At 32.4% G+C, this 72,089-nt stretch overlaps 1 protein-coding gene across 1 annotated transcript; it reads right to left on the reverse strand.

The window, feature by feature from the left end:
• Positions 1–11,429: 11,429 nt before the first annotated feature.
• ninaD (neither inactivation nor afterpotential D) lies at positions 11,430–42,219 on the reverse strand. The gene is made up of 6 exons (XM_075297347.1): positions 42,076–42,219; positions 33,045–33,173; positions 32,677–32,979; positions 12,079–12,887; positions 11,920–12,010; positions 11,430–11,848 (listed from the first exon to the last, which is right to left on the reverse strand). Exons 1-6 carry the CDS (start codon positions 42,109–42,111, stop codon positions 11,693–11,695), a joined length of 1,524 nt encoding a protein of 507 aa, XP_075153462.1. The 5' UTR covers positions 42,112–42,219; the 3' UTR covers positions 11,430–11,692.
• Positions 42,220–72,089: the final 29,870 nt, after the last annotated feature.

Genomic DNA, 72,089 nt, shown 5'->3' on the forward strand with positions numbered 1-72,089 from the left:
GGGCCTTCTAGTTTCCTCTGTTCAAAAGTATTTCTGGTGGAGTCGACACCATTTTGCTCGACATGAGAGTCTAGATCTATATAAACAATTTTTATGTCTGGAATCTGTATATTTCTTACCTAAGCCTCTCACCTAAGCCTCACCAAGGCCTTGGGGTATATGGATGCTATTAAACCAGTTGCTCTTCTAGTTAGTTTTCATTTTTCACAATTTGTACAAAACTAATTTTCTATAGAAATAAAATTTTTACAATTTTTTTTATAGAAATAAAATTTTAACAAAATTTTCTACAGAAATAATATTTTGACAACATTTTCTATTAAAATGAAATTTTGACAAAATTTTCTATAAAAATAAAATTTTTAAAAATTTTCTGTAGAAATCAAAATGTTACAAACTTATCTATAGAAATAAAATTTTGACAAAAATTTTCTATAGAAATAAAATGTTGACAATAATTTTCTATAGGAATAAAATTTTGACAAATTTTTCTATAGAAATAAAATTTTGAAAGAAATTTCTATAGAAATACAATTTTGACAAAATTTTATATAGAAATAAAATTTTGACAAAATATTCTATAGAATAAAATTTTGACAAAATTTTATGTCCCTAGGAAGTTTAACAAAATTTTCTATAGAAATACAATTTTCAAAAAATGTTCTATAGAAATAAATTTTTGACAAAATTTTCTATAGAAATAAAATTTTGACAAGATTTTCTATAGAAATAAAATTTTGACAACATTTTCTATAGAAATACAATTTTGACAAAATTTTCTACAGAAATATTGTTTTCAACTGGATGAGCTCATTCATACCAGCCTACCATTCTCCGTTTTCTCATATTCCTCAGTTAGGGTTGTGCGATCACTTTAGCCATGTGCTCCTCCATTTACCCTTTTTTCAAATTCCTCAGCTAGGCGTGTGTGATCACTCAAGCAAAGTGTTCCTCGTTCTCTCCGATTCCTCCGTTAGTGGTGTGCGATCACTCTAGTCACGTGCCCTCTGTTTCCCCGTTGTCTCTTATTTCTCACGTTTTATTCCAACCATCAGTAGCATCGTGTGTGATCACTCAAGCAACACATATCTCAGACCGTCAGCCATCCATAAGAGTTTTGTGAAGACTCCAGATAACGCCCAGTCCGCAATCCTGCAACGAGCATAGCTTGAGTGGCTATAGGACATGCGGATATGTCCTATAGCCACTCAAGCATCCGACCTTCTATAAGAGTTTACCAGAAGGTTGCTAGGGGTATGTGATCACTCAAGCAACACATTTCCCAGGCCTTCAGCTATCCATTACAGTTTTGTGACCACACCAGCCATCTTCCAGCCCACCATAAATCAGCGAACATCCTAGCCCCGTGTCTTATAACCACTCACTTCCCCGACCGTCAATAAAAGGGTAGCTAGGGTGTATGATCACCCTAGAAATGCATCTCTCAGGCCATCATCTAGAGTTGTGGGACCTCTCTAGCCACCTTCCAGTCCGTCCTCCTTCATCGAGTCGCGTATGCTCGCCAAACGCTAAAGAAACCATGGCATTGAACGAATAAACTAGCCTTCTAGTTTCCTCTGCTCAAAACCATTTCTGGTGGAGTTGACAGCATTTTGCTCGACATAAGAGTCTAGATCTATAAAAAACATTTTTATGTTAGGAATCTTATATTTCTCACCTAAGCCTCGGGGTATATGGGTGCTATTAGTTACTCTTCTTGCGATTTATTTTCAAATGTCTCGAAGTTCCTTTGAGGTGTTTTCTGCAGTTTACCTGAAAATAAAGTTTGTTGTAAATTATTAAAAAGTCGGTCTACTCCGTTCTAATTTTCCTTTTTCAAATTTATTATTATTTTGTTTTAATTTTAGGTTTCGTTAATAAATTGGAAATCTTATCAATGTTGTGTTCTATTTGTGAAAGTGATATTAATCTGAAGTGCTTCAACTCAATGCGATTAGCCTAGTAGGGAGTCTTGTATAATTTTTGAATTATTTATATTTCTTTAGGCTTGTAAACAACATTGATATAAGACGAAGGGTTTAACATATATGGGAGGTGTCTCACAAAATGGACATATATGAAGTTGGTGAAATTACATTTAAAATAAAATTGTAATTTTTGGAGAGTGCTACTGGAGTTAGTCTGTAATCAGCAATTATTAGGTATTAAACATTAAAAACCGAGTACGAAAATAACCAAAAATATAATTGTATCTGATATATAACTTAATGTTTTATTTTTATAATATAGCATATTGAAAGATTTCTGTTTTTAAATTTGTTTCTATTTTTCAATATCATGTGAAATAAGAAATTCCAATTATTACAACATCCCTGTTATGATTATTAATTCATTATGTGAATGCTTTTCATTCAAGTTCAAATGCGGGCATTACATTCAATCATATACTGCATTAATTACCATATCATTTAGTTAATAATAATCTAATCTCAGCTTAACCCAAAATAAATAAAATACTTAAAGTATAACACAGATATTTTGGGTTAATACAACATTGATTGTAAGGTTATCATATTGTGTATTGGCTGCTAATTTATTAGGTGAGAGTTATATGTAGACCATTAAACGTGAAATTGAATGGAAGTGACAGAAAAAGATTTCCCTTACGTTGTAGTACTTGCGATTTTCTGAAAATTCAAGAGAATTATTGAAATTGTAGGGAACGACAAGAGATGAGTGAAAAACAGCAGAAAAACGATAAATTCTAACAAAATTTCTCGTATGTAACAGCTCAGTTGGGTAGTCCTCGAACTGATAAATAAATAATTAATTAATAGGACTACCATACTTTATATCCAAGAAGTTCGAGTTGCCAGTTTCGTTCTGCAATGCCAATTTGTTCTGCAATTCTTTTTCTTCCAATCGGCGATTGGATAGCCGAGATATTTCAAAAAGTGCATAAAGGAATCATTTGTAATTTTTTTAGTGTTACTGGTACCCAGCAAAAAAAGCGTCGCCAAAAATGTAATGAAAATGTTATTTTTGGATCCGGAAGTGGTGCAAAATTGACGCAGAAGCGATGAATTTAACATGGGCTTGTCATAGGATGAAAGTCCTCCATTTCAACAGCCATATCACTGAATTTCTTTACTTCTTTAGTTGTGATCCGAATTCAATGTTCTGGATGTAAAAAATTCTGTGATATTTTGTCAAATAAATAATTTTTACTATTTTTTTATAATTTTTAATGGATTCTAACGCTTGTCGGAAACGTTTGACCCCTATTTTCAAAAATGCACAATTTTTTCAAATTCTATTTAGCATTTTTTCGACAAAATTTAAATGATTTGTACCATTTTATGAATTCTTATTCTGTTTTTAACCAATTTGAAACAAAAAAAGTTCAAATTACCCACTAAAAGTATGAAAAAATCAAGTTATATAAAATTGAATTAAAAGAACTTCCTGGGTAGTTAAAATAAAGAACATCATTGGGAGTGCATCTTCTGGAAGTGCTTTTAAAATTGTGCCTTTGGAAGAACTTCCAAATTTTTTGCTGGGCAGTGTATAAGGTAACTAATTCCCCAGTCGCTTACTGTTAGGGTATTAGTTCCCAAGTCGATTACTAGTAGTACATAAGCTAGTCATTTGTGTGTTTTTAACTAATTCCCCAATCGGTTACTTGTAGTGTATAAGTGAACTAAGTCCCCATTCGATTACTGGTGTTACATAAGGAAGTCATTTTTTTATTTTTACCCCGACGATTACTGTTACTGTATAAGTGAACTAATTCCCCATTCGATTACTAGTGGCACATAAGGGATTCATTTGTGTATTGTGAACTGGACTGGGATGTTTGTTCCCTTATTCAATACCAGTAATCGACTGGGGAATAAACCAGTGTTCTGGCTGTGGAACTAGTTCCTTTTAGTAGTACATAAAGGAGTCATTTCTGTAACCATAGTCAATTACTAGTAGTGGATAAGGGAATTAATTCACTAGTCGATTGACCGAAACGGTTGTGTTTAGACGAAGCCGATTAGCATATTTTATTGAACAAAGGCATAAAAACAAAATTCCTCGGTCAGAAGGCCGATTATCGATTTTGAACGGTCATTTACTGGTGTATATAAAGGAGTTATTTGTGTATTGTAAAGCAGCTACCCAAAACAATTACTGGTACTGTATAAGGGAACTCATTCCCTAATCGATTATTCGTAGTGCATAAGGTAACTAGTTCCAAAGTCGTTTACTGATAGTGCGTAAGGGAATCATTTGTGTAACTAATTCTGGTAGTGCAACGATTGCTGGTAGTGCATAAGGGAACTAATTCCAGGTCAGTTACTGGTAGTGCATAAGCGAGTCATTGTATACACTAATTCTCTAGTCGATTACACTAATTCTCTAGTCGATTACTGGTAGTGCATGAGGGAGTCATTTGTGTAACTAATTTTCCGGTCGATTACTGGAAGGACACAATGGAGTCAATTATGTATTTTGAACTAATTCCCCAGTCGATTATTGGTAGTGTATAAGATAACTAATTCTCTAGTGGATTACTGGAGAATTAAGGGAGACAATTATGTATTTTGAACCAATTCCCCAATCGATTATTGGTAGTGGATAAGGGAACTAATTTACAGGTAGTGCATAAGGGAGACTGGCTCGATTACTGGTTGTGCGTCAGGGAGTCAATAATATATAGTGAACCAGTTCCCCAGTCGATTACTGGTAGAGCATCAGGGAACTAGTTCCCAAGTCAATTACTGGTAGTGCATGAGGGAGTCATTTTTAATTTTACACAAATTCCCTAATCGATTATTGGTAGTGGATAAGGGTGTCAATTGTGAATTTGGAACCAATTCCCCAGCGGATTACAGGTAGTCCATCTCCAAAATCATCCTATGGCAAGTATCAAAAAAAAGTTGTTCTCACATGAACTAAGAATAACTACACAGAAAAAATTTTCACGAACAATTTTCCAATTAAAATTTTAATTGAGTTTTTAAAAATATTCAATTAAAAATTTAATTGAATCAACAAATTTTTTAATTGAAACAAAAATCAATCACGAAAATTAATAGTATCAATTAATTTTTTAATTGAATCAAATAATTTTTTAATGGACAGACCTTCAATTAATTTTTAATTGATACTATCATTTCTGTGATTGAAGACATTTCTTTTAAAAATTAATTGGATCAATTAATTTCGTGATTGAATCAGAAAATTTTTTTGTGTGTAGGGTGGTTATCGATTTCGTGGTGCTAGAAATTCGATTTTTTAATAAGTTAACATTTCAAACTACTACCCAGAGAGTGAAGCCAACACATTTTTGTCAGCTGTAACTGACACTAAATTGTTGCCTACGTCGGCGGCGGCGTAGCCGATACAAAGTTTTTGGCGGTAATGAGATTCCTTGTTCCAATCAATCTTAGAATCAATCTTACAATCAATTTTACATTGCATTCAAATTTTCTCAGCAAAATTTTTGTAAAATTATTATAGTAACATGATACAGATTGTTTATGGGTGGAAAGTTCAAAATTTTGCTGAAAAAACAACAATTATCTATACATTTTCTTATTTAAATCAATAATTTTGATTAATTGCCGGCTAAATTTGAGTCGAGATAAGTCGACATATTCGACGGCGGCGTCTACTGCCAGAAATGGGTCGGCGGCGAATACAATCGGCAGCACGACTCGACGGCTTCATTCTCTGCTAGTACCCAAGTCAAATTGCAGCACAAATCGGTACAAACCTAGCACAATTCAGTACAACTTTCAAAGTTACGAAATTGGCAAATGGCAATTCTATCTTCTTGGGCATGCATACTTTTAGGCAAACAGTAATAAATGGGAACATTTATTAGTCAAAGACAATCTAGACAACAAGATACAGCCTTGTCATTGGAAAGTTTGAGCATTAGCATTGGCGAACATTTTTTCCCGCAACTACAAATGCAATAACGTTCTCTAAAAACAAATTGAGTCACTTTACTGCGCTCGTAAGATAAACAAAATAATTGTGAATGGACATGAAACATGCATAGACCAAAAAATGGATAGACGTCTCAAGTCAATTCACAATGATTTTGTTAATTTGTAAAACATGAATTATCGTACATATTTGTTAATTTCCAATAAAGAAAGGTGGAGACAAATTTCACCGCTGTGAATGGACTTAAGACGTATATATCTTTCTATATCTATGTGTGTAATATCATCGTCTCCGATACAATTCAGTAAATATTTTGGGGTATACTTTTAGGCTGCTTGTGATAAATGGAAATCATTCACAATCACGGTTGCCACAGTTGGTAGGATTTTACAAACAATTGTGGATTTTGTACTGTTGGTAGACTGGTAGAATTTCTAATGTTTCGTTCGATTTTGCAAAATAATACTCTTTAACTTTTTTGACAAAATTTTCTACACTAATATAATGTATACAAATTTTTCTATAGAAATAAAATGTTGACAAAATTTTCTATAGAAATAAAATTTTTACAAAATTTTTATAAAAATAAAATTTTGACAAAATTTTCTATAGAAATAAAGTTTTTAAAAAATTGTCTATAAAAATAAAATTTTGGCATTTTCTATAAAATGAAACTTTGACAACATTTTCTATAAAAACAAAATTTTGACATTTTCTATTGAACAAAAATTGTACAAAATTTTCTATAGAAATAAAATTTTGACACAATTTTCTATATATATAAAATTTTGATAAAATTTTCTATAGCAATAAAATGTTGACAAAATTTTCTATAGAAATAAAATTTTGACAACATTTTCTATAGAAAAAAAATTTTGACAAAATTTTCTATAGAAATAAAGTTTTTACAAAATTGTCTATAAAAATAAAATTTTGGCATTTTATATAAAATGAAACTTTGACAACATTTTCTATAGAAATAAAATTTTGACATTTTCTATTGAAAAAAAATTGTACAAAATTTTCTATAGAAATAAAATTTTGACAAAATTTTCTATAGAAATAAAATTTTGACAAAATTTTCTATAGAAATAAAATTTTGAAAAATTTTTTTATAGAAAAAAGATGTTGACAAAATTCTCTATAGAAATAAAATTTGGACAAAATTTTCTATAGAAATAAAATTTTTACAAAATTTTCTATAGAAATTAAAAGATTTTATATATTTTATATGGAAATGAAATTTTTTAAAAATTTTGTACAGAAATAAAAGTTTGCTCAATTTTCAATAGAAATAAAAGTTTGAAAAAATTTTCTATAGAAATAAAATTTTGACAAAATTTTCTATTGAAATAAAATTTTGACAAAATTTTCTATAGAAAAAAATTTTGACAGAATTTTCTATAGCAATAAAATGTGGACACAATTTTCTATAGAAATTAAAAGTTTTTAAAAATTTTATATAAATGAAATTTTTAAAATTTTTTTATAGAAATAAAATTTTGACAAAATTTTCTTTAGAAATAGAATTTTGACAAAATTTTATATGGAAATAACATTTTGACAACATTTTCTATAGAAATAGAATTTTGACAAAATTTCCTATGGAAATAATATTTTGACAAAATTATCTATAGAAATAAAATTTTGACAAAATATTCTATAGAAAAAAAAATTTTGACAAAATTTTCTACAGAAATAAAATTTTGACAAAATATTCTATAGAAAAAAAAAATTTGACAAAATTCTCTATAGAAATAAAAAGTTGACAAAATTTTCTATAGAAATAACATTTTGTCAAAATTTTCTATATAAATAAAATTTTGACAAAAGAAATAAAATTTTGACAAAATTTTCTATAGAGATAAAATTTTGACAAAATTTGCTATAGAAATTAAAAGTTTTTAAAAATTTTATACAAATGAAATTTTTAAAAATTTTATATAGAAATAAAATTTTGACAAAATTTTCTTTAGAAATAGAATTTTGACAAAATTTCATATGGAAATAATATTTTGACAAAATTCTCTATAGAAATAAAACTTGGACAAAATTTTCTATAGAAATAACGTTTTGACAAAATTTTCTATACAAATAAAATTTTGACAAAAGGTATAAAATTTTTACGAAATTTTCTATAGAAATAAAATCTTGACAAAATTTTCTATAGAAATAAAATTTTGACAAAACTTTCTATAGAAATAAAATTTTGGCAAAATATTCTATAGAAAAAAATTTTGACAAAATTCTCTATAGAAATAACATTTTGACAAATTTTTCTATATAAATAAAATTTTGACAACAGAAATAAAATTTTTACGAAATTTTCTATAGATACAAAATGTTGAAAAAATTTTCTATAGAAATAAAATTTGGACAAATTGTTCTATAGAAATAACATTTTGACAAAACGTTCTAAAAAATTAAATTTTAACAAAATTTTTAATAGAAATAAAATTTTGACAAAATTTTCTATAGAAATAATATTTTGACAAAATTTTCTACAGAAATAAAATTTTGACAAAATTTTCTATAGAAATAAAATTTTGACAAAATTTTCTATAGAAATAAAATTTTTAAAAAAATGTTCTATAAAAATAAAATTTTGACATTTTCTATAAAAATTAAACTTTGACAACATTTTCTATAGAAATAAAACTTTGACAACATTTTCTATAGAAATAAAATTTTGACAACATTTTCTATTGAAATAAAATTTGACACAATTTTCTATAGAAATAAAATTTTGACAAAATTTTCTATAGAAATAAAATTTTGACAAAATTTTCTATAAAAATACAATTTTATCACAATTTTCTATAGAAATAAAATTTTGACAACACTTTCTATAGAAATAAAATTTTTAAAAATTTTATATAAAAATAAAATTTTGACAAATTCTCTATAGAAATAAAATTTTGACAACATTTTCTATAGAAATAACATTTTTAAAAAATTGTCGAAAGAAATAAAATTTTGAAAAATTTTCTATAGAAATAGAGTTTTAACAAAATTTTCTATAGAAATAGAATTTTGACAAAATTTCATATGGAAGTAACATTTTGACAACATTTTCTATAGAAATAGAATTTTGACAAAATTTCCTATGGAAATAATATTTTGACAAAATTCTCTATAGAAATACAATTTTGACAAAATACTCTATATAAATAAATTTTTGACAAAATTTTCTAAAGAACTAAAATTTTGACAAAATTTGTTATAAAAATAAAATTTTGACAAAATTTTCTATAGATATATAATTTTAACACAATTTTCTATAGAAATAAAAAAAAAAAATCGATACAAATAAATTTTTGACAAATTTTTTATGGAAATAAAATTTTGACAACATTTTCTATAGAAATAAAATTTTGAAAAATTTTGTATAGAAATAGAATTTTTACAGAATTTCCTATGGAAATAATATCTTGACAAAATTTTCTATAAAAATAAAATTTGGACAAAATTATCTATAGAAATAAAGGGTGATTTGTTAAGAGCTTGATAACTTTTTTTAAAAAAAAAAACGCATAAAATTTGCAAAATCTCATCGGTTCTTTATTTGAAACGTTAGATTGGTCCATGACATTTACTTTTTGAAGATAATTTCATTTAAATGTTGACCGCGGCTGCGTCTTAGGTGGTCCATTCGGAAAGTCCAATTTTGGGCAACTTTTTCGAGCATTTCGGCCGGAATAGCCCGAATTTCTTCGGAAATGTTGTCTTCCAAAGCTGGAATAGTTGCTGGCTTTTTTCTGTAGACTTTAGACTTGACGTAGCCCCACAAAAAATAGTCTAAAGGCGTCAAATCGCATGATCTTGGTGGCCAACTTACCGGTCCATTTCTTGAGATGAATTGTTCTCCGAAGTTTTCCCTCAAAATGGCCATAGAATCGCGAGCTGTGTGGCATGTAGCGCCATCTTGTTGAAACCACATGTCAACCAAGTTCAGTTCTTCCATTTTTGGCAACAAAAAGTTTGTTAGCATCGAACGATAGCGATCGCCATTCACCGTAACGTTGCGTCCAACAGCATCTTTGAAAAAATACGGTCCAATGATTCCACCAGCGTACAAACCACACCAAACAGTGCATTTTTCGGGATGCATGGGCAGTTCTTGAACGGCTTCTGGTTGCTCTTCACTCCAAATGCGGCAATTTTGCTTATTTACGTAGCCATTCAACCAGAAATGAGCGTCATCGCTGAACAAAATTTGTCGATAAAAAAGCGGATTTTCTGCCAACTTTTCTAGGGCCCATTCACTGAAAATTCGACGTTGTGGCTCGTTAGTAAGTCTATTCATGATGAAATGTCAAAGCATACTGAGCATCTTTCTCTTTGACACCATGTCTGAAATCCCACGTGATCTGTCAAATACTAATGCATGAAAATCCTAACCTCAAAAGAATCACCCTTTACAATTTTTACAAAAATTAAAATTTTGATAAAATTTTCTATAGAAATAAAACTTGGAAAAAAATTTCTATAGAAATAAAATTTTTTACAAAATTTTCTATAGAAATAAAATTTTTAAAAAATTTTCTATAAAAATAAAATTAAAAAAAATTCTTTTAAAATAAAATTAAAAAAAAGATATCTATAAAAATGACATTTTGACAACATTTTCTATAAAAATTAAAATTTGACAACATTTTCTATAAAAATAAAATGTTGACAACATTTTCTATAGAAATAAATTTTTGACAAAATTTTCTATAGAAATAAATTTTTAACAAAATTTTCTATAGAAATTTTTAAAAAAATGTTCTATAAAAATGAAATTTTGACATTTTCTATAAAAATGAAACTTTGACAACATTTTCTATAGAAATAAAATTTTGAAAAATTTTGTATAGAAATAGAATTTTTACAGAATTTCCTATGGAAATAATATCTTGACAAAATTTTCTATAAAAATAAAATTTGGACAAAATTATCTATAGAAATACAATTTTTATAAAAATTAAAATTTTGATAAAATTTTCTATAGAAATAAAACTTGGAAAAAAATTTCTATAGAAATAAAATTTTTTACAAAATTTTCTATAGAAATAAAATTTTTAAAAAATTTTCTATAAAAATAAAATTAAAAAAAAAATCTTTTAAAATAAAATTAAAAAAAAGAGATCTATAAAAATGACATTTTGACAACATTTTCTATAAAAATTAAATTTTGACAACATTTTCTATAAAAATAAAATGTTGACAACATTTTCTATAGAAATAAATTTTTGACAAAATTTTCTATAGAAATAAATTTTTAACAAAATTTTCTATAGAAATGAAATTTTGACACAATTTTCTATAGAAATAAACGTTTCTAAAAATTTTATGTAGAACTAACATTTTTTAAAAATTTTCTACAGAAATAAAATTTTGCTGAATTTTCTATACAAATAAAATTTTCACAAAATTTTCTATAGATATACAATTTGGACAAAATTTTCTATAGAAATAAATTTTTACATAAAACAGTCTACTCCACCTCGCTAACTCCTTAAGGATTGATAAAAACGAGAAAATCAAATCAAATACTTTGGTTTTATTTTTTATGTATCAACAAAAAATTTTGTTCTATACATAATATATAATTGTAGGACTTAATCTTAAACGTTTCATTCATAATGTATGGTATAAAAAATGTATATCCTAAAAACAAATACTTATGTAACTAATGGTGGTGGTTCGCGGGGGGTACTATGGCATTAATAAAAACAAATGCATTCGTTTATACAAATTCGATCCCCAGAGGATGGCTTTAAATTCGCTAAACTTTTCTCTGCATCTATTTATTTGCAGCAATTATTGTTCGTTCATCTTCGATGGGTTCATACCATCGTTTGGTGAAATTAACATAAAGACCAATGCTCAATATTAAGCATCCGCATGAAAGTAAACCCACGCCAACATAATAACCAATATAGGGGAGATTTAAAGCAAGCTGTAAGAAAAGTATGAATTATTAAAAAAAATTCGGAGGAAACTAAAAACCCTTTTTAAAGGACAATTTACCTTAACCTCTTTGGCAAGTTCTGGTGTTATTTTGGCAATACTATTAATGGTAAAAAGTGGGGCATAGAATGAAGGAATACCCTTAAGTAACCTGAAATTAGATCAAACAAGCAGCGTTAAAGCTTACTGTATTCCCCGTTCCTCACCATTCAAACTTACGTTATATCACTATCTGGTTCGATGAACAAACTAATTTGTATGGCTGCGTTCACATCTAAAGGTACACCCATTTTCGGCTCCAATACTATATAGAAAACATCCTTCTCTGGATCTGCTTTTGTACCCGTAGTGGTATTCGCATAACTTGGGTCGGCATACAGAAATCCTGGATGTGACATAAACATAGGAGCCCCTTCGGAACATGTGCGTATATCTGTGACACCATGTTTGGGACAGTTGTCAGGTTGCAACTCAGGCGGACAATAACATTTCATATCTGGATTTAAATCTCCACTATCATAGGTATCGGGCTTTGTCTCATAGCGTATAGCTTCGATGCCCTCAATGACCTCTGTTCCAGAAGGCACCAAATTGATAATGCGGCAAGTATCTTTCATATATATGGTAATCCATTCTTCGGGACCTCTATTGGGTACGAACAAATCGGAAGTGCTACCATTTATACGACCACATTCTCCTTCAAAGAATCCTGTATGATTTTTACCATTCCAGAACTTCAATTCGCCCAATTCCCTAAGGTCTTCAACTCCTGTATTGATGGTGAATATGCCTTCAAAACTTTTGGAGCCATTACGATGTAAAAGCCAAGCGAAATGATTATCTTTTATATTTCCCGTCATCGAGTTATTCAGTTTCATGGCATAATCCAAGAACTCATCATAGAATCCCTTAAATATCCATTCATCGGCAGTGTGTGTTTGATAGAGACTTCCTCCATTGTTATTTAGGGCAATATTGAAAAATATTTTAATAAATTTGGGAAAATCACGAGCCATATGGGAAGCAGCCTGTAAAGAGAAAAGGAAATGGTGAGCGAATTAAAATTAAGGAGAAAAAAATGGGCTCAAACAGCATGTGATGTAAGTAGGTTTTGAATATCTTATGAACTAATTACGCTACAGAGATCTTAACTACCGTGGTCCAATGGTTAGTTTCGACCGAACGCGAATGTTGGTTTATACCCTCTCAGTAAAGCTAGTGAAACACCGTTCGAACTCGGCCATCAGAAGTAGGTCCCTTGTCATCAGTCCCAGAATAGGGCGACAGTCATTGATAAGACTGCCCAACTGTACTATCTAACCTAACGGCATACCTTCCCTTCCGGCCCCAGGAAAATAAGCCTCAAACCCAAATGAAACGGGGGTTAAAAAGTGGGATGATGTTTCGTAATAATATTAGCCCCAACAAAATATAACTGAAGCATGAAAATCGACCCCAAAGAAAAACCAGTAAGGAAAGTCTAAAGTCGGGCGGGGCCGACTATATTATACCCTGCACCACTTTGTAGATCTAAATTTTCGATACCATATCACATCCGTCAAATGTGTTGGGGGCTATATATAAAGGTTTGTCCCAAATACATACATTTAAATATCACTCGATCTGGAAGAATTTGATAGACTTCTACAAAATCTATGGACTCAAAATTTAAGTCGGCTAATGCACTAGGGTGGAACACAATGTTAGTAAAAAAATATGGGAAACGTTTAAATCTGAAGCAATTTTAAGGAAACTTCGAAAAAGTTTATTTATGATTTATCGCTCGATATATATGTATTAGAAGTTTAGGAAAATTAGAGTCATTTTTACAACTAAGCAGTGGCGATTTTACAAGGAAAATGTTGGTATTTTGACCATTTTTGTCGAAATCAGAAAACATATATATGGGAGCTATATCTAAATCTGAACCGATTTCAACCAAATTTGGCACGCATAGCTACAATGCTAATTCTACTCCCTGTGCAAAATTTCAACTAAATCGGAGTTAAAAATTGGCCTCTGTGGTCATATGAGTGTAAATCGGGCGAAAGCTTTATATGGGAGATATATCCAAATCTGAACCGATTTCAAGCAAATTTGGCACGCATAGTTACAACGCTAATTCTACTCCCTATGCAAAATTTCAACTAAATCGGAGCAAAAAATTGGCCTCTGTGGGCAAATGAGTGTAAATCGGGCGAAAGCTATATATGGGAACTATATCTAAATCTGAACCGATTTTGCTGATATTTTGCAAGTTTTTCGAGACTCATAAAATATTCGGATGTACGGAATTTGAGGAAGATCGGTTGATATACACGCCAATTATGACCAGATCGGTAAAAAATATATATGGCAGCTATATCTAAATCTGAACCGATTTTTTCCAAAATCAATAGGGATCGTCTTTGAGTCGAAACAGGAACCTATACCAAATTTTAGGACAATCGGACTAAAACTGCTAGCTGTACTTTGCACACAAAAATACATCAACAGACAGACAGACAGACAGACAGACGGACAGACAGACGGACAGACAGACAGACGGACATCGCTAAATCGACTCAGAATTTAATTCTAAGCCGATCCGTATACTAAAAGGTTGGTCTATGATTACTCCCTCTTAGCGTTACATACAAATGCACAAACTTATTATACCCTGTACCACAGTAGAGGTGAAGGGTATAATTAGGGCTCGCATTATCCCACTTTGGACTTTGCCCCTTGGAGAAAACTAAGCAGCCGGGCAAAGCCGGCTACTTAACTCATTTTGGTCTCTGTCAATAAACTGCGTACCCTCCTAATATATCATAATATTTTGTTACTAATGCCAATCTAACACCGCTTATTGGAAACCCTACACAATATATTGGCACTTCTCTTGAGGAACGCAACATGTTTGGTTTTTATTGTGTTTACTCCTAGATCACATAACCTCGCCTATTTTTAAACCCTTCACCACTACTGTGGTACAGGGTATAATAAGTTTGTGCATTTGTATGTAACGCCAAGAAGCAAAAGTCTGAGACCCATCGTTTAGTATACCGATCGTCTTAGAATTAAATTCTGAGTCGATTTAGCGATGTCCGTCTGTCTGTCTGTCTGTTGATGTATTTTTGTGTGCAAAGTACAGCTCGCAGTTTTAGTCCGATTGTCCTAAAATTTGGTATAGGGTCCTGTTTCGGCTCAAAGACGATCCCTATTGATTTTGGAAAAAATCGGTTCAGATTTAGATATAGCTGCCATATATATTTTTCACCGATCTGGTCATAATTGTCGTGTATATCAACCGATCTTCCTAAAATTCCGTACATCCGAATATATTACGAGTCTCGGAAAACTTGCCAAATATCAGCCAAATCGGTTCAGATTTAGATATAGCTCCCATATATAGCTTTCGCCCGATTTACACTCAAATGACCACAGAGGCCAATTTTTTGATCCGATTTAGTTGAAATTTTGCACAGGGAGTAAAATTAGCATTGTAGCTATGCGTGCCAAATTTGGTTGAAATCGGTTCAGATTTAGATATAGCTCCCATGTATACCTTTCGCCCGATTTACACTCATATGACCACAGAGGCCAATTTTTAACTCCGATTTAGTTGAAATTTCGCACAGGGAGTAGAATTAGCATTGTAGCTATGCGTGTAAAATTTGGTTGAAATCGGTTCAGATTTAGATATATCTCCCATATATAGCTTTCGCCCGATTTACACTTATATGACCACAGAGGTCAATTTTTAACTCCGATTTAGTTGAAACTTTGCACAGGGAGTAGAATTAGCATTGTAGCTATGCGTGTCAAATTTGGTTGACATCGGTTCAGATTTAGATTTAGCTCCCATATATATGTTTTTCTGATTTCGACCAACATTTTCCTTGTAAAATCGCCACTGCTTAGTCGAAAAGTTGTAAAAATTACTTTGATTTTCCTAAACTTCTAATACATATATATCGAGCGATAAATCATAAATAAACTTTTGCGAAGTTTCCTTAAAATTGCTTCAGATTTAAATGTTTCCCATATTTTTACTAACATTGTGTTCCATCCTAGTGCATTAGCCGACTTAAATTTTGAGTCTATAGATTTTGTAGAAGTCTATCAAATTCTGTCCAGATCGAGTGATATTTAAATGTATGTATTTGGGACAAACCTTTATATATAGCCCCAAAAACATTTGACGGATGTGATATGGTATCGAAAATTTAGATCTACAAAGAGGTGCAGGGTATAATATAGTCGGCCCCGCCCGACTTTAGACTTTCCTTACTTGTTTTAAGTTCGATTATGTTGGCCTGTCTCACGGCGGCTGATATACACTTAAGCTAGTATTCGCTTTATTATACGCTCTAACTTCTTCTTTGGGAGCCACCGTGGTGTAATGGCTAGCATGCTCGCCTTGCATACACAAGGTCGTGGGTTCGATTCCTGCTTCGACCGAACACCAAAAAGTTTTTCAGCGGTGGATTATCCCACCTCAGTAATGCTGGTGACATTCCTGAGGGTTTAAAAGCTTCTCTAAGTGGTTTCACTGCAATGTGGAACGCCATTTGGACTCGGCTACAAAAAGGAACTCCCTTGTCATTGAGCTTAACATGCAATCGGGCAGCCCTCAGTAATAAGAGAGAACTTCACCAATGTGATATCACAATGGCCTGAATAGTCTAAGTGAGCCTGATACATCGGGCTGCCACCTAAGCTAACCTAACCTAACTTCTTCTTTCCACCGTACGCTTCTTTTATTCCAGGATATCTGTGTCCTTAACGAATTCCCTAATATGTTTCCAAGCTAGACCAGGTCCCGACTTACCCCCTTACCGATATGGTTAACTCTTTGCCTAGTAAATGCATGGCAGTGACAAAGGTAGTGTTCCAAAAACCATCTTCTCTGCTTCTCTTATTCTCAGATGGTTCAGATGTACGTTCAGTTCTGGGTGTAGCCTATAATATTTTTATCGCCCTTCCGTTGCTTTGGTTCGCAACGATTTATGTGTCTCTCGTGCCCATTTTTTTAGGTTCATGTATCGTATCTATGGACTTTGCAGTCTCTAAGTTCAATTCCATATGTGTCCTAGCTCTGCTGTTGCTTACTATTGCCTTCACTGACCTCTTTGAAAATATTCACTTTTTATGGCCTAGGTATTTTTTCAAGCCATTTAGCACATCCCGTTTTGTCACCCACTTCTGCCTGCAGGATTGAGCTGTGGTCTAGTAATCATAATAAGATCTCGATGTCAGATTCCTTACATATACATAGGTCCAATCACGTCCTCTCACCCATATTCGATTGCTTTTGAAATATACGTACAATCCCGTCCTCTCACCCGCATTCGATTGCTTTTGAAAAAATTTCACCAAAATTTTTCCAACTAAAGTCTTAATTGAGTTTTAAAAAATATTCAATTAAAAATTTAATTCATTCGACAAATTTTTTAATTGAAACAAAAATTAATAGTATCAATTAATTTTTAAAATGACTTTTAATTAAATTTTTATACCCTCCACCATAGGGTATATTAACTTTGTCATTCCGTTTGTAACACATCGAAATATTGCTCTAAGACCCCATAAAGTATATATATTCTGGGTCGTGGTGAAATTCTGAGTCAATCTGAACATGTACCTCCGTCTGTTGAAATCACGCTAACTTCCGAACGAAACAAGTTATCGACTTGAAACTTGGCACAAGTAGTTGTTATTGATGTAGGTCGGATGGTATTGCAAATGGGCCATATCGGTCCACTTTTACGTATAGCCCCCATATAAACGGACCCCCCAAATTTGGCTTGCAGACCTTCTAAGAGAAGCAAATTTCATCCGATCCGGCTGAAGTTTGGTGCATGGCGTTTGTACATGGTCTCTAACAACCATGCAAAAATTGGTCCACATCGGTCCATAATTATATATAGCCCCCATATAAACCGATCCCCAGATTTGACTTGCGGAGCCTCTAAGTGAAGCAAATTTCATCCGATTCGGCTGAAATTTGGTACGTGGTGTTAGCATATGATCCCTAACAATCATGGAAAAATTGGTCCACATTGGTCCATAATTATATATAGCCTCCATATAAACCGATCCCCAGATTTGATTTGCGGAGCCTCTAAGAGAAGAAAATGTCATCCGATCCGGCTGAAATTTGGTACATGGTGTTAGTATATGGTCTCTAAACACTACGCAAAATTGGTCCACATCGGTCAATAATTATATATAGCCCCCATATAAACCGATCCCCCGATTTGGCTTGCGGAACATTTCATCCGATCCGGCTGAAATTTGGTACATGGTGTTAGTATATGGTCTCTAAAAACCATGCACAAATTGGTCCACATTGGTCCATAATTATATATAGCCCCCATATAAACCGATCCCCAGATTTGACTTGCGGAGCCTCTAAGAGAAGAAAATGTCATCCGATCTGGCTGAAATTTTGGTACATGGTGTTAGTATATGATCTCTAACAACCATGCAAAAATTGGTCCACATCGGTGCATAATTATATATAGCCCCCATATAAACCGATCCCCAGATTTGACCTCCGGATCCCCTTGGAAGAGCAAAATTCATCCGATTCGGTTGAAATTTGGTACGTGATGTTAGTATATGATATCTAATAACCATGCCAAGAGTGGTCCATATCAGTCCATAATCATATATAGCCCCCATATAAACCGATCCCGAGATTTGGTTTTGGAGCCTCTTGGAGGAGCAAATTTCATCCGAGTCAGTTGAAATGTGGTACATTGTGCTCGTATATGGCCGTTGACAACCATGCCCAACTAGGTCCATATCGGTTTATAGTTATATATAGCCCTCAGATAAATCGATCCCCAATCACACAAAAATTGGTCCATATCAAGTTCATAATTGTATATAGCCCTCATATAAGCGTCCCCCATATTTCAATTCTGGCTCTCTACATACCGTGCAAAAGTCCATATCTATTCGTAATTATTTGTAGTCTTACCAATACATACCATTTTTGTCTAATATATACCACGTATGGACTAACTTACAATTTAGAAAACGCTGTTAAGAAGTTTTAAGATACCTTGCCATCGGTTAGTATTACCACAACGGAAGTAATTCGATTGTGGATGACAGTCTTACGTAGAAGTTTCCACGCAATCCATGATGGAGGGTACATAAGATTCGGCCTGGCCGTATATACTTGTTTTTAAATGACTTTCAATTAATTTTTTTAATTGATACTATCATTTCTGTGATTGAAGACATTTAATTTAAAATTAATTGGATCAATTAATTTCGTGAAACAAAAAATATTTTTTGTATTTAAGTCTTAAGTTCAGTATCGTGCTAAAGGTTCTGGTTGACGTGATCTTCATAGCCCCAGCTATGTCAAGACAATATGTTCGTTGGTCGCATTGTAAAATTTCTATCTTCTTCTCCGTCGGTGTCCACCAGACTATCGACGTGTATGTCAGCCTCATTTAGAGCCCAACGATGTGTTGGCTGGGTCCTCCACATATACATCCAGTCCAGTCCTCTTACTCATTTTCAATCCATCGGTGTAGAAGTTATTTCCCTACGGTATCTGTTCTGGGGTTCCATTCTCCCGGGACCATTTTATTGGCGTCAGAATGTCGCACTCGATAGATATAGCCACCTCAGATGTACGAGAATGTAATATTGGCATTTTCACTCACTACATCAAGTTCCTCAATCTTCTATGTCGATGAAGTTCGAATAATAAACAAATTATAAGCAGAATTTTTTTTATACCCTCCACCATAGGATGGGGGTATATTAACTTTGTCATTCCGTTTGTAACACATCGAAATATTGCTCTAAGACCCCATAAAGTATATATATTCTGGGTCGTGGTGAAATTCTGAGTCGATCTGAGCATGTCCGTCCGTCCGTCCGCCCGTCCGCCCGTCCGCCCGTCCGTCTGTTGAAATCACGCTAACTTCCGAACGAAACAAGCTATCGACTTGAAATTTGGCACAAGTAGTTGTTATTGATTTAGGTCGGATGGTATTGCAAATGGGCCATATCGGTCCACTTTTACGTATAGCCCCCATATAAACGGACCCCCAAATTTGGCTTGAGATTGCTCTAAGAGAAGCAAATTTCATCCGATCCGGCTGAAATTTGGTACATGGTGTTAGTATATGGTCTCTAACAACCATGCAAAAATTGGGCCATATCGGTCCACTTTTACGTATAGCCCCCATATAAACGGACCCCCAAATTTGGCTTGCGATTGCTCTAAGAGAAGCAAAATTCATCCAATCCGGCTGAAATTTGGTACATGATGCTAGTATATGGTCTCTAACAACCATGCAAAAATTGGTCCATATCGGTCCACTTTTACGAATAGCCCCCATATAAACGGACCCCCAAATTTGGCTTGCGATTGCTCTAAGAGAAGCAAAATTCATCCGATCCGGCTGAAATTTGGTACATGGTGTTAGTATATGGTCTCTAACAACTATGCAGAAATTGGTCCACATCGCTCCATAAATATATATAGCCTCCATATAAACCGATCCCCTGATTTGGCTTGCGGAGCCTCTAAGAGAAGCAAATTTCATCCGATCCGGCTGAAATTTTGTACATGGTGTTGGTATATGTTCTCTAATGACCATGCAAAAATTGGTCCACATCGACCCATAATTATATATAGCCCCCATATAAGTCGATCCCCAGATTTGACCTCCGGAGCCTCTTAGAGGAACAAAATTCATCCGATCCGGTCGAAATTTGGAACATGGTGTTAGAATGTGGTCTCTAACAAACACGCAAGAATTGGTCCATATCGGTCCATAATTATATATAGCCCCCATATAAACCGTTCCCCAGATTTGATCTCCGGAGCCTCTTGGAGGAGCAAAATTCATCCGATCCGGTTGAAATTCGCAACGTGGTGTTAGTATAAGGCCGCTAATAACCATGCCAAAATTGGTCCATATCGGTCTATAGTTATATATAGCCGATCCCCAATCACACAAAAATTGGTCCATATCGGTTCATAATCATGGTTGCCACTCGAGCCAAAAATAATCTACCAAAATTTTATTTTTATAGAAAACATTGTCAAAATGTTATTTCTATAGAAAATTTTGTCAAAATTTTGTTTCTATAGAAAATTTTGTCAAAATTTTATTTCTATAGAAAATTTTGACAAAATTTTATTTCTATAGAAAATTTTGTCAAAATTTTATTTCTATAGAAAATTTTTTCCAAATTTTACTTCTATAGAAAATGTTGTCAAAATTTTATATTGTCAAAACTTTATTTCTATAGAAACTTTAAACTTAATTATATACGTATTTAATCGGTCTTTTTTAGTTTAATATATACCACGTATGGACTATGTGGTATATATTACGGTGTTAGGAAGTTTTAAGATACTTTGCCATCGGCTTCAGTAGAAGTTTCTACGCAATCCATGGTGGAGGGTACATAAGCTTCGGCCTGGCCGAACTTACGGCCGTATATACTTGTTTTTATAATCAAAACCACTTAATTTAGTGGTGGTTTCTTTTAAGTACCTAGACATAAACAATCGATGAGCTAAATTTAATCAGGTTATTTATATAAGACTGTGCCAAATTTAGAAGCGATAATTTAATATAATGTGTTAGCAAAATATATATTTAAATCTGATCACCTTTATTTAGCATAGATTAGTTTAATACTTAGATATAGGCAACCAATAAACTCAACTTACAAAATTACACTGTGTCAACTTTGATGGCATTTGCTTCTAGACATCTAGATAGAGGAAACTTTTTTGCTTCTTATGAAGTCTGATGTAACCTCCCTTACTTCATGAGTCAAACAAAATTATATAAGATTTTGCAATAAAAATTAAATATTAATTTTTTCTAAAAAAAAAAAAAACATTCTAAAACAATGTTGATTTTGTGAAATCCCATACTCTATAAATGCTACCTCAATTAGCTTTTAATTGCTAACATTAGTACACATAGTTATATCACACTAATTTCAACATTCAACATTTATGTAATCAAGATTTACAATTTTTTTTTATTAAATACTATAAAGCTGTTACCGTATCTTTTTGATTTACAATATAATCGAAATGACGTTAGTCACAGTTATTAGAAGCTATTATAAAATAGCAATACAATTTTATTGTTTTTATTTTTTTTTTTTTTATAATATGCATATTATTCGTGTTAAAGAGTAAAAAATAAACAACATGTCTTTCCGTACTGAATTTATAAATTGTTCAATTAACTAAATTAATTTATTTAAATTTCATTCACTTCCCGAAACAACGTGAAATTATTTTCCTCTAATTATATCAATACCTTAGAGTTCCAGGTTTCGTAACTAAAGCTGACTACTATGTTCAGTTTTCAAGCTGGAAACCAGATTGTTTTCACGGTTACTTTTTTAAATTAATTAAACTATGAAAATAAAATAGTTCACAATCAATTCCTTAGATCTTTTCCTTTTATTATTTCACAAGACTTCACAAGAAATATAATCGTCTTCATTTAGATTTTTGTACTTTTAATTTAGTGTTTTGGTGAAAAATACGAATATAGTACTCACCTTAAAGTACAAAATCTATCCCCTAGATTAATATTTAATAACATCCGTTTCTGATTCAATTATTATGATACACTGAAAGAAGAGTTTTCTTTTCTGAGTAACGAAATTTTGAGACAAGCAAAAAATTTCTTTTGATGCTAGAAAATGTTCTTTAAAAACAAATAAAACAAGTAAGGAAAGTCTAAAGTCGGGCGGGGCCGACTATATTATACCCTGCGCCACTTTGTAGATCTAAATTTTCGATACCATATCACATCCGTCAGATGTGTTTGGGGCTATATATAAAGGTTTGTCCCAAATACATACATTTAAATATCACTCGATCTGGACAGAATTTGATAGACTTCTAAAGGGTGATACGGTCAAAATTTGGTCAAGGGAAACGGCGTGTAAATCGGTGAAATCGTTTATTTAAAAAATCAAATTAAATTTATTTTTCAAGTTCAATTAGTATAAAATTCAGGAAAAATATTCAGTTAGGCTTTCGCTTTTCCAAATCCGAATTGCCGGGCCTCACGCTTGACACCTGCCATCAGATTTTGTACAGCCACCTTGTCCACCTTCTTCGCCGCAGAAAGCCAGTTTGCCTTGAACTGCTGCTCGTCCTTAGCAGTTGTTTTGGTCTTCTTTAGGTTCCGCTTGACAATAGCCCAGTATTTCTCAATTGGGCGGAGCTCTGGCGTGTTGGGAGGGTTCTTGTCCTTGGGAACCACCTGCACGTTGTTGGCGGCGTACCACTCCATGGCCTTTTTACCGTAATGGCAAGATTCCAAATGCGGCCAAAACAGTACGGAACAACCGTGTTTCTTCAGGAAAGGCAGCAGACGTTTATTCAAACACTCTTTCACGTAAATTTCTTGGTTGACAGTCCCGGAAGCTATGAAAATGCTGCTTTTCAAGCCACAGGTACAGATGGCTTGCCAAACCAGATATTTCTTTGCGAACTTTTATGCGCTTGAAAATATGTGCTACCTTTCCCCTTCCTTTAGCCGTATAAAACTCCTGTCCCGGAAGCTGCTTGTAGTCGGCTTTGACGTAGGTTTCGTCGTCCATTACCACGCAGTCAAACTTCGTCAGCATCGTCGTGTACAGCCTCCGGGATCGCGCTTTGGCCGTCGTATTTTGTTTATCATCGCGATTTGGAGTCACTACCTTCTTGTAAGTCGATAGTCCGGCTCGTTTTTTGGCTCGATGCACGTTTGTAGACGATACACCCAGCTTATTTGCGCCATCTCGGAGAGAGAGGTTAGGGTTTCGCTTGAAACTACCGGCAACTCTCTTTGTCGTCTCAGCGGCTTCCGGTTTTCGATTTTCCCCCGATCCAGACTCCCTGGCTGTCGACAAACGTTCCCTAAACACTTTAATTACATTTGTAACGGTTGATTTGGCAACTTTTAGCGATTTTGCCAGCTTTGCGTGCGAGTAGCTCGGATTTTCGCGATGCGCGAGCAAAATATTGATACGCTGCTCTTCTTGCTTGGACGGCATTTTGACAACTGAAGAGTGAATTCCAAAATCAGAATAGGAACAACATTCTACACACACACACCTTCAAAATGAGGGGTGTTTAGGTTTTCTAAATGCAAAATTGAAAGAAATACGTCAAGTTTATATTGACCAAATTTTGACCGTATCACCCTTTACAAAATCTATAGACTCAAAATTTAAGTCGGCTAATGCACTAAGGTGGAACACAATGTTAGTAAAAAATATGGGAAACATTTAAATCTGAAGCAATTTTAAGGAAACTTCGCAAAAGTTTATTTATGATTTATCGCTCGATATATATGTATTAGAAGTTCAGGAAAATTAAAGTAATTTTTACAACTTTTCGACTAAGCAGTTGCGATTTTACAAGGAAAATATTGGTATTTTGGCCATTTTTGTCGAAATCAGAAAAACATATATATGGGAGCTATATCTAAATCTGAACCGATTTCAACCAAATTTGACACGCATAGCTACAATGCTAATTCTACTCCCCGTGCAAAATTTCAACTAAATCGGAGTTAAAAATTAACCTCTGTGATCATATGAGTGTAAATCGGGCGAAAGCTATATATGGGAACTATATCTAAATCTGAACCGATTTCAACCAAATTTGGCACGCATAGCTACAATACTAATTTTTCTCCCTGTGCAAAATTTCAACTAAATCGGAGTTAAAAATTGGCCTCTGTCGTCATATGAGTGTAAATCGGGCGAAAGCTATATATGGGAGATATATCTAAATCTAAACTGATTTCAACCAAATTTACCACGCATAGCTACAATGCTTATTCTACTCCCTGTGCAAAATTTCAACCAAATTGGGCCAAAACTCTGGCTATTAGAACCATATTAGTCCATATCGGGCGAAAGATATATATGGGAGATATATCTAAATCTGAACCGATTTCAATCAAATCGGTACTAATTGTACTTCTAGTGCAAAATTTCAAACAAATTGGGCCAAACCTCTGGCTTCTAGGACCATATTAGTCCATATCGGGCGAAAGATATATATGGGAGCTATATCTAAATCTGAATCGATTTCAACAAAATTTGGCACGCATAGCTACAAATCGACTTCCTATGCAAAATTTTAACCAAATTGGGCCAAAACTCTGGCTTTTAGGACCATATTAGTCCATATCGGGCGAAAGATATATATGGGAGCTATATCTAAATCTTAACCGATTTCAATCAAATTTTGCACACTTGAATATACTACTAATTGTACTTCTAGTGCAAAATTTCAACCAAATTGGTCAAAAAATCTGGCTTCTGGGGCCATATAAGTCCATATCGGGCGAAAAATATATATGAGAGCTATATCTAAATCTGAACCGATTTCAATAAAATTTAGCACACTTGACTACACTACTAATTGTACTCCACGTGCAAAATTTCAACCAAATCGGGATAAAACTCTGGCTTCTGGATCCATATAAGTGCATATCGGGCGAAAGATATATATGGGAGCTATATCTAAATCTGAACCGATTTCAATCAAATTTTGCACACTTGACTATACGACTAAGTGTAATGTTTGTACAAAATTTCAAGCAAATCGGTATAAAACTCTGGCTGCTGGGTCCATATTAGTGCATATCGGGCGAAAGATATATATGGGAGCTATATCTGAATCTGAACCGATTTCTTCCAAAATCAATAGGGTTCTATTCTGACCCAAATTAGGAACATGTGCCAAATTTGAAGTCGATTGGACTTAAATTGCGACTTATACTTTGATCACAAAAATATGTTCACAGACAGACGGACGGACGGACAGACGGACATGGTTATATCGACTCAGGGACCTACCCTGAGCATTATTGCCAAAGACACTATGTGTCTATCTCGTCTCCTGCTGGGTGTTACAAACATATGCACTAACTTATAATACCCTGTTCCACAGTGTGGCGCAGGGTATAATTAGTTTACAAACAATCGTTGAATCGATTATCATAAATTCTTTAGAGGATCTTGATGTTATCTATTAACAGAGCTCAATATTTTAATATTTCAATATTTCTTTTTATAACCTCCGCCATAGGATATTAACTTTGTCATTTGTAACACACCGAAATATTGCTCGAAGACCCCATAAAGTATATATATTCTGGGTCGTGGTGAAATTCTGAGTCGATGTAAGCCCGTCCGTCCGCCTGTTGAAATCACGCTAACTTCCGAACGAAACAAGCTATCGACGTGAAACTTGGCACAAGCAGTTGTTATTGATGTAGTCGGATGGTATTGAAAATGGGCCATATCGGACCACTTTTACGTATAGCCCCCATATAAACCGACGCTCAGATTTGGCTTGCAGAGCCTCTTGGAGGAACAAAATTCATCCGATCCGGTTGAAATTTGGTACATTGTGTTAGTATATGGTCTCTAATAACCATGCAAAAATTGGTCCACATCGGTCCATAATTATATATAGTCCCCATATAAATCGATCCCCCGATTTTGCTTGCGGAGTATCTAAGAGAACCAAATTTCATCCGATCCGGCTGAAATTTTGTACATGGTGTAAGTATATGGTCTCAGACAACCATGCAAATAGTGGTTTAAATCGGTCCATAATTATATATAGCCCCCATATAAACCGATCCCCAGATTTGGCTTGCGGAGCCTCTCAGAGAAGCAAATTTCATCCGAGCCGCCTGAAATTTGGTACATATACTAAGGTCTCTAACAACAATGCAAAAATTGGTCCACATCGGTAAATAATTATATATAGCCCCCATATAAACCGATCCCCCGATTTGGATTGCGGAGCCTCTAAGAGAATAAAATTTCATCCGATCCGGCTGAAATTTGGTACATGGTGTTAGTATATGGTCTCTAATAACCATGCAAAAATTGGTCCACATCGGTCCATAATTCTATACAGCCCCCATATAAACCGATTCCCAGATTTGACCTCCGGAGCCTCTTGGAAGACCAAAATTCATCTGATTCGGGTGAAATTTAATACGTGGTGTTAATATATGACCTCAAAAACCCATGCAAAAATTGGTCGAAATCGGTCCATAATTATGTATAGCCCCCATATAAACCGATCCCCAGATTTGACCTCCGGAGCCCCTTGGAGGAGCAAATTTCATCCGAGTCAGTTGAACCATGCCCAACTAGGTGCATATCGGTCTACAGTTATATATAGCCCTCAGACAAATCGATCCCCAATCACACAAAAATTGGTCCATATCAAGTTCATAATTGTAGCCCCCATAAGAGCGACCCCCATATTTCAATTCTTGGTCTCCACGTATCGTGCAAAAGTCCATATCGATTCGTATTTATTTGTAGACTTACCTATACATAACTCTTTTGTCTAATATATACCACGTATGGACTAACTCACAATTTAGAAAACGATGTTAAGAAGTTAAGTTGTGGTAAGTTTTACCACAATGCAAGTAATTCGATTGTGGATGGCAGTCTTTCGCAGAAGTTTCTACGCAATCCATGGTGGAGGGTACATAAGATTCGGCCTGGCCGAACTTACGGCCTTATATACTTGTTGGCTTTAATTTTTATTATTTCATGTTTCTAAAACTTGTATTTGGTATCTCGTTGAAAGAAGAAGTGGTTAGCTTTCTTTTAGTTAACCCTTTAATGTCCCAATTTTTTTGCCAGCTGATTAAATTTTCAATGTTAAAGACACAAAAGCAAGAAAACTAAACAAAAAAATTATATGGTAAAATTCAGTATATGCTGCAAAAACTCTTTAACAGTTTAAACAAAGTTTTCTTTCTACTTTACCCATTTTTGGTGTCTTAAGGGGTGTTTACTAAAAGCTTCCTTATTAAATGAAGCCCGCCTAAAGGCGGGATTGGGCATTAGAGGATTAAGTTTCTTTGAATCTTCTTGTGTGTATCCGCAATCTGGTCTATAAATAGAATTGCCTGGTTATATGCGTTGCTTATGGGTTGATGGCTATGGTGATATTTAAGTCTTAATCACAATAAGAGGGGAGCCATCGTGGTGCAATGGTTAGCATGCGCGCCCTGCATACACAAGGTCGTGGGTTTGATTCCTGCTTCGACTGAACACCAAAAAGTTTATAGAGGTGTGCACGTGAGTAATATTTTGCTCACGCTCACGCACACTTGACATTTTTGAAGTTAAACCATAGACCAAGAAATCATCATTCAGAACTTGTTGTTTACAGCAACGTAAAAGAGTCATCTCACCAAAAAAAAAAAATTAATTAAATCATAAACATTTTTTTGCAATTATTTTTTACAAACTTTCGCCATGGATTAACTCAACAACAGTTCATCGATGAACTTAATTCAATTTTTTTGGTGATGAATCTCCGTCAAGGACCCGAGTTATGGTGAATTCAACCGAGGTTGTAATTCATTCCAAAACGAATTTCAGTTGCAGTTCCCACGCTTTTCCCAATGCGTTTTTTCATATTTTTCTAAGTATTTCAGGAAAAATGGAACAACTCTAAATTCTTTTTGCTGGGATAGCAAAGTATAAAAAAACAGCCGTCAAAATAAGGTTATCTCAACGCGTGTCATTAATGGAATACCATAATATGTATCTCGTGTTTATTCAAGTAGAAAATACCTGAGCATTAGATTTCATTAGATTTGAAGGTTCATAAACAAAAAACTATCAACAAATGAAAACAAAAGTCTAAACAATGAATCACTACACAATAACTGGGGTAATTCATAGAAAGCTATTTCAATATTGTGCTATCTTCAACTATCGGTCGTTTATCAAGAAAATTTATTCACAGTGTTCTTGGCCAGTTTTAAACTTCGACACGATGAAGATATGTCCGTCTGTATGTTATAGCAATGCTATAGTTCCCAATAATTGAGTCATCGTGCTGAATTTTACCACAATTTCGAATTATGTGTACAATCTTTTAAAAATAGGACGGCATAAATTTTGTAATTTCAGGTCGATCGCAAATTTAGGTGAAATGAAATAACACCCAAGAAACAAATATGGGAACATTATTTTTTTTATTGTGCGGCATCATTATGAATTAAATCCCAATCTTAACAAGTATATACGGCCGTAAGTTCGGCCAAGCCGAACCGAAACGATAAGAAATTTTGCGCGGTAATTACTGAGGAAAAATTGAAATATTGTGGCCGCTTTATATGGGGCTATATACAATTATGAATCGGTATGGACCAATTTTTGTGTGATTGGTGATCGGTTTATATGGGGGCTATATATAATTATTGACCGATGTAGACCAATTTTTGCATAGTTGTTAGAGACCATATACCAACATCATATACCAAATTTCAGCAAGATCGGATGAAATTTGCTTCTCTTTGAAGCTTCGGAAGTCAAATCTGGGGATCAGTTTATATGGGGGCTATATATAATTATAGACCGATGTGGACCAATTTTTGCATGGTTTTTAGAGACCATATACCAACATCATATACCAAATTTCAGCAAGATCGGATGAAATTTGCTTCTCTTTGAGGCTTCGCAAGCCAAATCTGGGGATCGGTTTATATGGGGGCTATATATAATTATGGACCGATGAGGACCGATTTTTGCATGGTTGTTAGAGACCATATACAAACACCATGTACCAAATTTCAGTCGGATCGGATGAAATATGCTTCTGTTAGAGGCTCCACAAGCCAAATCTGAGGGTCCCTTTATATGGGAGCTATACGTAAAAGTGGACCGATATGGCCCAGTTGCAATACCATCCGACCTACATCAATAACAACTACTTGTTCCAAGTTTCAAGTCGATAGCTTGTTTCGTTCGGAAGTTAGCGTGATTTCAACAGACGGACGGACGGACATGCTTAGATCGACTCAGAATTTCACCACTACCCAGAATATATATACTTTATGGGGTCTTAGAGCAATATTTCGATATGTTACAAACGGAATGACAAAGTTAATATACCCCCATCCTATGGTGGAGGGTATAAAAACACCACTAGCATATAACAATGTTCGTATGCAGTGTCTTGCAATCTTAAACCAATAGACATCGTAACAACGCTCGGTAAACAAAAAACGAGTCTGGTACTTAAGTGTGATTGCACTCAACAACAACAATTACCAGCAGTTGACATTAGCTCAAGAGAATTGAGATAGTACCAAATAAGAGAATACCAAATTGCAGAGATATGGGTAACCAACAGTGCTGCCAATTTTGCCGATATATATATTAATATATAATGCCAACATTTGTTGGATCATTACTTCTCAGCCAATTCGCCACCTCTATTATTACTAATATTTCAGCCTACAGTGATTAGGTAATCTTTTCGCTATTCGAAGTTCCAGATCCTTAGAATATACTCCGAAACGCACTTGTCCATCCAATTTGAAGCCTTAAGTGTAGAAATCTATATAAGGTTTATTCCCTTAACATTTTATGTTAATGTTATTTGTATAAAAAACTGACTTCTTTATATTTATTTATACCCTTCACCACTACTGTGGTACAGGGTATAATAAGTTTGTGCATTTGTATGTAACGCCAAGAAATAGTGGTTATAGACCCATCTTTTAGTATACCGATCGGCTTAGAATTAAATTCTGAGTCGATTTAGCGATGTCCGCCTGTCTGTCTGTCTGTCCGTCCGTCCGTCTGTCTGTATATGTAATTTTGTGCACAAAGTACAGCTCGCAATTTAAGTCCGATCGTTCTCAAATTTGGCATAGGGCCGTTTCTTGGGACAGAGACAATCGCTATTGGTTTTGGAAAAAATCGGTTCAGATTTAGATATAGCTGCCATATATTTTTATCCCCGATTTGGTCATAGTTAGCGTGTTTATCAACCGATATTCTTGAAATACCGTACATCCAAATATTTTGTGAGTTTCGAAAATCTTGCAAAATATCAGCCAAATCGGTTCAGATTTAGATATAGCTCCCATATATATCTTTCGTCCGATTTAGACTCGTATGACCACAGAGGCCATAGTTTACCATCGATCTTCGTGAAATTTTGCACAGAGGGTAGAATTGACATTCTACCAATGCTTGGTAAATTTGATTGAAATCGGTTCAAATTTAGATATAGCTCCCATATATATCTTTCGTCCGATTTGAACTTATATGGCCACAAAAGCCAGAGTTTTGCCGTGATTTGCTTCAAATTTTGCACAATTGGTACGTTTAATAGTATCGTTAAGTGTGTCAATTTTTGTTAAAATCGGTTCAGATTTAGATATAGCTCCCATATATATCTTTCGCCCGATTTAGACTTATATGGTCTCAAAAGCAAGAGTTTTGCCCTGACTTACTTCAAATTTTGCACAATCGGTACTTTTAACGATACTATTGGATGTGCCAAATATGGTCAAAATCGATTCAGATTTAGATATAGCTCCCATATATATCTTTCGTCCGATTTGAACTTATATGGCCTCAAAACCCAGGGTTTTGCCGTGATTTGCTTCAAATTTCGCACAAGGAGTACGTTTAGTAGTATCGGTAATTGTGCCAAATTTGGTTGAAATCGGTTCAGATTTAGATATGGCTCCCATATATATCTTCTGTCCGATTTGCACTCATATGACCAGGGGGGCCATGGTTATACTCCCATTTACCTGAAATTTCGCATAGCAGAATTATTATTCTAACTATACATGTCAAATTTGGTCAAAATCGGTTCAGATTATATATAGCTCCCATATATACGTACACCAGAGTTGGGGAAATATGGTAGACTGTTACACATTTTAAACCAATTTTCAATGGAAGTTTCCTCCAATTAACTGGACAGCGTTAGTCGATTTAAATTTTAATTCTAGAGGTTTTGTAGAAGTAAAAAAATTGTCTCCTTTATATAGCTTCCAGCAAATGTGAAGTAGTTGAGATGGTAACACAAATTTTGGCCTACATAGGCGTGAACGGTATAATATAGTCGGCCCCGCCCGACTTTAGTCTTTACTTACTTGTTTTTTATTGAAATGCATAGTTGTGTACATTAATTTCTGTTTTGTATATGAAATAAATACTTTTGTTTTGTGTTTACCCAAAAACTATGTTTAATTGTAATATTATTTTTTTTACCAATTGGTGTTTTAAGATTGCAAATATTGATGTTTACTAAATACACTGGTCGGTTGCGGTAGATCGCAGCCGCTCCTGACACAAATAAAAAAACAACATTATGGGAAAATTAACTATCTCGTGCGAAAATTGAACTAAATTGTATTCCAAATTTTGAGATTCATTAAATTAACCATTTACGAAATGCATCTTTCTCGAAAAGAAAAACTGAACTAAAAATAAAGAAAAATTCTTAGGCGCCACATCATTCCGCCAGCGAAATAAATTTATAGGAAGTTTAAAAAAAAAACTTCCTCGAAAGTGAAAATTCTAAATCTCACAGGTTCCAATTTCCGCTGATATGAATTTTTTTAATTTTGTTTTATATAATTTGTTTTTAATATTTTATCGATTATTGTTTTTGCGGCGATATTATTTTTTTTTTTTTAAATTGAAATTTTTTCAAAATTGAAATTTTTACTAAACGGCTTAATAAAGGATTTCTAAGACAACCAAAAGAACTTTACCGGATGTGAAATAAAAATGGATAGATGATCCCTAGGAATGTGGAATAATTTCCATTTTTTACTGGGATTATGAGATCGATCATTCGCAAAATTTATACGACTTTTCTTAGGTTTCTGAATTCAAAATTTAATTTTTTTTTGTAATCATTCGGTATATCGACCTTTTAGTTCACTATAGTAGGCCAAATGTCCTTTTACATCAACTTTTTTTTTTTTAATTTTTGTGTATGGTACTTACAAGTGTTGGTAGATGTGGACAGGTAACCAAATCCTCGAGCGTGCCACCAGACATGGTAGGTTCAAAAAACCATGTTCTCTGTGGCATAAATGAGACAGTGTTATTGGGATACCAGGTTATATTATTTTTCACTTTCTCCTCACGGAAAACATAGGGACCAACTCTTTCAAAATTGGGTTTTACACCGGCGACACGAACATCCTTGGGATTGGTCCAATTGTAAAGATACATAGCCAAGTACACAGGAACAGGAGGTTCAGCCCACATATTATAAACACGGCCATTGGGTTTTAATTGCAGCATCTGGTAAACAATTTTTAAAATAAATTATAGGAAATATATTTATGGCTTTATTTTTTTATTTTTACCTTAAACGTAGTTCTATCGGCAAATCCAGGCCACCATAGCAGACCCATTAATCCCAGGATCAAGAATATTGCACTAATGCCAAAGACCCATATTTTTTGTTGTGTCTTCGAACAACAACGACAGCACATCTTAAGGCAATCAAGGTTCGATTGAATATGATGTCGGAGAGAAATGGAAAATATGAAACGAGCGATTTGTTAATGGTCAAGTGGCTTTATTTAATGTAGCAGCAAGCAACAATTGACGATTTGCCGTAACAATTTGAATTGAATGTCAAGTCAATATGAGTCGTCAACTAATATTCGATTTGTTGATTAGAAATGAATTAAAAATTAAAGCAAAAACAAACAAAAAAGCCGGTCCGTCCATTCAATATTTTGTCCGTCTTCTTGTCGTTCTCTTCATTTTTTTTTTAGATTTACCGTTTGTGTTTTGTTTTTCCATTGCATCTAATCTTAATGTTTGTTAGTGAATTTTTTTTCGAAAAACAAAAAAAATCTAAAACAATGGATTAATTGGGAATTATTTGATAACGTATCTAAATAAATTGTTAATCAGATCTTGAGCAAGTCATTGAACATCTGCTTCACGATAGATAAGGGGGTCCAATGCACTTAAGTCTTTAGTCATAAACCCAAAACCCATAACAAATTATCGATGCAATTAATAAAAATTATAGGCAATTCTAGGATTAGTAGCTATTTCAAAACGGAAAGTTTTGTTAATAATATGCGGTTAGAAATGTTATAATTGCACAGAATTGTTTTTGTTTACTATCACGATTTTTATTTACAAAAAAAAAAAAAAATCCTATGCCGAAGCTAATCTCTAAATGCCTATGGCTATCTTCGATATTGGTTGTGAAGTTTTTTCAAAATTTATTTCTTTGAAATCTCTTAACAAAAAGAAGACAAGACATCGATACGTAGAATCCACTTATATATAACTCGACATTAGTGTTGCCCGAAATGTTTGTAAGAAAATTGTCAAGTATGAAGTTCAAAAGCCTTTAAATTTGAAAAATTATTCTCAGAAATCCCACTGTTAGGTACAATGGTGCAGGGTTGTAATGTTTCATTGCTCATAAATTTTCTATAGAGATAAAATTTTGACAAACTTTTCTATAAATAAATAAATAAAATTTTGACCGAATTTTCTATAGAAATTAAATTTTGGCAAAATTTTCTATTTTATTAAAATTTTAATAAAATTTTCTATACAAATATAATTTTGACAAAATTTTTAAAGAAATACAATTTTGAGAAAATTTGGAGAAAATTTTCCATAGAAATAAAATTAAAAAAAAAACTATTGAAATAAAATCTTGACAAAATCATCTATAGAAATAACATTTTGACAATATTTTCTATAGAAACAAAACTTTGACAAAATTTTGTCAAAATTTTATTTCTATAGAAACTTTTGTCACAGTTTATTTTTGTAGAATTTTTTTTTTCACACTTTTATTTCTATAGAAAAGTTTGTCAAAATTTTATGTATATAGAAATCTTTGTCAAAATTTTATTTCTATGGAAAATTTTGTCAAAATTTTATTTCTATAGAAAATTTTGTCAAAAGTTTATTTCTGTACAAATTCTGTCAAAATTTTATTTCTATAGAAACTTTTGTCACAGTTTAATTTCTGTAGAAAATTGTGTCAAAATTTTATTTCTATAAAAAATTTGGTCAAATCTTTATTTCTTTAGAAAATTTTGTGAAAATTATATCTCATAGAAAATTTTGTCAAAATGTGATTACGGTAGAAGATTTTGTCAAAATGTTATATCTGTAAAAATTTCGTCAACATTTGGTTCCTATAGAAAATTTTGTCAACGTTTTATTTCTATAGAAAATTTTGACTAATTTTTATTTCTATAGACAATTTTGTTAAAATTTTATTTCTATAAAAAATTTTGTCAAAATTTTATTTCTTTAGAAACTTTTGTCAAAATTTTATTTCTATTGAAAATTTTGTCAAAATTTTATTTCTTTATTTCTGTAAAATTTTCGTCAACATTTTATTTCTATAGAAAATTTTGTCCAAATTTTATTTCTATAGAAACTTTTGTCAAAATTTTATTTCTATGGAAAATTTTGTTAAAATTTTACTTCTATAAAAAGTTTTGTCAAAGTTTTATTTCTATAGAAAATTTTGACCAAATTTTATTTCTATAGAAAGTTTTGTCAAAATTTTATTTCTTTAGAAAATGTTGTCAAAATTTTATTTCTATAAAAAATTTTATATATATTATATATAAATTATATTTTTTAGAAAAAATTATCAAAATTTCAGTCTTTTAGAAAATTTTTTCACAATGGTATATATATAGAAAATTTTGTCAAAATTTTATTTGTATAGAACATTTTGTCAACATTTTTTTTTCGAAGAAATCTTGTCAAAATTTTATTTTTATTGAAAATTTTGTCAAAATATTATTTCTATAGAAAATTTTGTCCAAATTTTATTTCTATAGAAAATTTTGTCAAAATTTTATTTCTATAAAAAATTTTGTCACAATTTTATTTTTATAGAAATCATTTTAACATTTTTATTTCGGTAGGAAATTTGGTCAAATCTTTATTTCTTTAGAAAAATTTGTCAAAACTTTATTTCTTAAAAAATTTTGTCAAAATTTTATTTCAATAGAAAATTTTGTCAACAATTTATTTCTATAGCAAATTTTTTCAAAATTTTATTTATAACATATAGAAAATTTTGTCAAAATTGTATTTCTATAGAAAATGTTGTCAAAATTTTATTTGTATAGAAAATTTTGTCAAAATTTTATTTTTATAGGAAATCTTTTCAAAATTTTATTTCTGTAGAAAATTTTTTCACAGCGTTATTTCTTTAGAACATTTTGTCGAAATTTTAATTTTATAGATAATATTGTCAAAATTATATTTCTATAGAAAAAATTATCAAAATTTCACTCTTATAGAAAATTTTTTCACAATGGTATATATATAGAAAATTTTGTCAAAATTTTATTTGTATAGAACATTTTGTCAGCATTTTTTTTTTTTGAGGAAATCTTGTCAAAATTTTATTTTTATTGAAAATTTTGTCAAAATATTATTTCTGTAGAAAATTTTATCAACATTTTATTTCTATAGAAAATTTTTTCAACATTTTATTTCTATAGAAAATTTGGTAAAATCTTTATTTCTCTAGAAGATTTCATAGAGCAAATTTTGTCACAATTTTATTTTTATAGAAATCATTTTAACAATTTTATTTCGATAGAAAATTTGGTCAAATCTTTATTTCTTTAGAAAAATTTGTCAAAACTTTATTTCTTTAGAAAATTTTGTCAAAATTTTATTTCAATAGAAAATTTTTTCAACATTTTATTTTTATAGAAAATTTTTTCAAAATTTTATTTATATAGAAAATTTTTTCAAAATTGTATTTCTATAGAAAATTTTGTCAAAATTTTATTTGTATAGAAAATTTTGTCAAAATTTTATGTCTATAAAAAATTTTGTCAACATTTTATTTCTTTAGAATATTTTATCAACATTTAATTTTTATAGAATATTTTATCAACATTTTATTTCTATAGAAAATTTTGTCGAAATGTCATTTCTATAGAAAATTTTGTCGAAATGTCATTTCTATAGAAAATGTTGGTTTTATTTCTATAGAAATATAAATTTTATTTCCATAGAAAATGTTATCAAAATTTTATTTCTATAGAACATTTTGTCAAAATTATATTGCTACAGAAAATTTTGTCAAATTTTATTTTCTATAGAATTTTTTTTTTTAAATTGTATTTCCATAGAAAATTTTTTAAAAATTTTAATTCTGTAGAAAATTTTTGTTAAAATTTTATTTCTATAGAACATTTTGTCGAAATTTTATTTTTATGGAAAATTTTATCGAATTTTTTTTTGTATATCAAATTGGAGTACCTCTTAGTTGTAAAATCTACATCAAAACATTCTACCAAACAACCAAACAGTGAGTAGATATGATAATCACAGTGCATGAATATTACACCACTTATCCAACAAATAACAAATAGATGGGCATACGGATAATCAAGGATCTGATTTTGTATCGGCTCCTTCGTCGGTTGAGCGAATTTATAAGTATTGCTCAGTTTTATGTACACCAAAGGTATTATTCCCTCACCATATAGTTATGTAGGGTATACAAAATCAATGTTTTTCAAAAATAAATATAAATTTCTTGTATCTTATTTTTTTCCTGCATATATTTTCTACAATCATACAGCTGCGTTTTATCAACATCCTATTTTTGTATACATTTCATTTTTTCCTCTTATATATATATGATGTTTCTTATCGCATAAACATTCCCTTTTTGTGGCAAAATAAAAATTATTGTGAAGTTTGCATGTGACAATTTATTAAATTTTAAATTTATCAAAAATGTTTTTTTTTCTAGCCCTGAACAACTATCATTGGTGTCGGTAGCAGTCTGGATACCAAAGACCGCCATATTTACTTAAGTTCAGCTGCGCTTTAGCCCTTTTGATAATTTTGAATGAGTTGTAATAAAAATTTATTAAATGGAATAAAAAACAAAAAAACAATTAATATTGAAAAAAAGCAAAAAAAAAAAAAAATAATAATAATGAAAAGAATAATAGTAAATAACATCAGCACAAAAAAAAATATGTTCTAATCACACTATAGTATCGGTGGTACTGGTATGTCATGGCACAAATAAAAGCAAATACATAGCAACAGTGGCAAAATTATAGTAGTAATCTGTGTTTTATTAGAATTATTGTAGCATACAGATACATAAAATTTGCTCCAAATCCGTTCAAGTGATGGTCTCAAGTTTTCGCTTGTTATTCAGATGAACAAACGTCACATTTTTTTTCTCATGTCCAAAATTCCATGTCGTTTTCTTGGCATCTGGGCTGTGTTGATCACAAACCAACCTAACATATCACCATGTTAACACTTAACCAATTTTTGATGACTGTCATCGAAGGACCGTACGCATGATCCATTCTTTTTTTCCATTTTTCTAGGATCTGAGAACAATCTCGCTTCCACATGCAGTAAAAAAAAAAAAGTAATCGGTTCTGCCTGAAAATACGATCCATTCCGTTTAGTAGAATGTAAGGACGATAGCCCCTAACATAGATTGGCCGATTTGTCTTTAGAACTTTTAAAAATTGCAGTTCGAATCTGATATCTGGTAGTGCATCAAAACAAAATTAAAACTTTGATCTTTGACACATTGCACAGATATTTCGCATAGCAATTATTTGTATGTGGATTGCGTACAAAATGACATGATTTTTTATAGATAAAATTGGACCCAAAACATGCTTCCATACATTTTGGCATAGTACCAAAAAAAACCCGCATAAAGCATCAGACATAAGGCCAAGATCAAATGGTGGGGCGGTTCTTGACTATGCTTTATGTGTGAATTAAATAGACATTTTATTTGGCTGTTGTTATTTTGCATGGCCCACAACAAGTTTGCATTGCATGCATTCTGAAATAATCAATGAACGAAGCCACAATATCAACACCTATCAACCTAAAGTCCCAACAACAACAAACACACACAAAAACAAAAGTGGTTTATTCACTTTAGCTCAGTTGCGGCTCTGCTGCTATTGCTGATAATTCAAAACATACATTGCTATGAGTGCGTACTCTCCTTCTCTGTTATGGCGATTTCATGTCTCTTCATATAAGTACATGATTTCTCTTTCACTCTATGTTTTTATTATTGTTTTGTTTGGGTTTTGATTTGTGGGAGGGAAAGCCATTTTCAATATTATGATCTGTTATTCTACTTGACTCTACTACATGGGCTTATCTCGCCGACCGAAGTAAATGCATTGAGATAGGCTAGTCACTGTTTTAATTGCATTGAAACAGTGTTTCGTAGCATAGAAAATGTAGGTCAATATTTGTAGTCATAATATATTAAATAATTTAGAATTGCTTAAGTAAAAAAAAAAAAAACAAATTTAATGTTCGGGTATTCGAATGTCAGGTGTAATAGAAATAAATCGAAATAGTACAATAAATAAAAAAAAATATTCAGGTTGCCCATCTCATGTTGACTGGAGAGTTTTCCCAGTATTTGTCGAATTTGTCACCAAAAATCCCCAATTTTAATTAAATTTCCCATAATAAACAATTTGTTGACAATTTTTTATGAAACAAAAATAAAGAAATATGCTCTACTGTAGAAAATCAGTAATAATAAATAAAAAAGTATACAAAAAAAATTTTCACACACAAAACCACGAAAGTGATGATCGTTTTCCAAATGACAAAGGGATTTGGATCGCGATGTATGTATGAATGAAAATCTACTTCTCAAGTAATTAAATTGGGTGGGTAGTAGAGGTGAGCGCGTGACCGACATTTCACTCACACTCACGCACATTCACGAAATGAAAGCTAGTACTCACGCACGAACTACTTTTAAAGACTCACGTTCACGCACGATTCACGACAATTTACGTAATTGATGACAAATTCACGAGGGTGGGTAGTAGAGGTGAGCGCATGACCGACATTTCACTCACACTCACGCACATTCACGAAATGAAAGCTTGTACTCACGCACGAACTACTTTTAAAGACTCACGTTCACGCACGATTCACGACAATTTACGTAATTGATGATAAATTCACGAGACTTACGACATTTTCCAAACGGAAATCAGCAAAGGTAACAAACTTCAAATATAGAATATAGTTCGAGAGCTAAATTATTTAATTTCAGTAAACATACGAGTGTGAATGAAATCTATATTATTTTCGTGAGCGTGATTTTGCAGAAATTTTATTCACGCACATTCACGAACCGATTTTATTTCTCACGCACGACATATTTATTTTAGTCCCATTCACGTACATTCACGAGAGTTGCGTAAGTCACAAGAATTTCGTGTCACGCGCACACCTCTAGTGGGTAGATCGATATGAAAGTGAACTATCTTCATTATTTCTATATTTATGGGATATATTGTCCAAATCGGTGAGGAATGCTGATAAGTTGGCAACTTTTAGGTTGGAGTCCTCTCGAAATTATTTCACAATTTACACTGAAAAAATATTTAGGATGCGCAATTTATTGATGTAGGTCGAATGGTATTGCAAATGGGCCATATCGGACCACATTTACGTATAGCCCCCATATAAACGGACCCCCAGATTTGGCTTACGGAGCCTCTAAGAGAAGCATATTTCATCCGATCTGGCTGAAATTTGGTACATGGTGTTGGTATATGGTCTTTAAGAACCATGCAAAAATTGGTCCACATCGGTCGATAATTATATATAGCCCCCATATAAACCGATCCCCAGATTTGGCTTGCGGAGCCTCAAAGAGAAGCAAATTTCATCCGATCCGGCTGAAATTTGGTACGAGATGTTTGTATATGGTCTCTAACAACCATGCAAAAATTGATCCACATCGGTCCATAATTATATATAGCGCCCATATAAACCGATCCCCAGATTTGGCTTGCGCAGCCTCTAAGAGAAGCAAATTTTATCCAATTCGGTTGAAATTTGGTACGTGGTGTCAGTATATGGTCTCTAACAACCACGTCAGAATTGGTCTATATCGGTCCATAATTATATATAGCCCTTATATAAACAGATCCCCAGATTTGACCTCCGGAGCCTCTTGGAGGAGCAAAATTCATCCGATCTGGTTGAAATTTCTTTTCCTAAGATATGTTTGTACGAATTTATTTCGGCATAAGCCGGCTATCATGCAAAACCTTTCTTCGGAAGGTTCAAGTGTGGCTCATTTTTGGGTTTAATGAACTGCCTGAATTTATTCTGATAATTGATTGATAGTTTTGCTGCAAGTAGAGGATGCTGATGAGGAATGTGGTAATTCCGAAACGTGCGTCCATCCAACCATCTTGCAGTCTATAGGGCTTTGCCCAAATAAAGTTTAGTCAATGCATGGTTTTAATCTGAAATCAAAAAAACAACAAAAATTTTATTTCTATAGAAAATTTATGAAGCACCTCTTAGTTGGAGAGGAATATTTTGCAAAATTTTTCAAAACATCAAGAATTCTACCAATCTACCAAACAGTAAAAAATCTGCCATTTTTGGTAGACTTGTGTTCATAATTGTATATAGCCCCCATATAAAGCGACCCCCATATTTCAATTCTGGCTCTGTAATTACAGCACAAAAGTTCGTATCGGTTCGTAATTATTGCTTCCCTATATATGTACTTGTCTTCTATATAACCCGCATGGACCAACTTACAATTTAGAAGATAATGGAAAAGAAGTTTTAAGATGCCTTGCCATCGGCCGTAGTAGAAGTTTCTAGTCAATCCATGGTAGAGGGTAAATAAGATTCGGCCAGTCCGAACTTACGGCCGTATATACTTGTTTTAGTTTTATACAATATAACATTTGTGTATTATTTGCTGAATTTTCTTTTTTTATCATTTTAATTTTTTTTTTGTTGTCTGTTAAGTCGTTAAGATTCTTTGAGTTTTTAATTCCTCCAAACCACTGTGCCAAGAAAAATATGTATTATTATTATTATTGCCAGCTACAAAAAAAAAAATAATAATAATAAAATAAAAAACAAATGTGTGGAAGTGAAAATCGCCGCTGCTGTTTTGATAAAGATTTTCATGGACTTAACAAAATCTTGAGAATTCCTATAAAGCGGTTATCGTTGCATTTATTGCCTTTGTCTACAACTGTGCATAGATCTCACGTTTCAAAATTCAACACTAAATGAATATACGTTATAACTTTGTTAGCAGAGAATAGACGTCACATGGAAACCGAACAAAGAACGAATAATGACAATTTTTAATTTGTTCAATTTTGTTATTAAAATCATGCCGTCATTATAGTATTCTCGGAATAAATCACTGCAGCAAACTTTAATAGAACAAATGGACATAGGTCATTCTATCTCATCCATTATCGAAGATCGGCGTTTATATTGAGTTCCGCTTTATGTTATTTATATGTATGTCTTTTAAAAACAATGAAAAAAAATCTTAATTCGCCAATTACTCACAAATTTTAGGCGAGTTGCGACTGGTATCGAGCACATCTTGAATGAGCTGATGGCACGGTTAGACTGGTTCTCGTTTATCAACTATTGTTTGAGTGTTTTCGAATGTTGTTGGTTTTATTCTCCAATGACAAAGTTTGTTTTTGTTTGGATATATCTCTATTGTGTTGGTAGAGAGATGGGAGGTCATTCATTAACACAGAACTTAAAACCAAGAGAAGCTTATATGAGCATAATTACATTTAATATGACTTGTAGTCATTTAAGAGAGATGTGATAACATTAAAAAATTTGCGTAACGTAGTTATCCTTGAAACTGAGTGGAGACTGGTGGACATAATACGATTAGCTAATTTGCGGTATTATATTTTTAATGTGATTTACTATAAGGTAAAGATAAGCAGTAAATAAATAAACCAATCGAGATGTCAATGCTATAGACATAAACATCTTGAGCATTGCTTCTCTTTATTCCAGTTTTCTCTCTCTCTCTCTCTCTTTCTCTCTCTTTCTCTCTCTCTCTCTCTTCATATGCTCATAAAACATTGTGTTGATAATGTTCTCTCTTTTATCTATTAATCGGGTTTCTCTCTTTTACATCTAACGTTGTTGTTGTCGCTTATGTAAATGTGATAGAAATTCCGAAAATCTAACAGTGAAAACAATAATATAATAATAAAAATAAATAAAAATATTTGTTACTGATTAGCTTCTCTTTAGAGGATTCTCGGATAGGCTAGAGACTAAGGGCGTTTTCGTTTCGCAAAAAATATGTTGCCCTGGTGTTACACTACTTTTCCCTCATTGTATTTTCGCTCAAATAATAGTGTCATTCCAAAGTTATTGTTAATTCGTAATATTGTGGGGGATACAGGATCCAAAATCTATGACAGTGTCCTTTATATTTGGCAATCAATTTCGAGAATGTTGCACCTTTTTTCCCAATCGAAATCGCCATAAGACATTGGACAACAATATTCTACGGGTGGCTCATTGCACATCGTTCTGCTTGTAGTTCGGTTATATTTTTTGCTTCGTCTGAGAAATTTCTTCTTAGGCGCTAAAATGATTTTAAATTATATTTTGCTACTAACATAAATTTAGTTAAAACCCAACTTAGAAGATTACATACACTGAAAAAAATATTTACGTGATATTAAAGATTGCGCAACCTAAATTTTAGGATGCGAAATTTACAAAATATTAAGGACAAATTTCTTTAAAATAATGAAATTTTAATTAAAATAAAGTTTATAATCTTTGCTTCAAAAATTTTTTCATTAAATTTAGGACAAACATTTTATAAATTTTCGTCCCTCCGTTAAAGTCGCATGTCTTTGAACTAATGCTAATTTTCCATAAAGTAAAGAAACACATTTTTGATTTAAAGAAATTGTCCTTAAATTTACTGAAATATTGAAACTTTCGATTTAAGATAAAAACGCTTCGAATATAGGCTAAGACTTATTTTGAGGATTTAGCGTCTTTGGTGTAAAGTTTTTTTGGAATTAAGAAAACATTTTTTACTTTGAAGTATCCGTTATAATTTGGATTTTTAAACTGGCATTTGTTTGTACGTGAGTACCTTTATTAATAAACCGCGAAAAGAGAATGAAAGTTTGATAAATGAGATCTGTATCCTAATTTTAATTTTATTGGTCCTAGATTTAAAACCAGAACGGTCGCTAAAAAATTTCTTTATTTTAAAGAAGCCGCATCTTTGGCTCGGAATCAATACCAAAATCTTTAAGGGAAGGTCAAAATCTTTGGATCCAAGTAAACTTTTTTTTGAGTGTATGCATTTCATTCATCATAGTCTTTAAGGATTTTTTTTTTGTTCTAAAGACTGAAATAAATAAATAGTACCGCTGAGACATTCGGACCTACAGCTCTACCAATAAGACCTTCGAGTCTAAAGTTCCCCCACTGAAACCTTCAGACTTACAGTTCCCCACTGAGACTTTCGGGCCTGCGGTTTGCTCTCACATTAGCTAGTTGAGTAATATGAGGCTTGCCTTTTATTTGGCAGGATTGGGCAACCATAGTGTTGCATTCTGCCAACTTTATCGTAAATATTGAAATTTTTGACGTTACTCGGAGCGTTTTGATTTGACTTAAAGGATTCATCTTGCCTAAAAAATTGAATTTTCGTGCTATTATATTTTACAACTTTAGATGTGGATTAGCTTAACGACGGTGTATCAATGAACTTAATTCAATTTAGTTCACTCCAACAACAACTTCGAGAAGATCATCCCAAATAAGCGGTTGTTCCGAAAACCATTTATGCAGGGCATCAACTGATATTGCAAGATCGTGATGTGACCTATCGTGAGACAACCTTAGGCATTAGTGGGACCAGCATGCATGAACATTTCCCACACAATTTGTCAATCGCACAAAAGAAGTTTCGAGTCCGTTCACGATGTCTACGCCATCGTGAAATGTGATGATTTCGTGATTCACCCGTAGGTAAGGTGGCAGCCCGATGTATCAGGCTCACTTAGACTACTTAGTCCATTGTTATACCACATTGGTGGTATCACTGAGTTCTGCCCGATTCCATGTTAAGCTCAATGACAAGGGACCTCCTTTTTATAGCCGAGTCCGAACGGCACTTTGCACATTGCAGTGAAACCACTTAGAGAAGCTTTCAAACACTCAGAAATGTCACCAGCATTACTGAGGTGGGATAATCCACCGCTGAAAAACTTTTTTGGAGTTCGGTCGAAGCAGGAATCGAACCCACGACCTTGTGCATGCAAGGCCGGCATGCTATACATTGCACCACGGTGGCTCCCCCGTTATGATTGATTCACCCATATGAGCCCTTAAGTAAACAGCAGACGACTGTATAGGTGTTTCAAGATGAGCCAAGTCAAACAAAAGTTGCTCGCGTACGAAGCAAATTATTAACTGGGAAAGTCGCAATCGTAGAACATCACAGAACAGTCTGGATTTGGAACAGTTTGGAGTAGTAAAATACACAGTCATTTGTTTGCCAGTTATCTTAAAAGAAACCAGGAAAATCTCCGAAGACGGCTCACAATGTCCGAAGACGGCTCACTTTTCACAACGACAATGTGAGCTTTCATACATCGAATTTTTGAGTACACAAAAAATAGAATTGATCGGTTGATAAATAAGAGTTTTATGGCCAAATTTAGAAAAATCGGGAGGTACATATATATGGGAGCTATAGCTAAATCTGAACGGATTTCGATGATTTTTTGCACATATTGTTAGTTCTATAGAAAATTACATTTAGCCAACTTGAGTAAGATCGGTTGATAAATAAAGGTTTTGTGGCCAAATTTGGGAAAATCCGGCGATACATATATATGGGAGCTATATCTAAATCTGAACCGATTTCGATGATTTTTTGCACATATAGTTAGTGCTATAGAAGATTACATTTAGCTAACTTTGAGTACGATCGGTTGATAAATAAGGGTTTTACGGCCAAATTTGACCAAATCGGGCGATACATATATATGGGAGCTATATCTAAATCTGAACCGATTTCGATGAAATTGCACACATACAGTTAGAGGTATAGAAGATTATATTTAGCCAACTTTGAGTACTATCGGTTGATAAATAAGGGTTTTACGGCCAAATTTGGCAAAATCGGGCGATACATATATATGGGAGCTATACCTAAATCTGAACCGACTTCGATTATTTTTGGCACATATTGTCAGTACCATCAAAGATTAGAGTAAGCCAAGTTTGAGTAAGATCGCTTAATAAATAAGGTTTTATGGCCAAATTTGGGAAAATCGGCGATACATATATATGGGAGCTATATCTAAATCTGAACCGATTTCGATGAAATTTTGCAGACTTAAAGGTGATGAAAAAGTTTACTATGTGCAAAATTTGATGACGATCGGTTTGTAAAAAGGCTCAACGTGACTCCAATTGTCGAAATCGGGCGATACATATATATGGGAGCTATATCTAAATTTGATCCGATTTCTTCCAAATTCAATAGCGTTCGTCCTTGTGCCCAAAAAACTCCCTGTACCAAATTTCATCAAAATCTGTTAATAATTGCGACCGGAATCCTGTGAACAATAAATACATGGACAGACGGACGGACGGACGGACACCAATCGCTAGATCGACTCAAGAGGTGATTCTGAGTCGATCGATATATATTTTATGGGGTCTAAAATCAATATTTCTGGTAGGCACATTTTTTGACCGATCAAACTTATTATACCCTGACCACTATGTACACCCTCAAAAAAAATCGCTTTTTTAACATATGTTCCAAACATATTTTGCAGGAAGCACATATATTTTTGCATACTGCCGAAACATTAATATGTTTGTTTTATGTGAACATATTATATGTTTGGAAGCATTTTGAGCCAAAAATATTATATGCTTGGAAGAATTTTTCCCAAACACGATTGTGCTCATTCCCTAACATACTCGTAATTTTCACTTCCACGAAATTTTTTAGTTATTGGCACCTTTTTCTGTAATACAAATAATGTTGAAGAAATTATTCACTTTTATAATTTTTTTTAAATTTTACCTTTCGCCTGCACGGAGAATCGAACCGAGGACCATACAGTTTGTAAGCCAACACACTATCCACTGGGCTACGTAGCTGTTATAGTCACCAGTAGATAATTATCGTTTTAAGTTACATTTATATAGCATAGTTTGCAGCGCCCACGAGCCCATGCAAACATAACATTATTTAACAGAAACATACATTTGTTTGCCACGTGGAGCAGTGGTTATCATGTCTGCCTTGCATGCAAAGGGTCGTGGGTTCAATCCCTGCTCCGACCGAACATTTTTTTTGTTTTTTTTGTTTTAATTTAATTTACACATTTATATTTATACTCTATTAAATTTTTTTAAATGAAACTTCGAAATGTGCGTTATTAAAGATTTATAGTCAGTAACAGTGCTTGGTATAAACGAAATTGACTGATTTTTGGATAAAATATTATTTTTTATTGCAAAAATAACAATTTTGTAATAAAAAACTGTTTTTGGACAAAACTTTAAAATTTGGAAGGAATTCAAAAACTCTAACAAAAGAAGAACGTGGAGTCGAGTATAAACATACATACATAATATAAACATAAATTTATTTAGGAGTGAACAGTTTTTTACTAGCATTTAACACCATCGCTCTAAAATTCCTTTTATTTTTCTTTAATAATTCATTTTAAAGAAAATAAACTTTTTAAATTGTTTTAGCTGTAAAACTCGAACTTAATGCCCGCTTTTATATTTGATGGTGTCCGTCAACTCCTCGTGGACTACTAAAGAGGAACTAAAGTTTGTTTTTTTACATTTTACTGTGTAATTTTTCACTATTTCCTCCTTATTTCATTTTACTGTCCCAACTCTAAAATGTGTATAGTGCCCTTTCGCTATTTTTATGAAGACCCCTGATTTCTTTTAACGAACCAAGAAAAAAATTGTGCCCATAATGCCAAAATGATAAACAAAACACATGTCCACACATACATAAAATGCTGCTCTCAAGGCGAAAACATATGCTGTTTGTTTTTCAAATGTCTATTCTCTTGGTTCCGAATGTCTATTCTCTTTATTCAAATTAAATAATATTTAGACTTAAGCTTATAAAATTTTTGGCCTTATCATAAAACAGTTTTCCAAAACAACGTACAAGCGGTTTCACAGAAATTGTTCTCTTTTTACTCTTTTGCTGTGTTATATTGACATCTTTCGTCAACTCTCCCGTTTTCCATCTCTATTTCTCTCTATACTCTCTCTGTCGCTTTGAATAAAATATCACAACATATGTATGTTTAGTCGAAATTTGTAAATTTATATATGTTTGTATTCACACATATGATTTTTTTGAAACATTCATGTCCCAAACATAATATATTCTAACATATTAACATAGATGTCCCAAACATTTAGTGTTAGTTTAGGAATATTACATGTTCGCACTTAAATATATTGTTTTTTAAAATCGTGCCCGAAACACATTTTGTTTATGTCGGAACATATTAAAAACATATTTTTCTAACAGTGTAGTTTAGGGTGTAAAAAGCGCAACGCGAAATCGTCGAATTTGTCGAAATCGGTCGATACATATAATGGGAGCTATATCTAAATTTGATCCGATTTCTTCCAAATTCAATATCGTTCGACCTTGTGCCCAAAAAACTCCCTGTACCAAATTTCATCAAAATCAGTTAATAATTGCGACCGGAATCCTGTGAACAACAAATACATGGACAGACGGACGGACGGACACCAAGCGCTAGATCGACTCAAGAGGTGATTCTGAGTCGATCGGTATATATTTTATGGGCTCTAAAATCAATATTTCTGGTAGGCACATTTTTTGGCCGATCAAACTTATTATACCCTGACCACTATGTGGTTTAGGGTATAAAAAGGTAAAATAAAATTTAAAATATTTATTTTTTCTAAATATAAAAATATTTCTCCAAAAATGGAATAAAATCAGTTTTAAATATTTCATCAGTATTAGAATTAGTGTTAATTAAATTTGTTTGAAATTAATTGGAAGTTTATTAAAATTCGAACTATCTATTATTTCAGTATGAGAATTGGCGTTAATTGAAGGGAATTGGACGTTTATTAATGTGATATAGCGTTCGGATTTATCAGTGCATATCATATATCTCGGCATAGTGAATAAACCTAGGTTATATCGACATTGCGCCATCTATATTTGAATAAAATAATCTTTAATATTCGAACTATATACACGAATACATTTGAAGTTTTAAAGTTTCCTTTGTCCACCACATTTTACTCATATGAAATACCTCTGAGCAGTACACTTATTATCATCACATTTTCCATTCATACAATAGATGTTAACAACATATGCCAACTTACTGCAGACATTATCATAAAAAAGCATTTTCATCATTACTTTAACAGATTATTGCTGAACTTTTTTGTGCTTCCACATTTACTAACGTAGTTTTTACATTTTGTTGTTTTTTTTCGTTGTATTTTCTATTGCATGTCCTATGTCCTTTTTGTGGTAAAACACTCGTTACTGACATTATAATAGAATATTATCAGAAAGTTTTACCAACTAGCTTTTCTACTTCCACTTTGATGATGAAAAGAGGACAAAGATAAAAACGATTCAACCTTACTTTGAATCGCTGAACAAAAAAAGTGAGGCAGTAAACTCAGAATATATGCAATTTTATTATGACCGCAGGACAACCACATAATAAGTATGTATGAATGTATGCGTGGGTGAACGGGTATATGAGGTTGGCCCCTATAGTGGACCCAATGGCATAGTTAACAAATTGTGAATTGTTGGGGGGAAAAGTTTTTCGTTCGAACATTAGTACAGTAAGTCTACATTTATGAATGCAGCAGTATTACTTATAGTGTCTACATATGTTGGCACCTCACTTGAGGGTGGAACATTTATATCGCCTCTTAATGGGATAATATCATTTAGGTGGTCTATTCTGTTTTTATTTACCAGTAGCAAATATAATGACATGAGATGTTGAAGGATAATGTTTGCTGTGTAAGTTAACAAAAAATAGGAGAATTAGGGAAGATTTATTTTAAATAAATGGCGAGACTAAATACTACTGACCAGTCATGCATATTTAATTTATATTATAATGATATTACAACAAACTGATTCATTCTTTTTTAAAAGATTATTTTATAAATAATTGTGTGATTTTTTTAACCAAAAAAATAATTAAAATTTTATTTTTTTTGACTACTTGTATATGTGGGTCTATCCTTATTTAAATCCATCCGTATATAATATTCCCCAATTTGAAACCACATTTATCATCGATTTCTATAGCAGCAAGAGAATTTCTTCATTGATTGATATAATAAATCAATATATTGGATTGTTTTAAAGCAAATTCATTTAAACGATACCCATTGCATCAATAAAAAGGAAAGCGAAAACGCATCAACACCAATGGGAGTGATTTTAGGTTAGGTTAGGTTATGTGGTAGCCCGATGTATCAGGCTCACTTAGACTATTCAGTCCATTGTGATACCACAGTGGTGAACTTCTCTCTTATCACTGAGTGCTGCCCGATTCCATGTTAAGCTCAATGACAAGGGACCTCCTTTTTATAGCCGAGTCCGAACGGCGTTCCACATTCCAGTGAAACCACTTAGAGAAGCTTTGAAACCCTCAGAAATGTCACCTGCATTACTGAGGTGGGATAATCCACCGCTGAAAAACTTTTTGGTGTTCGGTCGTAGCAGGAATCGAACCCACGACCTTGTGTATGCAAGGCGGGCATGCTAACCATTGCACCACGGTGGCTCCCATGTGATTGGGAGTGATTTTAATAGCTAACCGGATATTAAGGGTTCGAAAGAGAGAGCGAGAGAGAGAGAGAGAGTGTAATCCCAATCGAGACACAGTCAGGGATGCCAATGTTTTACTTAAAAATGCCACTTTTCAAATTTTTGCCTCCAAATTTACGATATTTTTAAGGAATTTTCTCCCCTTTTATGTAGAAAATTAAAGTCAATATTTAGACTCAATGTTTAGGAAGTTACACCCTTTAAATGTTGAAGACATTTTTGAAACTTTTAAATAAATTTGAAAAGTTTTTGGCGAAAGTTAGGATATTATACGTGGAAACATTACACTTAGGGTTACCCTTAGAAAGAGCCCGTAGATAAACTTACGCTAATTTTGCCATGCGCCACACTGTGGGACAGGGCATTAAAAGTTGGTGCATATGATTCCGACACCCAGAAGACACATGGTGTCTTTGGCAATAATGATCCGGTCGGCTCCTGCCACAGTTGGTAGAATTCTATCAAAAATGGTCGATTTTTTACTGTTTGGTAGATTTTGCAAAATATTCCTCTCCTACTAAGATGTACTTTAATCTTCAATAGAAATAAAACTTTGACAAAATTTTCTAAAGAGATACAATTTCGACAAAATTTTCTATAGAAATAAAATTTTGACAAAATTTTCTATAGAAATAAAATTTTGACAAAATTTTCTATAGACATAAAATTTTGACAAAATTTTCTATAGAGATAACATTTTGACAAAATTTTCTATAGAAATAACATTTTTTATAGAAATAAAATTTTGATAAAATTTTCTGTAGAGATAAAATTTTTACAGAATTTTCTATAGAAAAAAAATTTTGATAAAATTTTCAATAGGAATAACATTTTGACAACATTTTCTATAGAGGTAAAATTTTTACGAGATTTCCAATAGAGAGAAAAAATTGTGACGAAATTGTCTACAGAGATACAATTTTGACAAAATTTTTTATAGAGATAAAATTTTGACAAAATTTTCTATAGAGATAAAATTTTGACACAATTTTCTATAGAGATAAAATATTGACAAAATTTTCTATAGAGATAAAATTTTGACAACATTTTCTATAGAGATATAATTTTGACAAAATTTTCCATATCATAAATTGTGAAAAAAAAAAATTCTGCAGATTTCTAGAGAGATAAAATGATGACAAAATTTTGTATAGAAATAAAAATTTTTCTATAGAATAACATTTTCTATAGATATAAAATTTTGACAAAATTTTCTATAGAAATAAAATTTTGACAAAATTTTCTATAGAAATAAAATTTTGACAAAATTTTCTATAGAAATAAAATTTTGACAACATTTTCTATAGAAATAAAATTTTGACAAAATTTTCTATAGAGATAAAATTTTGACAAAATTTTCTATAGAAATAACATTTTGATAAAATTTTCTTTAGAAATAACATTTTGACAAAAATTTCTATAGAGATAAAATGTTTTTCTAAATTTTCTATAGAACTAAAATTTTGACAAAATTTTCTATAGAGATAAAATTTTGACAAAATTTTCTATAGAGATAAAATTTTGACAAAATTTTCTATAGAGATAAAATTTTGACAAAATTTTCTATAGATATAAAATATTGACAAAATTTTCTTTAGAAATAAAATTTTGAAAAAATTTTCTATAGAAATAAAATTTTGAAAAAATTTTCTATGGGGATAAAAAATTGGAAAAATTTTCTATAGAGATAAGATTTTGAAAAAATGTACAAAATTTTCTATAGAGATAACATTTTTACAAAATTTTCTATAGAGATAAAATTTTGACAAAATTTTCAATAGAAATAAAATTTTGACAAAATTTTCTATAGAAATAAAATTTTGACAAAATTTTCTATAAAGCTAAAATTTGAACAAAATTGTCTATAGAGATAAAATTTTGGCGAAATTTTCCATAGAAATAACATTTTAACAAAATTTTCTATAGAGATACAATTTTAACAAAATTTTCAATAGGTATAAAATTTCAACAAAATTTTCAATAGGAATAATTTGTTTACAAAATTTTCTATAGAGATAAAATTTTTACGAAACTTTCTATAGAGGAATAATTTTTTGACAAAGTTTTTTAAAGAGAGATAAAATTGTGACGAAATTGTCTATAGAGAGAAAATGTGTACAAAATTTTTTTAGACATAAAATTTTTACAAAATTTTCTATAGACATAAAATTTTGACAAAATTTTCTATAGAGTTAAAATGTTGAAAAAATTTTCTACAGAGATAAATTTTTGACAAAATTTTCTATAGAGATAAAATGTTGACAAAATTTTCTATAGAGATAAAATTTTGACAAAATTTTCTATAGAAATAAAATTTTGACAAAATTTTCTATAGAAATAAAATTTTGACAAAATTTTCTATAAAGATACAATTTTGACAAAATTTTCTATAGAAATAAAATTTCGACAAAATTTTCTATAGAAATAAAATTTTGAAAAAATTTTCTATAGAAATGAAATTTTTACAAAATTTTCTATAGAGATAACATTTTGACAAAATTTTCTATAGAAATAAAATTTTGACAAAATTTTCTATTGAAATAAAGTTTTGACAAAATTTTCTATAGAGATAAAATTTTGACTAAATTTTCTATAGAAATAAAAAATTTTCTATACAATAACATTTGCTATAGAAATAAAATTTTGACAAAAATTTTCTAAAGAAATAAAATTTTGACAAAATTTTTTTATAGAGATAAAATTTTTTCTAAATTTTCTATAGAAATAAAATTTTGACAAAATTTTCTATGAAGATAAAATTTTGTCAAAATTTTCTATATCAAAAATTGTGAAAAAAAATTCTACAGCTATAAAATGTTGACAAAATTTTCTATAGAAATAAAATATTGAAAAAATTTGGTATAGATATAAAATGTTGACAAAATTTTCTACAGAGATAAACTTTTGACAACAAATTTCTATTAAAATTACATTTTGATATTATTATCTAAAAAATATTTCTTTTTAATTTCTATATATTCAATATTTTTAAAATTTTTACTTTTTGTGTTAGATAATACCATCAAAATCCATTGTAAGTTCTCCTTTTATTGCGGAAGTAGTAACTTTCCCTTGATGCAAGCTAAAATAAATAATATTTAAAACTACCCAAAAAATTGTCACTAGTACGAGAGATCAACCTATATAATAAATATGCTTTTAACATAAAATAATAAATCATTTCTTTCTAAGAAAACATTTTCTATAAACAAATATGATAAAAAACTTAAAAATAAGATTTTGTGAATTTGATAGATTTTTTGTAACACTTTCTTAAATTTTTGGCACTGCGGAGTCGAAGAATTACAAAAATTACTAAAATGTCCCTATGCTTCTAATACCGCCTAAAATTTTAAGTCTATAGATTTTGTAGAAGTCTACCAAATTTTGTCCAGATCAGGTCAGCTTCAAATATATGTATATGGGAACATAATTCTTTATATATAGGAACCAACAAATCTGAAAAACTGATCTGAAAGTGGGGCAGCAGACTTTTCGAAATTTTAGACAGCCTAATGAAATTTTACTTTTTATAAGTATATCAGAAACATGTTATAAACTAAACGTTCATAAGAAAATTTTCATACGATTCCCAAAAATATTAAGAATGAACTACTGTATGGTTAAAATGGCCATAATTTGGCGCCAATGATTTTTTGCTTTACTTTTAGTTCATTTTTTCTGCTATAGAGGGTGTAATTTTGTGAAGCGCAGTTAGAAAGCATTACATTTTAATACTTTAATTAAAGACATTAAATTTTCCTGGTTTTGACAACAATTTCCAAATATGGAACACATTTTAGTTCAATTCATTCTTCCTATGAAATAGTTTTCTTTGTATTTTCTAGTTTTGTTAAAATTTGTATACAAAGAATCATGATTCTTTCACACTCCACAGGAAATGTGGTAGGAAGTGTTAGTCAGGTAAACCTTAACAAAACTAAAATTAAAAACTCGCTTACGAATGACTCATTAAAAAGAATACATTATTCAAAAGAATACCTGAAATTAAATAATTCCAGCTTTTTAATTAAAAAATTGGCAATGATTTACTCAAAATGGTTATAAGGAACATGTACTAATTATACTACAATTATAGTACAGTACAAAAAAAAAAAAAATAACTACATACAGACTTAAACCACATCTGATAAATCATCTAAAAAATTAAATTTCTGTTTGTTTTATATGAAATACAGTGAAACCTCTCAAACTTGGACACTCTGAAACCGAAAATCTCACCAAAGTGGTCGATTGAGATCCCTGAGACGTTTGCCATAAAACACATTAACCTCTCATAAATGGAGCCCTCTCAAATGTGGACAAAATTTAGGCGACCGTGAGTGTCCACTTCTGAAAGGTCTTACCGTTTTTAATCCAAAAATGTGTTTTATTTTAATGTTTTTATTTACATTTTTAAAAAGCAAGTTTCAATTATTAAGGTGACGATTTTTTTTGAAATTTTATTGGCAGCCCTGGTCATAGCAACTCTGAACAATGGCTACAAAATGGAGCAACCAATGTGGTCGCTTACATGGACGAATTCAACCGCAGCATCACCCGATGGCATTTTCGTAGTGTGCGGGCTAACAAAAAATACGGAAAAAAATCATACAAATTTAACTTTTTTTATATATGCACATCCTCCATAGGCACAGTGGCATACACACAAAAAAATTATTTAAGTGTTTGTTTTTGTTTTTTTTACGAGAATTTTTACAATAGTAAATACTTTTTATCGGAGAATGAAGCCGACCCATTTTCGTGGACGGAAGATTGACATAGAATTGTCTTTAGAAATACAATTTTGACAAAATTTTTTATAGAAATAAAATTTTGACAAAAGTTTCTATAGAAATAAAATGTTTACAAAATTTTCTATAGAAATAAAATGTTTACAAAATTTTCTATAGAAATAAAATTTTGACAAAATTTTCTATAGAAATAAAATTTTGACAAAATTTTCTATAGAAATAAAATTTTGACAAAATTTTCTATAGAAATAAAATGTTGACAAAATTTTCTATAGAAATAACATTTTGACATTTTCGACAGAAATAAAATTTTGACAACATTTTCTATAGAAATAAAATTTTGACAACATTTTCGATAGAAATAAAATTTTGACAACAATTTCGATAGAAATAAAATTTTGATAACATTTTCTATAGAAATAAAATTTTGACAAAATTTTCTATAGAATTAAATTTTGACAAAATTTTCTATAGAAATAAAATTTTGACAACGTTTTTGGTAGAAATAAAATTTTGACAACATGGAAAAAATCCCTAGGAAATCCTTTGGTGATTAGGTCCAATTCCTTTGGATTTTTAATATTTATGAACGGCGATTTATACACCTTTTATTTCGAAGTATTTCAATTTTACGCCTTTCACGCGCTTTTACTTACGGCCGATTTGAGTAATTTTAGTAGAAAAATAATAGAGACTTTAGAGGATTTTAATTGTGACTTTTGATTTCAATTTATTTGAGATTAATTTTCCTTAACTATGTGAAGTGATTATTTGCTTCTTCGTTGATCGCTGGTCAAATTCAAAGAGACCAGAACATTTCAAATTTATGCTTTGAGAAACCAAAATTCAATTCTTCTCTATCGGTTTCTTTCCAGGTTGAATAACAAAAAAATTGTAACAATAAATATATATAAATGTTTGTTTAGTTATTAGTTATGCATAGTTGTGTGTTTACCAAGTATTACGTAGAATGTATAGTTGAATGTTTAGTGAGACTGCAGTATGTCTGTTTCATGTTGCGTTTATGAGTTCAGCTTAAATGTATGTATGTTTACGTAGAGTATGTATACTTGGTCAGTATAAGAGTTTTCAATTTGGGTAATAAATGTAGCAAGTGATCATCAACATTAGGGTGGATTACAATTATATGGTCAATAAAAGATATAGAAAATATTTTAAAATAATTGTTTTCATATTTATGCCGAAGTGGCATAAACACAACATTTTCGATAGAAATAAAATTTTGACAACAGTTTCGATAGAAATAAAATTTTGACAACATTTTCGATAGAAATAAAATTTTGACAACATCTTCTATAGAAATAAAAATGTGCCAAAATTTTCTATATTTAGAAATAAAATTTTGACAAAATTTTCTATAGAAATAAAATTTTGACATTTTCGATAGAAATAAAATTTTGACAACATTTTCTATAGAAATAAAATTTTGACAAAATTTTCTATAGAAATAAGATTTTAACAAAATTTTCTATAGAAATAAAATTTTGACAAAATTTTCTATAGAAATAACATTTTGACAACATTTTTGATAGAAATAAAATTTTGACAAAATTTTCGAAAGAAATAAAAGATTGACAAAATTTTCTATAGAAATAAATTTTTGACAACATTTCCTATAGAAATAAAATTTTGAAAAAATTTTCTATAGAAATAAAATTTTGACAAAATTTTCTATAGAAATAATATTTTTACAACATTTTCGATAGAAATAAAATTTTGACAACATTTTCGACATAAATAAAAGTTTGACAAAATTTTCTGTAGAAAAAAAATTTTGACAAAATTTTCTATAGAAATAAAATGTTGACAACATTTTCGATAGAAATAAAATTTTGACAAAATTTTCTATAGAAATAACATTTTGACAACATAGAAATAAAATTTTGACAAAATTTTCTATTAAAATAAAATTTTGACAACATTTTCGATAGAAATAAAATGTTGACAAAATTTTCTATAGAAATAAAATTTTAACAAAATTTTCTACAGAAATAAAATTTTGACTACATTTTCGATATAAATAAAATTTTGACAACATTTTCTATAGAAATAAAATTTTGACAACATTTTCTATAGAAATAAAATGTTGACAAAATTTTCTATAGAAATAAAATTTTGACAAAATTTTCTATAGAATTAAATTTTGACAAAATTTTCTATAGAAATAAAATTTTGACAACAATTTCGATAGAAATAAAATTTTGACAACATTTTCGATAGAAATAAAATTTTGACAACTTGTTCTATAGAAATAAAAATGTGACAAAATTTTCTATATTTAGAAATAAAATTTTGACAAGATTTTCTATAGAAATAAAATTTTGACATTTTCGATAGAAATAAAATTTTGACAACATTTTCTATAGAAATAAAATTTTGACAAAATTTTCTATACAAATAAGATTTTGACAAAATTTTCTATAGAAATAAAATTTTGACAAAATTTTCTATAGAAATAACATTTTGACAACATTTTCGATAGAAATAAAATTTTACAAAATTTTCTATAGAAATAAAATGTTGACAACATTTTCGATAGAAATAAAATTTTGACAAAATTTTCTATAGAAATAACATTTTGACAACATATAAATAAAATTTGATAAAATTTTGTATTGAAATAAAATTTTGACAAAATTTTCTATTAAAATAAAATTTTGACAACATTTTCGATAGAAATAAAATGTTGACAAAATTTTCTATAGAAATAAAATTTTGACAAAATTTTCTACAGAAATAAAATTTTGACTACATTTTCGATATAAATAAAATTTTGACAACATTTTCTATAGAAATAAAATTTTGACAACATTTTCTATAGAAATAAAATTTTGACAAAATTTTCTATAGAAATAAAATTTTGACAAAATTTTCTATAGAATTAAATTTTGACAAAATTTTCGATAGAAATAAAATTTTGACAAAATTTTCTATAAAAGTAAAAATGATTATGAACCGATATGGACGAATTTTTGTGTGATTGGGGATCTGCTATATATAACTATAGACCGATATGGACCGACTTGGGCATGGTTGTTACTAGCGCAATGTACCAAATTTCAACCGGATCGGATGAAATGTGCTTCTCTAAGAGGCTCCGCAAACCAAATCTGGGGGTCGGTTTATATGGGGGCTATACGTAAAAGTGGTCCGATATGACCCATTGCAATACCGTCCGACTTACTTCAATAACAACCACTTATGCCAAGTATGAAGTCGATACCTTGTTTTGTTCGGAAGTTAGCGTGATTTCAACGGACGGATGGACTGACGAACGGACATGCTTAGATCGACTCAGAATTTTACCACGACCAAGAATATATTTACTTTATTGGGTCTTAGAACAATATTTTGATGTGTTACAAACGGAATGACAAAGTTAATATACCCCCTCCTATGGTAGAGGGTATAAAAATTTATTTTTCAAAATATTGCTGCTTAGTTGAGATTAGCCGCCTTAGACTAGCCTATTCAGTCCATAAGTTTTAAATAATTGACAAGGGACCTCCTTTTTAAAGGCGCGACCTAACGGCGTTTCAAATTACGGTGAAACCACTTAGAGCAGCTTTGCAACTGGGATTGATCCCATGAACCTTTGATTCTGGTCGGGCATGCAAAATATTGCACTGCGGTGGCTCCCAACCGACTTAATCGGCCGCTGCGTCGATTGCCAATTGTCGGCAACGCGACTTGGCAGCTGCCTTCTTTTTTTATCATATTCTCTTATAAAAATGACCATAATTCATTGGACCCCAAAAACAAAATGAAGTTTATATCCTTAAAAATACACCAATTTGGTTTTCTTGTTTCTACATAGTTTTTGGCGATCCTACTTTATTTAGGTTTTTGACGTTACCATAGTCATAACGCCTTTTAGTTCTTTATCTTGAATATTTCCATGTTAAGGTCTTGTTCTACTTTATCCACTTTCACCCCATTGTGATCCGCTCAATTATATACCCCTATAGTCTTTATCAGAGCTTGTTTTATTTGATTGAAGAAAAAAAAAAAGAAACAAACGCTCTGCTTTTAGTTCAACATTTTGCCCTATCCCTCCATATACCAAGAGACTGTCGGATTTTCCCATATTTTTGCTATTTCTTTTTTGCTTTTTGTATTCATTCATTGTTGTTAAATGAATAATGACTGTAAAGTGTAATACAAAATGCGGTAGCGTATGAATAAAAACAAAAAAGTGGGCAATTGCAAAAAAAAATCAAGAACTGGACCGGAGAAAATGTAACAAATGAATCTGCTGAACATTTCAAAATTTCCACACACAAAACAAAATTGGAGGAAATCGATGGTGGTCTTTATTTTTCTGTTAATTTTACTACAAAAATTATATAAATTTTTTTACACAAGTTGGTCACAAGAGAGAAACTATTAAAATTTTTCATTTTAATTAAAATAAATGTATTGATTTAATCAAACAAAGCAATGGATTATTTGCGAATGCAAGAGGACATTTTAATAGAGCATGAAACACAGCTATTATAGCAATGGCAAATGCTTGAAAATTTTAAGAATAATATATTGTTGCATGACTTTAGGCGCTAATATTTAATGTTAAATAATTGGTTGTTGTATTCGCTTATGATCGATCGATCACTGACTTCATTGTCTGAACTACTAACAATTTTATGAAATTTGTTGCATACCTTTAGGCTTTGTCATTCCGTTGGTGCCATATCGAAATATCGCTCTAAGATCCTATAAAGTATATATATTCTGGGTCGTGGTGAAATTCTGAGTCGATCTAGTTAAGTTCGTCCGATCATCCGCCGCACAGTGCTTCGATGTCATACAATGAACGGACAAAACTAGAACTTAACAAAGAAAAATGTGAAGTTTAGTACCCATCGGACCACTCCTTCACGTACCTCCTATACAAAGGAATCAAAAATATCTGATTGCGTAGAGGAATGAGATAACAATAGCAAATAGCAAAATGTCCGTCCTTTCGGAATGGTTAGAGATTGTTCTCTGAAATGTGGTATGGTGAGAGCCGAGCTATTGACCAAGTAGTAAGCAAAATTTTGCGAGCCTAGGTAAACCGAAACCCCATTAAAAGGCCGCCACATTTGATCCATGAGAAAAGTTAATCAACTAATTTTTTTTTTAATTTTGACTCGTTTTGTTAAATAAATGTGTTTTATATTTGTTGTTAACTTTCAATCTAAAAACTAGAACTTTGCTTATTTTGAAAAAGTAGCGTCATTTTTGCAAAAGTTTGTAAAACAGGTGAAAATTTAATTTTTCCCCTTTTTGCCATTTTTTGTTACAAGTCCTTAAAGAACCACCAACTTTAAGGACTTGTAACAAAAAATATATCCCCAAATTTCATTTCTTTTTTATACCCCCCCCCCCCCCCAACAAAGGAGGGAATAACTTTCTCATTTCGTTTGTAACACATTGAAATCTTGTTCTAAGACCCCTTAAAATATATATATTCTGGGTCGTGGTGAAATTCTGAGTCGATCTAAGCATGTCCGTCCGTCTGTTGAAATCACGCTAACTTCCGAACGAAACAAGCTATCGACTTGAAACTTGTCACAAGTACCCAGCAAAAAAAGAGCTTCCAAAAAAGGAGTTTGGATCCCCAATCTGTGCTCCGGCAGTAGTGCAAACTTGGATCATCTCCAATGAATTTTACATGGGCTTGTCATAGGACGGAAGTACTCCCTTTTTGGATCCTTTCCATTGCTTTAGAAGTTGTGCCCTGGAAGTTAATTTGAATGAAGAAATTTAAAACGCAAAAAATTTTTTTTTCAACCAATTTTAATTTTTTTTTCAACCATATTTTTTATTACACTATTATTTTCCTATTATCTAATTTTTTACAATTTGAAAAACTTTTTCGCTCCGACCAGGGGTTGAACCCGGGTTTGATGGCACCATAACAGAACGCCTTAGCACATTCAGCCACAAACGCCATTGAACATAAAGCGTCGAAAGGTCAATTCAAATGTTTGTGATATGATCGCAATACGACACCAAAGAATAACATAAAGTCAAACGGCACAGGTTCAAATCCCAGCGGGGATGCAATTTATTTTTTTTATTATTATTTTTTTACTTTTTTATTATTTTCTATTTTTTTTTTTTTGTGAAATTTAATTGTCAAAAATTTGCGCTTAAAATAGCCTGATTGCGTACTTTCTAATACATGTCCACAAGGACTGCATTGGAAGTAGAAAACTGTATCGGGAGTGGAAAAAAATCATTGGGGGATCCCACGATGCGCTTTAGAAGATTTATATGGTCTCTCACAACCATGCAAAAATTGGTCCAAATCGGTCCATAATTATATATAGCCCCCAAATAAACCGATCCCCAGATTTGGCTTGCGAAGCCTCTCAGAGAAGCAAATTTTATCCGATCCGGCTGAAATTTGGTACATGGTGCTAGTATATGGTCTCTAACAAACATGCAATAATTGGTTCACATCGGTCCATAATTATATAGCCCCCATATAAACCGTTCCCAAGATTTGACCTCCGGAGCCACTTGGAATAGCAAAATTCAGCCGATCCGGTTGAAATTTGGTACGTGGTGTTAGTATATGATCTCTAACAACCATGCAAAAATTGGCCCACACCGGCCTTAATTATATATAATCCCCATGTAAACCGATCTCCAGATTTGACCTCCGGAGCTATTGGAGGGGCAAAATTCATCCGACCCGGTTGAAATTTGGTACGTGGTGAAAATATTGCGCTAGTATATGACCGCTAACAACCATGCCAAAATGGGTCCATATCGGTCTATAGTTATATATAGACGATCCCCAAAAATAATCTACCAAAATTTTATTTCTATAGAGGTTAGGTTAGGTTAGGTGGCAGCCCGATGTATCATGCTCACTTAGACTATTCAGCCCATTGTGATACCACATTGGTGAACTTCTCTCTTATCACTGAGTGCTGCCCGATTCCATGTTAAGCTCTATGACAAGGGACCTCCTTTTTATAGCCGAGTCCGAACGGCGTTCCACATTGCAGTGAAACCACTTAGAGAAGCTTTGAAACCCTCAGAAATGTCACCAGCATTACTGAGGTGGGATAATCCACCCCTGAAAATCTTTTTGGTGTTCGGTCGAAGCAGGAATCGAACCCACGACCTTGTGTATGCAAGGCGGGCATGCTAACCATTGCACCATGGTGGCTCCCTTTCTATAGAAAATTTTGTCAAAATTTTATTTCTATAGAAATTTTTATTAAAATTTTGTTTCTATATACATTTTTTTCAAACTGAATTATTTACATATTTAATCGGCCTTTTTATACCCAGCACCATAGAATGGTGACGGTGGTATAATAAGTTTGTCATTCCGTTTGTAACACATCGAAATATCGATTTCCGACTATATAAAGTATATATATTCTTGATCAGGGAGAAATTCTAAGACGATATAACGATGTCCGTCTGTCTGTCTGTTGTAATCACGCTACAGTCTTTAATAATGAAGCAATCGTGCTGAAATTTTGCACAAACTCGTATTTTGTGTGCAGGCAGGTCAAGTTCGAAGATGGGCTATATCCGTCAAGGTTTTGATATAGTCCCCATGTAAACCGACCTCCCGATTTGAGGTCTTGGGCTTATAGAAATCGTAGTTTTTATCCAATTTGCCTGAAATTTGAAATCTAAAGGTATTTTATGACCATAAAGAGGTATGCTAAAAATGGTGAGTATCGGTCCATGTTTTGGTATAGCCCCCATATAGACCGATCTCCCGATTTTACTTCTTGGGCTTATAAAAACCGCAGTTTTTATTCAATTTACCTGAAATTGGAAATCTAGAGGTATTTTAGAACCATAAAGAGGTGTGCCAAAAATGGTGAGTATCGGTCCATGTTTTGGTATAGCCCCCATATAGACCGATCTCCCGATTTTACTTCTTGGGCTTATAGAAACCGTAGTTTTTATCCAATTTGCCTGAAATTGGAAATCTAGAGGTATTTTTGGACCGTAAAGATGGGCTTATAGAAACTTCTTGGGCTTATAAAATTTCAAAGGAAACCCTAATATTTGATTCATGGTGGTGGGTGTTTAAGATTCGGCCCGGCCGAACATACTGCTGTATATACTTGTTTTGTTTAATATATACCCCGTATGGACTCACTTACAATTGAGAAGACGGTGTTAAGAAGTTTTAAGATACCTTGTCATCGGCAAGTGTTACCGCAACCCAAGTAATTCAATTGTGGATGACAGTCTTTAGTACAAGTTTCTATGCAATAAGATTCGGCCTGGCCGAACTTACGACCGTATATACTTGTTCTTTTTCACTTAATCATGTAAATAAAATTTAACTCACATTTTCTTTGTCAGTCTTTGGCCATTATATTCCACACTTACCAATTTTGTAAATATTTTCGTTATAATCATCTTGTAGTGAACGTGTTGGCGATTATAAAAACTGCGTTATTTTCTTTAGGACTGTAAATCGTGTTTAAGCTGAACGAAACGACGTCTCGTCACCACCAAACTTTTATGGGAAATGTAATGAACAATTTAACAAATTTAATCAAATTGTCAAAAGTCTATTCGAATAGATTTTGTGAAATTGAGCCAAAAGTCCTCACCCACCCCTCCATCGCTCAATCAAGCTTTATCCATGCCATGTCATTTAAGTCATAAAAGGCCATAAGTGGCACAAGTTAATACTGTCGTCTATTTTTCTTTTTTTTTGGCATATCAGTAACCACCACCGCTATGCTATAGAAGTACAACATCATCATCATCATCATGGATATTGCATGTCGTCATAGAATAGAGTGTTGTCTAGTCCATCAAGTTCACTTAGTAAATCAATATTGTATGGAAATCACCTGGTAAGGAATTACACTCATCGTGTGGCTATAATAAGAACTTTGTGACTACATTACATACAAATGGGAAGTCCTAAAAGTGTTGGCTTTCTAATTTCGAAACATAAACATTTGGTGAGGAAGCAAATGTCTAACAGGTTACCAGGGACTTTTCCCACTGGGAGAAAAAATTCTCATGACAAGTACCCAATCAATAAATGGAAATTGTTTGGACTTTTTCCACTTCCGATGAAGATATTTTGGACGAGTCTGCGAAAATACACATTTTGATCGTTTTAAGCCAAAACATTAATTTTGGACAATAAACAGTCAAAACGAATGCTTTCGCTCGGCTAGAATATCCAAAACGGCTGAAGGAAAATCAGCTGTTTTTGGTATTTCAGTCGAACGAAAGCCTTCATTTCGGATATGAGAAATTGGTTTTAAATGTAGCAAAACGGAATATAAAACTAAAAAAAGTAAAAAAAAACAATGAAAATAAAATTAAATTAAAAGATGGATGTACCAACCATATTTTTTGCTCTGTGTAATACTAGCGTTATTTTTGTGAATATAATGCACTCGGTAAACAAAACATTTCTTCAGTATTTGTATTTGACTTATTCATGTTTCTGTTTCAATTCCCTATTTCACTATAAAAATCTGAATTTAATGTAGGTTTCATGCAGAATATTTTGTTTGTTACAGAGTATGTGCAGAAGGGAGCAGCCATGGTGCGATGGTCGAGGGTTCTATTAAATATTCAGCCTAAAATCTATTGGGTTTACCCTCTTTCAGTAATGCTGGTGACATTTCTGGGTGTATCAAACCTTCTCTAAGTGGTTTCACCCTAATTTGAAATGTCATTGTGACTCGGTAGTCCCTTGTCATAGAGCTTAACATAGAATCGGACAGCACTCATTTATAGGAGAGTTGGTCTTACATACCGTAATCGACACAAGGAGTCGTGCCTTTCCAAGGCCTGTAACTACCCCACGGAATTACAAGTAAGTCTACCCTATCCCACTTTCAAATCTAACTCCCAATCCATATCCCACCTCTTTTTTCTTGCTGAGCAGAGTCTGCGGGCCTATCTGCACAGAATCCCCCTACTTTGTACCAGCGTTATCGAGATTACTATGTGATGTGCAGCGTATATCACAATTGGGTACATTTGAGTTGTTCGGTACTTATGAACACACTCCTGCTTTCAAATGTCACACCTTTGTGCGCTCGTCTCCACCTGTAGTCATAATAGCGAGATAACAAGTTGGCTGATAAGTCCCCGGTCTAATAAAGAAAAATAAATTTTTTTGTCAAAATTAGTTTTTATTATTCAACATAGTTCCCTTCAAGAGCGATACAACGATTGTAACGACCTTCCAATATTTGATACCATTTTGGTAGTACTCCTTCGGTTTTGCCCCAAAATAGGCCTCAGTTTCGGCGATCACTTTTTCATTGCAGCCAAAGTTTTTCCCTGCGAGCATCCTTTTGAGGTCTGAGAACAAGAAAAAGTCGCTGGGGCCAAATCTGGAGACTACGGTGGGTGGGGAAGCAATTCGAAGCCCCATTCATGAATTTTTGCCATCGTTCTCAAGGACTTGTGGCACGGTGCGTTGTCTTGGTGGAACAACACTTTTTTCTTCTTCATATGGGGCCGTTTTGCCGCGATTTCGACCTTCAAACGCAACAATAATGCCATATAATAGTCACTGTTGATGGTTTTTCTCTTCTCAAGATAATCGATAAAAATTATTCCATGCGCATCCCAAAAAACAGAGGCCATTACTTTGCCAGCGGACTGTTGAGTCTTTCCACGCTTCAGAGACGGTTCACCGGTCGCTGTCCACTCAGCCGACTGTCGATTGGACTTAGGAGTGTAGTGATGGAGCCATGTTTCATCCATTGTCACATATCGACGGAAAAACTCAGGTGTATTACGAGTTAACAGCTGCAAACACCGCTCAGAATCATCAACACGTTGTTGTTTTTGGTCAAATGTGAGATCGCGTGGCACCCATTTTGCACAGAGCTACCGCATATCCAAATATTGATGAATGATATGATCAACACGTTCCTTTGATATCTATAAGGCCTCTGCTATCTCGATCAACTTCATTTTACGGTCATTCAAAATCATTTTGTGAATTTTTTGGATGTTTTCGTCGGTAACCACCTCTTTCGGGCGTCCGTTGCGTTCACCTTCCTCCGTGCTCATTTCACCACGCTTGAATTTTGCATACCAATCAATTATTGTTGATTTCCCCGGGACAGAGTCCGGAGACTCATTATCAAGCCAAGTTTTTGCTTCCACCGTATTTTTCCTTTCAGAAAACAGTATTTTATCAAAACACGAAATTCCTTTTTTCCATTTTTTCACAATAACAATAGTTGCTTCACAAAAGACGCTCTATCTCACAAACTAATTGACTTACAGACGTCAAATTTTGACACGAATCATTTGAAGGTTGGTACTATATAAAAATAATATACATTTAATACTAGCGACGCCATCTATGTGTCAGACCGGGGACTTATCAGCCAACCTGTTATTCTAACGCAAATCCCACATCACCAAACACTACACGAACCTCCATCCCACCACAAACATATTCACCACCAATTCGTCCGCAACTAAAACAATATGTGGTCCAAATTCATGTTGGGCGTGCAGGAAGAAATTCACCAAGACAGCTAAACCTATTCGATTCTCCGACCGCAAAACCTTGACACACCTAAGGTACCCAAGCCTCAGGAATTTGGAACAATAATTTTGCCAAACCTGCTGCCGGAAAATCCAACAATCTCAGCTATCACCATCCATCGACAAGAGACAATATATGGAAGCAATAGTTTACTCTTCCTTGACAGCATATACTACAGCACGGCCAAATGGCCTAGCTCCGACATTCAAAACCAGTGATAGCAACCAGTTGAGTGGGATAAAGATCCATGAGCGGAAGTATAATGAAATGACTAGCCCTCCTATCCTAATCTCCTTTTTTTCTGGGATAACCCATAGTATTTTCCTCATCCTTCTGTCCGCTGCATTGGTCTACACGCAGAGAAGGAATATGATCACCTCAAACATGTTTTAAGAGCAAAATGTTATTTTTGTGTGGTGACCATGTAACATGTTTGTCACTGAAATGTTATTTTCTCGTCAAATATAACCTGCTTGCCGAAATCAGATAGATGATTTCCGAGAAAATAACATGGTTGCGAAAACCTTGTTACATGGTCACCACCCAAAAATAACATTTTGCTCTTACAACATGTTTGAGGTGATCATATTCCTTCTCTGGGTGTACATAACTTTATATATATTCCCTATACACATTCATCCAACTCGGCCCGCGTTGCCTATGGGTTTTGCGTTATCTAAGTTCACTTCCCCAAGTGTCCTAGCTCTTATCGCCAGTTCATTTGCCTTTAGGTTTTCTCTTATTCCGGTATGTCCCGGCAGTCATATGATGTGAATCCTGCTGTATTCCGAGAATTCGATGATCATTCTGTTGCATTCTAATGGGGTTCAAGATCGAACCGTAACTTTTACTAATGTCTTCATTGCTCTCCGGCAATCTCTGAAAATGTTCACGTTTTGTGGGCTCTTGTTATTTCTGTTATCGCATGCACTTCTCCCTGCAGGATTGTGTTGTGGCCTGGTAATCGGAATAGGATATTGGTGTCTGTGTTTTCGTTCTCTCATCTGTCTTCGATCTATCGGTGTAGCAGTTATAACCAGGGATCCGGAGCGGAGCGTGGAGCGGAGCGGAGCAAGCCCTTTTTTTGCCGGAGCGGTTTCCAAATGAAAAACCCCTCCGCTCCGAATAAAATATTACTTGAATGAAATGTGTAACTTTGAAATTACACTGTGTAGGTAATTTCAAATTTAGCTAGTACTTAGCGTAGTGTGAGTAAACGTTTAAAATGTACGATATGTATTTTTGTACGTACGTACATTGGGGAAAACACAACGTGTTTTTTAGTAATTGTTTTCAAAAACGGCAAATGTCAAAATATATCTCTAGTATGTGTTGTAAAAGTAACAACAGTACTTTCGATCAATTTCATCCCGTATTACTACAAAGATGTTTGTAATGAACGTCAAATAAATGCAATTAAACGATCTTATTTATATTTAATTTTTTAGTTTTCTACACTGAAAAAAATATTGTCGTGAAGTCAAAGATTCAATGTCCTTAGAATAAGAATGCAAATTTTGCTTAACATGGAAGACGCATTTCTCTAAATTAAAGTTTTTTTTCTTGTCCAAAAAGCAATAAACTTTTGAATGAAGTTGTAATGTCCTTATAATTAAGTGATTTTACTTAAAAATGTGTATCATAACATGAAAGATAAAATTTTTGAGGTAAGGTCAACGTGACTTTAATAATTAGGAAAAATTCTTTAAAATTAATAAAATTGTCTTTAAATTTGTTTCCTTTTTGCATCTCAAAAAATCGTTAAAAAATAAGACATGTTTTTCAACACTTTATTTTAAAGACGCTTTTTACTTGAAACATAGCATAATTTCTACTGGAAGTCGAGTCTTAATATGGAAAAAAAATAACTCGTTAACTCGTTTTTAAAGGATTTTGATAACAACTGACGAAAAAAATCTAAAAAAATGAAAAATTAACATTTGCTTCCTAAAAGCAAGTACATAACCCCCAAATCTAAAAGAGAATTACGTCTTTAAAGTATCCTTACTTGTATTCTCCTCTTCTTTGGCTCGGAATTAATACCCAAATTGTTAAAGTAAAGACAAAATCTTTGGAACTGGGCATGCTTTTTTTCAGTGTAAGGACATTCATATTTGCTTTACTATTGTACTATATCCTAGCATTCTCTTATTTCTGATATTAGTTCTCGAAAATTTAATTAAAATTATGGATAGTATCAATTTTGGTTGAAAAATGCGCATATACATTTATTATACAATAAAGGGGAAAAAAGCGAAATTAGGTAACACTAGATCTGAGTAAGAATATTCGTAGGTATACCACGGACTGATGTCGATGGAGGTTGTTGCAAACATAAACATACACACACACATTACAAATATAACAAAACCTCTTTTCTACGTCTGTTCCAAACCATAAAAAAAATTTCGGAGAGTAGTTACTTCTACTCTGTGTATAGACTTTCAATTCCAATCAGCGTTGCCGTTTTGGTCCGATCGGACCAAAATTGGTCCAAAAGATTTCTAATTTTTAAATTTGGTCCGATGGTCAGACCAAACAGAATTTGGTCCATTTTCATAAATTTGGTTTCTATCACATATTAAATAGTAGATGGTGCACCGCAAAGAATATTGTCGGGAGGCCAAATACTTCACATGCTTCAAATACGAATTTTGCTTAGAATAGAAGACGTATTTCTCTGAAAAAAAGTTTTTCCTTGTCTAAAAGTCTCTAAACTTTTCAATGAAGTCTGTTTATCCTTATTGCTAAATGATTCGACATAAAAATGTGTATCCTAACATTAATGCAAATTTCGTTTTAATGAAGTCAAAATGGATTTAATATTTCTGAAAAAATCTTCAAAATTAATAAAATGTTTCAACACATTGTTTTAAAGTCATTATACCCTAAACCACATAGTGGTTAGGGTATCATAAGTTTGATCTGCCAAAAAATGTGCCTACGCAGAAAAAAATATCACCAAAATATTTCCAATTAAAAAGTTAATTGAAGTTGAAATTTTTTTCAATTAATAAATTAATTGGTACAATTAACTTTTTAATCAAGATAGAAACATTAAGTTAATTAAGTCAATGATTGAACATTTTAAAATTTTTAATTAAAAAGTTAATTGATACAATTAACTTTTAATCAAATTCGGAAGACTAAGTCAGTTTATGATGATGATGAACATTTTTTTTTTTTAAATTTTTAATTAAATTTTTGTTTCAAACAATCAATTGTTAATCCAAATAAAAATTCTAAGCCAATTCAGAATGTAATTGAAAATAGTTACCTTTTTTAAAAATAAATTAATAAATAAATTGAGTTTTGCAATCAACATCAATTAAATTTTTAATTGAATCAATTAAAAAATTAATTGAAATTTGGCAATGAAATCAATTAATTTTTTAATCAAAATTTTTTTCTATGCCCAATTAAAACTGTGATTGATACTACCATTTTCGTGATTGAAGACAATTCAATTAAAAAATTAATTGGATCAATTAATTTCGTGATTGAATCAGAAAATTTTTTTTTTGTGTGTACAAGAAATATTGATTTTAGACCCCATAAAATATATACCGATCGACTAAGAATCACCTCCTGAGTCGATCTAGCGCTTGGTGTCCGTCTGTCCATCCGTCCGTCTGTCCATGTATTTGTTGTTCACAGGATTTCGGTCGCAATTATTAACCGATTTTGATGAAATTTGGTACAGGGAGTTTTTTTGGGCACAAGGACGAACGTTATTGAATTTGGAAGAAATCGAATCAAATTTAGATATAGCTCCCATATATATGTATTGCCCGATTTCGACAAATGGGGTCACGTTGCACTTTTTTACTAACCGATCGTCGTCAAATTTAGCACAAAATAATATTCTGTATCACCCTTTATGTCTGAAAATTTCATCGAAATCGGTTAAAATTTAGATATAGGTCCCATATATATGTATCGCCCGATTTTGCCAAATTAGGTCATAAAACCCTTATTTATCAACCGATCTTACTCAAAGTTGGCGAAATGTAATCTTCTATAGCACTAACTATATGTGCAAAAAATCATCGAAATCGGTTCAGATTTAGCTATAGCTCCCATATATGTACCGCCCGATTTTTCTAAATAAAATAAAACTCAATTGAACAAATAATACAATGTTTGTACTATAATTTTCTCGAAGAGGAGCGGAGCGGAGCGATTTTTTTTTCTCGGAGCGGAGCGTGGAGCGGAGCGGTTTTTTTTTTCTCCGGAGCGGGAGCGGAGCGAAAAAAATGGACCGCTCCGGATCCCTGGTTATAACTGTTCTGAGGTTCCATTCACTTAGGAGCACCTTACTGGCGTCAGAATGTCACATTCGGCAGCTATGGCCACCTCAGTTCCGCGATCCTTTGATGGTTCGTTTTGTTTCGCGTTTCCGTTCGTTTCTGCCAACATTTTAAATCTCATCGCAATCATGGCTACTTCACTTTTGATTTGAAGTACAATCTCGTCTCAAAGGTTCTGGTTGGCCTGGTTTTCATTGCCTCGGTTATGCTAAGACTACATATCCGTTGGACCCTTTGTAAAGTCTCTATGTTACACTTCCTCTCCATTGATGTCCACTAGATTATCGACATATCTCAGAAATGACTTATTACGCTCCTATTTATCCAATCCAGTCCTTTGGATTCAGTCCCCATTTGGAGTCCAACGCTCTTCTGAACAGTGCCTACCATCTAAAGGCTGGCTCAGTCTTCTCTTTTACGAGGCTTTTCCCATTCAGTTACATGTCTAAGGTTTCTCCTATGTACTTTATTTTATCAGACATCATCTTGCCCAAAAAATTCGGTCCGATATATGGGGCAAGTTCAGTATACCTCTTTGTGGTGTTCACCGCTCTACATTATTCGTTATGGTCACATTATGCGATCCTTAGCATATGGACTATCTAATCTTTTAAAGATCGGTTCACCCGAAACTGGTCTAAGGATTTGATAAGTGTGTCAGTTCTAACGTTCATGCTAGCTATATGTCAACACATACAGCTAGCATGTACCACTCCAACGATCGCCTCTTCACATATGCGTGTTGTTTATATCTGACCATTTCACCCAAAATTCCACTTTTTACCATGGTGTCATCCACGCGTTCCATTGTCTTCAGCAGGAATAATGCTAGACTTATAGGACTATACGTCTTGGGATTTGTATAGCTTGCTTTCCCCGGGGTTGGTATAAAGATTTTCCTTGGCTCCTGTCAGTATTGGAGCGTTTGTGAATCCAAGGCATGTCGAAAAATTTTCGGCTAAGTGCGACGCTATGTAGTCCACCTACTTTTGAAATAGTACACGAAATCCCTCATCACGCCCAGACGACTTTAATGGTAGAAAGTCCCTTTT

Source organism: Haematobia irritans, chromosome 2 (genome assembly GCF_050003625.1).
Source record: "Haematobia irritans isolate KBUSLIRL chromosome 2, ASM5000362v1, whole genome shotgun sequence".
Taxonomy (NCBI): Eukaryota; Metazoa; Arthropoda; class Insecta; order Diptera; family Muscidae; genus Haematobia; species Haematobia irritans.

Coding starts and splice junctions, on each gene's coding strand:
- ninaD (XM_075297347.1), bottom strand. CDS start 42,111: ATGTGCTCGATACCAGTCGCAACTCGCCTAAAATTT. Junction 32,980..33,044: donor CCGATAGAACTACGTTTAAG/GTAAAAATAAAA, acceptor ATTGTTTACCAG/ATGCTGCAATTAAAACCCAA. Junction 11,849..11,919: donor AACTTGCCAAAGAGGTTAAG/GTAAATTGTCCT, acceptor CTTTTCTTACAG/CTTGCTTTAAATCTCCCCTA.